Source organism: Carcharodon carcharias, chromosome 18, assembly GCF_017639515.1.
Source record: "Carcharodon carcharias isolate sCarCar2 chromosome 18, sCarCar2.pri, whole genome shotgun sequence".
NCBI classification, from domain to species: Eukaryota; Metazoa; Chordata; class Chondrichthyes; order Lamniformes; family Lamnidae; genus Carcharodon; species Carcharodon carcharias.
In genome coordinates, this window is record NC_054484.1 from 98,741,905 (window position 1) to 98,813,993 (window position 72,089).

Below are 72,089 nucleotides of genomic sequence, written 5' to 3' on the forward strand. Positions count from 1 at the left end.
TTCACTTTAACTGGTGCCGCATCACATCCTGGGGAATCATTCCACACTACTAATGCAGTGGAAAGCTGCATTTGAAGACTGATCAACAGCCCACCCTTGTATCATGAATTCTAATGAGGTGTTACACAAGGAGTGGAGTTGGGAGGCCAAGGACACATTATCCCAATTGAAAAGTAGATAAAAAGTCTGCACCGATGAGCCCTTCCCCCCCCCCTCCCCCTCAGTCCTGTTCCAAACCCAGTACTGCTGCTGATGGATGGGAATACTGTTGCAAGAATTCTTCCAAGAACAGAAATTCCCACCTACAGCATGCAACAGCTGGAGTCAGTTAAATGTCAACCAAGACTCAGCTCAGAGCAGCACTGAGGACAGCACAAAAATGGCTTGAAATAAACGTGAGGGGCTAGAGTAACAGATAACACTGAAAAGGAATGAGAAAATGGGTGGTAATAAATGAGAGGGACAGGAAGAAAACAATGCTAATGAAGGGGACAAATTATGTAAGGGCAAAATGAAGGGGGAATGAATGGAGGATATGAAAGTGAGGGGCAGAAACTTTGAGGTTGGTGGGGAAGGAGAGGGCTAACATTGAGAGTGGAAGGGTATTAGTTTGAATTGGATGGGGAGAGAGTGTCAGTTTGAACTGAGGAAATAGCTATGAGAAAGAGTAGAGAGTCCCAACTCTTATAAGATTGGATTGGAGGAGTACCACGTCAAAATATGATGACTGCCAGTGTGAACTGGGAGGGTTTGAGGTGGATGGGTGATAGGGTGGAGAGTGGGGAATGGATCTTGTGTCTCTCAGGAGCAGGGCTAAGCCAGTTCAAACTGTGCAAACACACAGTGTCCTGGGAGGATCCAATGACTGGAAAATTATGCGATGATAAAGGCTGATCCTGTTGAGAGGATAATATTATTATAGATCTATTATGATCTTTGGGTGACTGAGTGGGAGTGTACTGATCAAGCATCTATTTCAGTGGAGAAGAGGCCTCCATGATTTTGAGAACCTGACCCTTATTTAAATATTCTAGGTGAGCGGCCAGGCACCAAACAGGGTTCCTGACACAGCATGTCAGACTGAAGACTGAGAATCCGGCTGGTGTTGGGGGGGTGGTGGTGAGGGGGGGCCACAGGGTAGCACTGCTGCTTCTCCAAAGCTCACAATTGAACGCCTAGCTCTGTCTGGCCCTCTTTCTTCCATTGCCTGTAGAGCTGGTTGAAGCCCACATCATACACGCCCTGACTAGTTCCAATCTAAAATGGCAGTCATCATCCAAGTTGTGTCACAGGGCCCTGATTTCCACATTAAAAAGGGGCCTATTGCCTGAAGTGGATGGGCTCTTTGGACACCTGGTGATCAACTCTCTTTAAAATGGAGCCTAACACATCGATAACTGGACAGCAGGATGAGCCACCCCATTTCCATTGGCACTGCCACATTAACCCCAGAAGGCAAGGGAAAATTAACCTCTTGGTGACCTCAGATTCTTTTATTTTATCCATTCATGGGGTGTGGGCTTCACTGGCTGGGCTAGCATTTATTGTCCATCCCTAGTTGCCCTTGAGAAGGTGGTGGTGAGCTGCCTTCTTGAACCACTGCGGTTCAAGTAGTGTAGGTACACCCACAGTGCTGTTAGGAAGGGTTTTGACCCAGCAACAGTGGGTCAAATATATTTCCAAGTCAGACAATGTATTTCCAAGTCAGGATGTTTAGTGACTTGGAGGGGAAATTCCAGGTGGTGGTCTTCCCATGTATCTGCTGCCCTTGCCCTTCTAGATGGTATTGGTTGTGGGTTTGGAAGGTGCTGTCTAAGGAGACTTGGTGAATTCCTGCAGTGCATCTTGTAGATGGTGCACACTGCTGCTACTGTGTGTCGTTGGTGGAGGAGTGAATGTTTGTGGATGGGGTGCCAATCAAGTGGGCTACTTTGTCCTGGATGGTGTCAAGCTTCTTGAGTGTTGTGGGAGCTGCACTCATTCCAGGCAAGTGGGGAGTATTCCATCACACTCCTGACTTGTGCCTTGTAGATGGTGGACAGGCTTTGGGGAGTCAGGAGGTGAGTTACTCATCACAAGATTCGTAGCCTCTGACCTGCTCTTGTAGCTACAGTATTTATATGGTTAGCCTAGTTCAGTTTCTGGTCAATGATAACTCCCAGGATGTTGATAGTGGGGGATTCAGTGATGGCAATGCCATTGAACATCAAGGGATGATGGTTGGATTCTCTTGTTGGAGATGGTCATTGCCTGACACTTGTGTGGTGTGAATGTTACTTGCCACTTGTCAGCCCAAGCCTGGATATTGTCCTGGTCTTACTGCATTTGGACATGGACTGCTTCAGTATCTGAGGAGTCACGAATGGTGCTGAACATTGTGCAATCATCAGTGGACATCCCCACATCTGACCTTATGATGGAAGGAAGGTCATTGATGAAGCAGCTGAAGATGGTGGCTGAGAACACTACCCTGAGGAACTCCTGCAGTGATGTCCTGGACCTGAGATGACTGACCTCCAGTAACCAGAGCCATCTCCCTTTGTGCTAGGTATGACTCCAACCTGCGAAGAGTTTTGCCCCTGATTCCCATTGACTCTAGTTTTGCTAGGACTCCTTGGTGCCACAGTCAGTCTAATGCTAACTTGATGTCAAGGTCAGTCACTCTCACCTCATCTCACCTCAGGAGTTCAGCTCTTTTGTCCATGTTTGAACCAAGACTGTAATGAGGTCAGGAGCTGAGTGGCCCTGGCGGAACCCAAACTGGGCATCAGTGAGCAGGTTATTGTTAAGCAAATGCCACTTGATAGCACTGTTGACAACCCCTTCCATCACTTTACTGATGATTTGAGAGTAGACTGATATGGTGATAATTGGCTTTTTGTCCTGCTTTATGTGTACAAGACATACCTGGGCAATTTTCCACATAGCCGTTAAATGCCAATGTTGTAGCTGTACTGGAACAGCTTGGCCAGGGGCGCGGTAAGTTCTGCAGCACAAGTCTTCAGTACTATTGCCGGAATATCGTCAGGGCCCATAGCCTTTGCACTATCCAGTGCCTTCAGCCGTTTCTTATCACATGGAGTGAATTGAATTGGCTGTAGACTGGCATTTGTGATACTGGGGACCTCCGGAGGAGGCCAAGATGGATCATTTACTCGGTATTTCTGGATGAAGATTGTAGCAAATGCTTCAGCCTTATCTTTTGCACTGATGTGCTGGATTCCTTCATCATTGAGGATGGGAATATTTGTGGAGACTCCTCCTCCAGTGAGTTGTTTAATTGTTCACTACCATTCACGACTGGATGTGGCAGGATTGCAGAGCTTAGATCTGATCCGTTGGTTGTGGGGTCGCTTAGCCCTATCTATCGCTTGCTGCTTATGCTGTTTGGCATACAAGTAGTCCTGCATTATTGCTTCACCAGGCTGACACCTCATTTTCAGGTATGCCTGGTGCTGCTCCTGACATGCCCCCCTGCACTCTTCATTGAACCAGGGTTGATCCCCTGGCTTGATGGTAATGGTAGGGTGGGGGATATGCTGGGCCATGAAGTTACACATTGCGGTTGAGTACAATTCTGCTGCTGCTGATGTCCCACAATGCCTCATAGATGCCCAGGCTTGACTTGCTGGATCTGTTCAAAATGTATCCCATTTAGCACAGTGATAGTCCCACACGACACGATGGAGGGTATCCTCAATGTGAAGGCTGAACTTCGTCTCCACAATAACTGTGCGGTGATCACTCCTACCAAGACTGTCATGGACAGATGCATCTGCGGCAGGCAGGTTGGTGAGGATGAGGTCAAGTATGTTCTTCCCTCTTGTTAGTTCCCCACCACCTGCAGCAGACCCAGTCCAGCAGCTAAGCCCTTTAGGACACAGCCAGTTTGGTCAGTAGTGGTGCTACTGAGTCACTCTTGGTAATGGACATTGATGTCCCCCACCCAGAGTACATTGGGCACCCTTGCCACCCTCAGTGCTTCCTCAACATGGAGGAGTACTGATTCATCAAATGAGGGAGCGCAGTATGTGGTAATCAGCAGGAGGTTTCCTTACCCATGTTTGACCTGATGCCATGAGACATCATTTGGTCCGGAGTCCATGTTGAGGACTTCCAGGGCAATTCCCTCCCAACTGTATATCACTGTGCCATCACCTCTGCTGGGTCTGTCCTACCGGTGGGACAGGACATACCCAGGCATGGTGATGGTGGTGTCTGGGACATTATCTGTAAGGTATGATTCCATGAGGATGACTATGTCAGGCTGTTGCTTGACTAGTCTGTGAGACAACTCTCCCAATTTTGGCACTAGCCCCCAGATGTTAGGGAGGAAGATTTTGCAGGGTCGACAGGGCTGAGATTGCCATTGTTGTTTCCGATGCCTAGGTCAATGCCGGGTGGTCCGTCCGGTTTCATTCCTTTTTTGTGTCTTTGTAGCAGTTTGTTACAACTGAGTGACTGGCTAGGCCATTTCAGAGTCAACCACAGATTTCCTTCCCTAAAGGGCATTAGTGAACCAGATGGGTTTTTACAACAATCGACAATGGTTCCATGGTCATCATTAAACTTTTAATTCAGTGCACAGAAGAGAAAAATACTTACTTTCTCTTCCTTAGAAATACCCGTGCATTATGAAGCCTTTTAGTTTGTCAAGAGGTCGGATAGTCACTGCCAATGATATGAAATGCTCTTCAGCTTATTACCAACTTTAACTTAAAGGATCCAAATGGTGAATATATTAGTTCAGAACTCCGATTCTTAGAAATTCAATGCTGAGTCCTTATTTAATGCAACACTTGTATTATTTTTTTGTTCTGCGCTATTCTTCAGCTCCTCTGGCATTGCCCGACTTGCAACGTTAGCCCACCCCCCCCGCGCCTAGGGGCGTCCAATTCAAGACCCCGAAACCCAGCCCAGCCCAGGAGAGGCGGAGCCTCAGTAACTGGCGACCGGGGCGGCAGGGAGGCGAGCGGAGTGGCCGCAAGGGTAGATGGAGAGGAACGATCCAGGGGAGGACTCGGGAGCAGAGACCGGAGGGTAAGCGTGTCTGCGTGTGCAAAAGTCAGACTGTTATAACTGGGGAAGTGTTATATGTTTGTATCTGCATGTCTCTTTGTGAGATTGTCACTGTGTGTGTGTGCCTGTAAGTGAGAGAGAGGGGCAGACAAAATAATTGCCAGTCCTGGTAACCGATACGTTTAACCGGTCCCTGGGGCATGTGCTGTGAACGAAATGAGGTCCCTACTTGAAAGACATTTCCCTCGTAAATAACAGTATACACACCCACAGGAACAAAGTCTTTGAGTTTTATTTATTTAAATGGATTATGTGTTTTTATTTATATATGTTATATAAATCTCTCTCTCTCTAAATATGTCTCTCACATCTCCAGCCTGCGAAAGCTGTAACAAGTTAGGCTTGTTAAAAAGAATTGCAGCTATCTGTCACTGGCAGGTGTGGGGCTCTAGGTAATCTCTGGAGCATGTCATGGAGTGAAGCTGTGACTAAATGGTTATATGAGAAACAGGATGGCCTACAGTGAACATAGGGGTTAGATTTCACTGTCAAGAATGAATGGCGCAACTGTTTGAGTATAATACAATCGGTAACATGTAGTGCGCACCAGTTCACAGATAAGAGCCCCACAATTCAGGCTCTGTAACTCAAAGGTAACCTGGCACTAGGAGGCAACATTCTTAAAACAAAGGAGATGGAACTATTGTAGATGTCGGAGCTTTTGTTCAATAGCATCAAAGTTTGTATTATCTCTAAGATATTGTCTCCTAGCTGACCTTCCATCTTCCAACCTCCATAAAGGTGAGCTCATCCACATGGTGCCCATATCCTAACCTGCATCAAGTCCCATTTACCAATCACCTCTGTGCTCGCTGACCTACATTGGCTCCTGGGTCCACCAGTGCCATGATTTTCAAATCCCTGGAAAACATCGCCCATTCATGTCTCCGTAGCTTCCTCCGGCCCTACACCCCTCATGAGATCTCTGCGTTCCTGCAATTCCGGCCTCTTGTGAATCCCACACTTCCTTTGCCCCAGTATTGGCGGCCGTGCCTTCACCCATCTATGTCATAAACTCTGGAATTCCTTGCCCAAACCTCTTTGCCTTTCTACCTCTCACTCCTCCTCCATTCAGAAATTCTTACAAACCTGGCTCTTTGACGAAGCTTTTGTATCCCCTGCTTTGGCTCACTTTCTAAGCACCTTCAGATATTTGACCATGTTAAAGGTGCTATCTCAATGTAAGTTGTCCTTGAGTCATTTTATGGTGCACTGGTGCAATAAACTGATGATCATGCATTTGTATGTGTTTGCAAGCAGCCTCGTTGGTTCAATGTTTAAAAAAACTGACAATAATGGATACCTGGGAGTGAGGTGCAAGGTTGGAATGTGACAAAGGGATTTGGATGATGTCATAAGCCACAGAAGGAAAGCTACCATCAGCTATAAGCATTATCTAGGCCCAGCAATTAGATTACATCCTTGGAATTCATTTCCTAGTATCTATTTCCTTAATAATAATATAGCAAATACTAAGCTTATGGGTTTCTCATGACACCTCTGCCCTGCAGCTTTTGAAACCACTCTGGTGAATTACAGAGTGAGTTAATACATCCTCCAGTTCACTCCACATGTACCAATACAGAAGCGCTCTCTCACCAGCATCCAGATGCCAATTCAATTTAATGATTGTGGTGAGTGGTTGGTTCTAGGCTAACATTAAAAATTTGAAAAATGAAATTCTTAGTTATGAACAAAAAAAGGTGGAAAGACTTGTGTTTACACAGTGTTTTCCCCAATCTCAGCATGTCCCAATATGTTTGACAATCGATTAAGTACTTTTTGAAGTGTAGTCACTGTTATAACATAGGGAAATCACAACCCATTTGCACACAGAAAGATCCCACAAGCAGCAATGGAGTGATGAGCATATAATCTATTTTAGGGATGCTGATTGAGGAATAAGTGTTAGTCAGAACACCAGGGGAAATCTCCTCAGGTCGTCTTTGAATAGTATTGTGGAATCTTTTATGTCCACTGGAGAGAATAGACAGCCCTCGGTTTAATGTCTTATTGGAAAGATGACACCCTTATCCCCACAATGGCACCCCGCCCCATCCCCACAAAAAAGTGCAGGACTCCTTCAGCACCGCACTGGAGTGCAATCCTGGATTACGCACTCAAGTTTCTGGAGTGGGTCTGGAACCAACGATCTTTGATTCAGAGGCAAGATGGATGAGTGAAAAATGATATACAGCACTGAGCCACAGATGACACTTACACTTCAGGGGTAAAATTATGAGGACAAGTTGCATAAATTTGGCTTGCATTCCATTTAATATAGAAAGTCGAGGGATGATTGTTTGAGGGATTTGATTGGATAGATGCCGAGAAGCTACTTCCTCAATGGGGCATTCCAGAGCTAGGGGGCACAACCTTAAGATTGGAGCAAGGACATTCAGGAGTGAAAGCAGGAAGAGCCTTTCCACACAAAGGGTACTGGAAATTTGGAATTCTCTTTCCCCAAAAGTCTGTGGATGCTGGGGTTCAATTGGAGTGTGAGATTTTAGGGGATATAGAGCAAAGGCAGGTACATGGAATCGAGATACAGATCAGCCGTGATCTAATGAAAGGCGGAACAGGCTTGAGTGACTGAATGGCCACCTCCTGTTTCTACTGATCCAAGTGCTGGCGGTAGCTGCTGAACATCAGTCCCTTCATTATCCTTGAGATCAATGAGGGGCAAAAAGAACCTTAGGACATCTTAAAATTTTTCGTATCTGCCTTAAAAATGGAACCTGAAGACTTGTTTCAAGTTGAGATCTGGTGCAAGGATTTGACTTGATATCTGACCTAAGCCTTGGCACTGTTACAAATCATCTACCCTGACAGCTGCTCATGGTCAGGGATAGACAATCGTCAATAAGTATTTTATATTCTTTATTACCTGACCAGCAGGTTTAACGTAGCACCATTATGTTTACCTGCTATGGATTTGGAAGGACATATTTAGGTAATATAATCAAGGGTTAGTTATCTATACCAAATAATTTACCTTGCATAACTGAGTACTTGTAAAATACTAAATATGATGGATGCCTTCAATTGATGGCAATCATAATTTGTACTTTAAACATTTTAAAACTTCACAAAATGATTGAAATTGTTAGCCTTGTGTTAAAATTGCTCTATGGTTGCGCCCCTCCCTACCTCTGTAACCTCCTCCAGCCTCACTACCCTCTGAGAACTCTTGCACATTATCGATTTTAATCACTTTGCCGTTGGCATCTGCGCTTTCAGCTGCTTGGGCCTCAAGCTCCAGAATTCCCTCCTTAAACTGCTCCATCTCTCTACCCCTCACTCTCCATTTTAAATCACTCCCTAAAGCCTACCTCTTCGGTTAATGGTGTAATATTTCTTTATATGTGTGAAATTTTGTTTGCAAACACTCTGTGAGGTACCTTGGGATGCTTTACAATGTTGACGATGCTACATAAATGCACGTTGTTTTTGCTGGTCCATTTAACAAAAAAAATAGAAATGAATTGAAATGACGAGAGAAATGATAATGCAACACAGTGGGTATAGCAGTTGATTGAGTTGAGAGTTTTGACAAGCTGATTGTACAATGCAGGTGGATATATTGTTTCCCACTAACTTGCTGCATTGGTTTTGAGAGAGAACTTGTGAGGTGAGCAGCACTCGAGGTGAGCTCAGTACCTTCAGAAGTGGTATCACTATGAAACTTGTGATCCTAATCCATTCCCCAACCCAGCCATAAGCTGTTTTTTTTTATAAGTCACAAGGCCAAGGTTATTTAAAACATAGACATTGCTGCATTATATAGAATCAAAGAAAACATACAGAGAAGGAGCGAGTTTAAGGCTGTAATCCAACATTAATGGATTACCTTCACTGGCCATCCCAGCTTTTCTTTTCACAGTTTGTAACATCCCTCACTTACACTTATTTTGAATAGCAGTATTTTAACTGCCTGACACCTGTATTATGCTATAATTTAAATAACCCAACAGAACAGGCCCTGCCCCTTGCACTAACATATTGACCCAGATTCCAGGAACTGACTTTCAGCAGTACCTGTAACCATCCCTTCCTCCTACAGGTACTATGGTCCTAAGAGGTGCTGGTGACCATGGCCTTCAACTGGATTGGTCCACAAATATGCTTGACAAAGTACTGCAGGTGTTTGCTGTTGTCTTCTGTAGTATGGCTGATCCCCTTGTGTGCGGCTGCATCAAGTTGTGCATAGACCCTTGGTACATAAACACCAAGTGTCACTTCATGCTGAGGTTCTACCTGTTCCCGGTGTTGTGAAGGATGGGTCTGGCCACGCTGCCGCGGAACACTCCAAGTAGTTGGACTGCGCCGTACCACCTGTCCCTCGTGGAAAAATTTATGCAGAGAAACACCTTTGACCACAAGTCCATCAGGCAGTGGTCGGCACATAACGTCTTAGAGGTCCTGTGGGAAACAGAGATGGTGGATCCTGTGGATGGTTCCCCGAGCAGACTGTCAAAGTCATTTGGCAGAATGCCTCATCGCCAGAACTTTCCAACAAGCACCAAGATGTAGCTTGGCTGGTGGTGATAAAGGCCCTCCCTGTCAGATCCTTCCAACACACCAGGAGTCTCACCCACTCTGCATGTTGCCCTCGAGGTGGCTGTGGTGGGGACGAGACCGTTGTTCACCTCCTTTTGGAATGTGCCTTTGCAAAGAAGGTCTGGAGAGAGATGCAGTGGTTTCTGTCGAGGTTTATCCCGAGCAGTGCTGTAACACAGGACTGTGTGCTCTACGGACTGTTCCCAGGGACACACACCGAGACAAACATCAACTGCAGCTGGAGGATCATCAACTCAGTGAAAGACGCTCTTTGGTCTGCCCGAAACTTGTTGGTCTTCCAGTGCAAAGAGTTGTCCCTGACTGTGTGTTGCAGACTGGCACATTCCAAGGTCCAGGACTACGTGCTGAGGGGCACTAAAGCTTGGGGCAGGCACTGTAAAGGCCCAATGGTGAAAGGTCGCTGTCTAAGACCTTTCTGCCATAGGGCACAGAGGGGCTGGGAGAGGTATAGACCCCTCAGGCTGTACGGCTCACAATGAATGTATGCATTGAATACTAATTGTATCATAATTGTGTTGAAGCACCTCAGAGTGCAACATGATGTATGTTGATAACTCCAATACCATTGCACTGTCTGACTGTAATGACCATATTGAAATGATTGTAATATTCATTAATTGTATTGAAGCACCTCGTGATCTGTGTGTAAAGGTTAAATATAATTGCACTTTTTGTGATGGCCATTTAGAAATGTTTTGTAATGTTCTTTCAAATATTTTATGAATAAAGTATATTTTTCCAAAAAAAAAATTATGGTTGACCAGGAAACTCTCCCACTTGTACTGCCTGATATCAGGCACGTTGGAAGGATTTACAGGCTGATAATCAACCTGTTTTGCCACATTATGCAAGTACCTTCCACAGCCTTACAGGTCCTGGGGGACTTGAACCCAGAGCTTCTAGTCCAGAGGTAGGGACACTACCCACTGCAGCACAAGACCTCTTTGCCAGTAACCTAGAGCTTCCAAATGACTGATATGATGTACTAAAACTGTCACTGCTTCTATTTCAGATCAGACTACAGTCAAATGTCATCAACAAGCAGTGAGTATTAAGAGGATGTACAATAAGTTTATTTTTCTTCTTGTCATATATACTATAGTGATAGGAGCAATTTGGACAGGACCATACTGAGGACAATCAAACTATTCTTGATCATATACAACTGGAAAATGCTGCCTTACTGATCTAAAAATTGGATGACATAGTGTCTACCCTGGAATAAATAACTGTTTGATAAATGTAACTTATTATTCCATACAGATCCAGTTTAGAAATTTGCCTTCCACGTTGTGGATTATTTTTATTTTCATTCATGGGATGTGGGTGTCGCTGGCTAGGCCAGCATTTATTACCGTGAAGCCACCTTGAACCGCTGCAGTCCCTGTAGTGTATGTACATCCACAGTGCTGTTAGGCAGAGAATTTTCCCCTGATTCCCATTGACTCCAGTTTTGCTCAGGCTCCTTGATGCCAAACTCAGTGAAAAGCTGCCTTGATATCAAGGGTAGTCACTCTCATCTCACCTCAGGAATGCAGCTGTTTTGTCCATGTTTGGACTAACGTTGTAATGAGGTCAAGAGCTGAGCATCTGTGTGCAGGTTATTGTTGAGTAAGTCCCTCTTGATAGCACTGTCAGCAACCCCTTCCATCACTTTATTGATGATGGAGAGTAGACTGACGGTGCGGTAATTGGTCGGGTTGGATTTGTCCTGCTTTTTGTGTACAGGACATACCTGGACAATTTTCCACCTGGACAATAGCCAGGTACATGCCAGTATTATAGCTGCACTGGAACAGCTTGGCTAGGGGTGTGGCAAGTTCTGGAGCACAAGTCTTCAGTACTAATGCCGGCATGATGTCAGTACCCATAGCCTTTGCGTATCCAGTGCCTTCAGCCCTTTCTTGATTCACATGGAGTGAATTGAATTGGCTGAGGACTGGCATCTGTGATGCTGGGGACCTCCAGAGGAGGCCGAGATGGACCATCCACTCGGCACTTCTGGCTGAGGATTGTTGCAGATGTTCAGCTTTATCTTTTGCACTGATGTGCTGGGTTCCTCCATCATCAAGGTTGGGAATATTTGTGGAGCCTCCTCCTCCAGTGAGTTGTTTAATTGTCCATCACCATTCACAACTGGATGTGGTGGGACTACAGAGCTTCGATCTGATCCAATGGTTGTGAGATTGCTTAGCTCTGTCTATCACTTACTGCTTATGCTGTTTGGCATGCAAGTAGTCCTGTGTTATAGCTTCACCAGGTTGACACCTCATTTTTAGGTATGCCTGGTGCGGCTCCTGTAATGCCCTCCTGCACTCTTCATTGAACCAGGGTTGATCCCACAGTTGGGTGGCAATGGTAGATTGGGGATATGCCAGGCCATGAGGTTACAGATTGTGGTTGAGCACAATTCTGTTGCAGCTGATGGCCCACAGTGCACAGTTTTGAGTTGTTAGATCTGTTTGAAATCTATCCCATTCAGCACAGTGATAGTGCCACACAACACAATGGAAGGTATCCTCAATTGAAGACAGGACTTTGTCTCAACAAGGACTGTGTGGTGGTCACTCCTACCGACACTGTCATGAACAGCTGCATCTGTGACAGGTATAAAAACAAAAAAAAAAACTGCAGATGCTGGAAATCCAAAACAAAAACAGAATTACCTGGAAAAACCCAGCAGGTCTGGCAGCATCGGCGGAGAAGAAAAGAGTTGACGTTTCGAGTCCTCATGACCCTTCGACAGAACTTGCGTTCGAGTCCAAGAAAGAGTTGAAATATAAGCTGGTTTAAGGTGTGTGTGTGGGGGGGGGCGGAGAGATAGAGAGACAAAGAGGTGGAGGGGGGGGCGGGGTGTGGTTGTAGGGACAAACAAGCAGTGATAGAAGCAGATCATCAAAAGATGTCAACGACAATAGTACAATAGAACACATAGGTGTTAAAATTAAAGTTGGTGATATTATCTAAACGAATGTGCTAATTAAGAATGGATGGTAGGGCACTCAAGGTATAGCTCTAGTGGGGTTTTTTTTTATTATATAATGGAAATAGGTGGGAAAAGGAAGATCTTTATAATTTATTGGAAAAAAAAGGGAAGGGGGAAACAGAAAGGTGGTGGGGATGGGGGAGGGAGCTTACGACCTAAAGTTGTTGAATTCAATATTCAGTCCGGAAGGCTGTAAAGTCCCTAGTCGGAAGATGAGGTGCTGTTCCTCCAGTTTGCGTTGGGCTTCACTGGAACAATGCAGCAAGCCAAGGACAGACATGTGGGCAAGAGAGCAGGGTGGAGTGTTGAAATGGCAAGCGACAGGGAGGTTTGGGTCATTCTTGCAGACAGACCGCAGGTGTTCTGCAAAGCGGTCGCCCAGTTTACGTTTGGTCTCTCCAATGTAGAGGAGACCACACTGGGAGCAACGAATGCAGTAGGCTAAGTTGGGGGAAATGCAAGTGAAATGCTGCTTCACTTGAAAGGATTGTTTGGGTCCTTGGACGGTGAGGAGAGAGGAAGTGAAGGGGCAGGTGTTGCATCTTTTGCGTGGGCATGGGGTGGTGCCATAGGAGGGGGTTGAGGAGTATGGGGTGATGGAGGAGTGGACCAGGGTGTCCCGGAGGGAGCGATCCCTACGGAATGCCGATAAGGGGGGTGAAGGGAAGATGTGTTTGGTGGTGGCATCATGCTGGAGTTGGCGGAAATGGCGGAGGATGATCCTTTGAATGCGGAGGCTGGTGGGGTGATAAGCGAGGAAAAGGGGGACCCTATCATGTTTCTGGGAGGGAGGAGAAGGCGTGAGGGCGGATGCGCGGGAGATGGGCCGGACACGGTTGAGGGCCCTGTCAACGACCGTGGGTGGAAAACCTTGGTTAAGGAAGAAGGAGGACATGTCAGAGGAACTGTTTTTGAATGTAGCATCATCGGAACAGATGCGACGGAGGCGAAGGAACTGAGAGAATGGGATGGAGTCCTTACAGGAAGCGGGGTGTGAGGAGCTGTAGTCGAGATAGCTGTGGGAGTCGGTGGGTTTGTAATGGATATTGGTGGACAGTCTATCACTAGAGATTGAGACAGAGAGGTCAAGGAAGGGAAGGGAAGTGTCAGAGATGGACCACGTGAAAATGATTTCCAATCTCCACCCCTCCATCATTTTCACGTGGTCCATCTCTGACACTTCCCTTCCCTTCCTTGACCTCTCTGTCTCAATCTCTGGTGATAGACTGTCCACCAATATCCATTACAAACCCACCGACTCCCACAGCTATCTCGACTACAGCTCCTCACACCCCGCTTCCTGTAAGGACTCCATCCCATTCTCTCAGTTCCTTCGCCTCCGTCGCATCTGTTCCGATGATGCTACATTCAAAAACAGTTCCTCTGACATGTCCTCCTTCTTCCTTAACCGAGGTTTTCCACCCACGGTCGTTGACAGGGCCCTCAACCGTGTCCAGCCCATCTCCCGCGCATCTGCCCTCACGCCTTCTCCTCCCTCCCAGAAACATGATAGGGTCCCCCTTGTCCTCACTTATCACCCCACCAGCCTCCGCATTCAAAGGATCATCCTCTGCCATTTCCGCCAACTCCAGCATGATGCCACCACCAAACACATCTTCCCTTCACCCCCCTTATCGGCATTCCGTAGGGATCGCTCCCTCCGGGACACCCTGGTCCACTCCTCCATCACCCCCTACTCCTCAACCCCCTCCTATGGCACCACCCCATGCCCACGCAAAAGATTCAACACCTGCCCCTTCACTTCCTCTCTCCTCACCGTCCAAGGACCCAAACACTCCTTTCAAGTGAAGCAGCATTTCACTTGCATTTCCCCCAACTTAGTCTACTGCATTCGTTGCTCCCAATCTGGTCTCCTCTACATTGGAGAGACCAAACGTAAACTGAGCGACCGCTTTGCAGAACACCTGCGGTCTGTCCGCAAGAATGACCCAAACCTCCCTGTCGCTTGCCATTTCAACACTCCACCCTGCTCTCTTGCCCACATGTCTGTCCTTGGCTTGCTGCATTGTTCCAGTGAAGCCCAACGCAAACTGGAGGAACAGCACCTCATCTTCCGACTAGGGACTTTACAGCCTTCCGGACTGAATATTGAATTCAACAACTTTAGGTCGTGAGCTACCTCCCCCATCCCCACCCCCTTTCTGTTTCCCCCTTCCCTTTTTTTTCCAATAAATTATAAAGATCTTCCTTTTCCCACCTATTTCCATTATATAATAAAAAAAAACCCCACTAGAGCTATACCTTGAGTGCCCTACCATCCATTCTTAATTAGCACATTCGTTTAGATAATATCACCAACTTTAATTTTAACACCTATGTGTTCTATTGTACTATTGTCGTTGACATCTTTTGATGATCTGCTTCTATCACTGCTTGTTTGTCCCTACAACCACAACCACCCCCCCCCCCACCTCTTTGTCTCTCTTTCTCTCCGCCCCCCACACACACACCTTAAACCAGCTTATATTTCAACTCTTTCTTGGACTCGAACGCAAGTTCTGTCGAAGGGTCATGAGGACTCGAAACGTCAACTCTTTTCTTCTCCGCCGATGCTGCCAGACCTGCTGAGTTTTTCCAGGTAATTCTGTTTTTGTTCTGTGACAGGTAGATTGGTGAGGATAAGGTAAAGTAGATTTTTCCCCCTTGTTGGTTCATTCACCAAATGCCACAGATCCAGTCTCGTCCAGCTCGGTCAGTAGTGGTACTACTGAGCCACTCTTGGTGATGGACATTGAAGTCCTCCACCCAGAGTGTATTCTGTGACCTAACCACTCACAGTGCTTCCTCCAAGTGTTGTTCAACATGGAGGAACACTGATTCATCAGCTGTGGGGTGGGGGGGATGGGGGGGCAGTAGGTGGTAACCGGCAGGAGGTCTCCTTGCCCGTGTTTGACCAGATGCCAGAGTTGATGTTGAGGACTCCCGAGACCATTCTCTCCCGAGAGTATACCACTCTGCTGCCACCTCTGCTGTCTCTGTCCTGTCGGTGGGACAGGGCATACCCAGGGTGGTGATGGTGATGTCAGGGAAATTGTCTGTAAGGTGTGATTCTGAGTATGACTGTATCGGGCTGCTGCTTTAACTAATCTGTGAGACAGCTCTCCCAATTTTGGCACTGACCCACCAGATATTAGTAAGGAGGATTTTGCAGTGTCGATAGAACTGGGTTTGCCGTTGTCATTTCCAGTGCCTAGTTCTGTGCTGGGTGGTCCGTCTGGTTTCACTCCTTTTTGTAGGCTTTGTAGTGAGGACACATGAGTGAAGGAAAAATACTTTTGGAATTCTCTGTGCCAGAGGACCCTGGATGCTCAGTTGTTGAGTATATCTGAGGTTGAGATAAAATTTTCGACTCTGAGGGAATCGAGGGATGCGGGGATCAGGCGTAAAAGGGGGCTTGAGGTCAAAGATCAGTCATGGTCTCGCTGAATGGTGGAGCAGGCTCAAGTGGCTATATGGCCTACTCCTGTTCTTATTACTTATGCTCTTAAATTGCATTTATATAGCACCTTTCATGACCTCAGCATCCCAAAGTACTTTACTACAAAGGACATGATGCAGCACTGACAGATCAGTGCACCTATTTATGAGTCAGATAAGCCAACTTAAAAGGAAATAAACTAGCATCTCCTGGACTGGAACTTTTCCAATTGATGGTTGCTTATATTATGGTCGGTGGCAAGGGTCTGCTGAATTTCAAGTCTGGTTATTCGATGTATCCAGAGGCAGCTGAAACTGTTTGCTCCTGTAAGTAGGATGATAATTCCCTGAGAAATTATCTCTAGGTCCAACGTTCCTGCGGGCCAGGTAACTTTGACCGTGCTTGTGCACCATGGGAAGGAAGGGTTGCTGATGGGCCTGGCACAACCTGCTGGAAGATTTAAGAAAATTAACATGGCAAAGAGAGTGAAACTCTAAGAGGGTTCAGTTCTACAGTGTTAGCTGTAGAACTCAAAACACAAATGACTGTTCTTTTAATTCGTGCTTGGAACGCAGGTGTCACTGTTAAGACTGGCATTTATTGCCCATTGTTAGATGTGGTGAGATGGTGGCGATGGGCTATCTACTTTAACCACAGTAGTATGTTTCTGCAACTGAGTGAGTTGCTAGTCCAATTTAGAGGCCAGTTATAACTCGGGTGCTTTGGCATGGGACTGGAGTCAAATATAGACCAGACTGGGTAAAGATGAAACTTTCCTTCCCTAAAGAAATACTTGCAGTTGGGTTTTTATAACAATCCAACTGTTTCCCCGTCACTTTTGCCAGCTTTTTGTTTCCAGATTTTAAATAAACACATTAAATTCAGATTCTCAAACTGCCAATGGTAAGATTTGAACTCATGTTGACAACTTTACAAACAGCCTTCAAGAAATGTGGGGGTGATGCAAGATCAAGGATTAGGTGTATCGATCAGCAGCTATAGGCAGAAGAAACCAGATGGTGCTGGTGAGTTACAGTTCACTCAGGGGGTCCAAGTTGCTGAGGCAACATACACTTTTGTACGCACAATGTAGTTCAGAGCAATGGATAGTGATGGTAGAGACTTCAACTTTCTTTCCGTCACTTGGCTGACCAGGAACCTCTCCTGCTCTTACAACATGCTATTGACAGGATTTAGAGGTTGACACTAAATCTGTTTAGTCTTGGCCATCAAGTGCTGGAGTGAGACTTGAACCCAGAGCTTCTGGCTTAGAGGCAGGGACACTACCCACTGCACCACAAGACTTCCTCAGAATAAACCAGACACCTAAACAAAATAAGTAAGAAAAGTGGTACATTTAGGAGGCATTTACCCACTGTCACTGGGTCAAAATCCTGGAACTGCCTCCCTAACAGCACTGTGGGTGTACCTACACCACATGGCCTGCAGCGGTTCAAAAAGGCAGCTCACTAACACCTTCTCAAGGGCAATTAGGGATGGGCAATAAATGCTGGTCTATCCAGCGAAGCCTACATCCTGTAAATGAATTTTAAAAAAATATATATATAAAAACAAAAAAACTGCGGATGCCGGAAATCCAAAACAAAAACAAAAACAGAATTACCTGGAAAAACTCAGCAGGTCTGGCAGCATCGGCGGAGAAGAAAAGAGTTGATGATTCAAGTCCTCATGACCCTTCGACAGAACTTGAGTTCGAGTCCAAGAAAGAGTTGAAATATAAGCTGGTTTAAGGTGTGTGTGTGGGGGGCGGAGAGAGAGAGAGAGAGATGGATTGGGGGTGTGGTTGTAGGGACAAACAAGCAGTGATAGAAGCAGATCATCAAAAGATGTCAACAACAATAATACAAAAGAACACAAAAAAAATATAAGTGCAATGAGCAGAGAGAGAGCTGAGAGTTCAACAGATGATTTGCAGTAAGAATAGTAAAGAAATAATGAACTTGTATTTATATAACACTTTTCACAACTTCAGGGCAGTTACTGTTGTAATGCAGGAAAAAGAGCAACCAATTTGTATATAGTAAGCTTCCATAAACAGCAATGTGATAATGATTAGATCATTTGTTTTAGTGATGTTGGTTGAAGGATAAATAATTGACCGGGACACAGGGATAATTCCTCTGCTCTTTTTAGAAATAATGCCAAGAGATATTTTACATCCACCTGAAATACTCCACAGACAGCACCTCCAATAGTGCAGCAATCCCTCAGTACTGAAGTGGAGTATCAGCCTAGGTTGATGGAACAGCTCTGGCATATGTGAGGGCATCAGGAAATGTCTGGGGGACCAGTTCACATGATCAGTGCTGGAGAAGCCAGCATAAGTTAATCTGAACATACTTGTATGACATTGCAAGGTTTGGGTGCGGGCCAAGAGGAAGAGCTTTTATAAAATATTTATATACTGTGCCGCCCAAAAAGCATGGGAAAAGAGAGCGAATTGGTTTTATATTTTTGTTTTCTCTGATCACTTTGGGATGGCTTGTGCCAAGTGTCATCCTTGTCTGGCAGAGCTAACAGGAATTCTGCCCCCAAGCGTCTACAAAAACCACTCTTGAAACCTGCCACCTGGGAATGCTGTCTGCCTCTCTAGATTTCATCCCCTCCTTTTTTGTGAGCAGCCACTTTGTTTGACATCAAGCCAGTTGGTGGGGTTTGGGTCAGGGGCAGGTCATGATCCTGAATCATTTTGTGTTTGGCCCAACATGGCTTTGGTCGATCGCCTTCATTTCACTCCCAGGAAGCTCCCTCACCAATCTTCAGCCTCTACATTTGACCTGCGGGTTTGTGTGGGTCCCAACTCAGGCTTGGAACCAGTTACTCTGGCATTCCTCAGGTCCTAGCTTGACCCCATTTAACACCGAGTCAGCCAAAAATCGAGTTGCAGTCATCCCCAATTAGCCTAACCTAACTCAGTCCACGGCCAGCAGAGATCAGAAGATCACTGGACAAGGGATTGGGTGCAGAGTGTTCAGTGAGTCATGCTGGAGACCTGTTTGAAAAGAAAGAACCTGCAGTTAGATAGCACCTTGCATGACTTTTGGCTATGAAGCACTTTGGAACATCCTAGGAAATAGCTTTGAAGGATAGTCACTGTTGGGGAAATGGGGCAGACAATTTTTGCACAGCAAGATCCCACCATCATCAATATGAAAATGACCAGATGATCTGTTCTTTTTTTAGTGCTGTTGACTGAGGAATAAAATGCTAGTCATGACACCAGTGAGAACTTCATGCTCTTCCTCTTTTGTGACTGCCTGAAAGGCCAGAGGAGTCCTCAGTTTAATGCTCTATCTGAAATATGACAAGCTGGGCATTGCAGCACTCCCACTGTACTGCGTTTGAAATGTCAGCCTGGAATTCACAACTGATTCAAAGTGAGCTCCTTTTAGGATATATCAAAAACCATGATATCCTGCAAACGTAATAATCTTTAATGTCTTAAAGCATTGTACAATGCTCAACCGCTGAATTCATTAACCGAAAATATCACATGCTGACATTTCTCCAAATGCATTTTCATAATGGTTTAACAAGTAGTTCAACAGGTGATGCAGCAACATGTAACAATGTGATGCAAAGATCCAAAAAGGCATGGAAAAGACATTAACCCACTTGCTAACTTTCCCTAAGTCCCCTGCACCCAGCACCCCTGTGCTCGCTGACCCACATTGGCTTGCAGTGTACCAGCACCCAGATTTTTAGAATTCTCATCCTTGTGTTCAAATCCCTCAATGGTCTCACCTCTCCCTATCTCTGGAACTTCCTCCAGCCCAACAATCCTTTCAGATCTCTACAATCTTCTAACTCTGGCCTTCACCCATCCTGACTTCCTTTGCCTCACAAACTGAGGTTTTGACTTCAGCTGTCCAGGCCCTAAGCTTTGGAACTGCCTCCCTAAACCCCTCTGCCTGTCAATCCTTTGAGATTCTCCTTTGAACAAACCTCTTTGACCATGCTTTTGGTTGCCTGTCCACAGGTCTGCCTCTTTAGTTCAGTGTTAATTTTCATTTGATTATACTCCTGTGAGGCATCTTGGAACATTTTACTATGTAAAAGGCACTATATAAATGTAAGTTATTGTTTATAAATGTATATGAAATGAGTAAGAGGAGCTTACTTATGCAGCAGCTCTGATTTTCAAATTTCTAGGTGAAATCCATTTAACAGATAGATTGAATGCCTATTAATTGGTTGGCTGACTGCTGTTTGTATGCACCCCTGTTGAGGGTTTTAAAACTGTTGCCTATACTTTCATTGCTCCTCGTTTAAAACACTAAAAGCAATGCCTGTTATAGATTATTTTATTAACAAAGTCAATGACACATTTTGAGCTTCAGTTATAAACTAGAATCTTTTGGAACTCGTTTATGATTGAAATCAATATGTGATAGAAGCAAACAAATACAGGTGGTGAACAGATTAAGGAGCTACATAATATAACTCGGATCCCGTGTAACCTACAACAGGTTTTCTTTGTGTTTTATATGTGCAAAATAGCTAGGGAAAAAAAGATGCATTTAATTTGTTTAATTAAGTGTCCTTGTGAAACAATGCAGGATCATAATTGTATTCAGATCCCCATGTGAAGGCTGGGCCTTGTCAGAAGATTGGGTTTCTGAACTGTATTGGTGCTTGTTGGTTACTCTCCCTTCCATCACTTCAGTGTTTAGTGCCATCCTTCTTAGACAAAAGATGTTTTTCATGGTTGGATGTGTAACCTTCCATTTAAATGACTGCATTGTACACTGTGCTTTGAACTGTGTGCCTCTGTTTGTTTTTCACTCCTCAGAGCTGGTGGAGATAGACACACACAGCCCCTGTCAAAGGAGGGCTGCCAACTATCCTTCCAACAAAAAGCCAATCACAAAGGCACACAACATTGGATTCAGGGAGACAATTAATACTGACTAACGCAGAAGACTTGTGCATTGATACAAGCTCTAGATTTTGAGGTTTGGCTTGTTTAACTATAGCCTGCTGTTATACTGCCATTTTGGTATCAACCATGGCTCAGTTGTAACACTCTCATCTCTTTGAGTCAGAAGGCTGTGGGTGCAAGCCCCACTCCAGGCATTTATGCTAGCCTAGATTTTCTGTAACACTCTTAGTACTGCACTCTTAGAGGTGGTGTCTTTTGGATGAAATGTTAAACTGAGGCCACGTCTGCTCTCTTGGGTGGACATAAAAGATCCTGTGACACTATTTTGAAGAAGAACAGGAGAGTTTTCCCAATATCCTGGCCAATATTTATCCCTCAATCAACATCATAAACATTATCTGATCATTATCTCAATGCTGTTTGTGGGAGTTTGCTGTGTGCAAATTGGCTGCAGCATTTCCAAATACAGTTGAAAGTACTTCATTAGCTGGAAAGCATTTTGGGACAACCTGAAGTGATGAAAGGTACTTTATGTAATTTAAGTTCTTTCTTTCTTATCCAGCAATGCAGTTATTGTACTAACCAGCAACGAGGCCAACCTGAAACTGGAGAGAAGGGAAGCAAGGCCTCCTACAAATGGGAGTCTCACCCACTTCACTTCCTAGAGAGTGAGTTTAGGCTTTAACATCAATCTACACCACACAGGTTTAGCACCATTACCGTGTCAAAAGCACTCCAAGCTAACACAGCTGTTAGTGTGAATGTTCCGCCAATAGCAAAGGCCATCATACTAGGCTCCTGGGAAGGCACAATAAATAAGGCTGTCAAATGTCAACCATTGGGATTGAGAAAGTGGGTAAACATCTAACAGAATAGGACAGTCCTTACAAATTTAATGCCTAGTCTCTACTGTATTAGATGATCTCTGACAGGGCATCAGTAGCACATAAGAAATAGAAGCAGGGGCACTAAGTGCCCTTGACATCAGGGCAAAATTTGACCAAGTGTAGTATCAAGGAGTCCTAGCAAAACTAGAGTCAATGGGAATCAGGGGGAAAACTCTCCACTGGTTGGAGTCATACCTAGCACAAAGGAAGATGGTTGTGGTTGTTGGAGTTCAGTCATCTCAGCTCCAGGACATCACTGCAGGAGTTCCTCAGGATAGTGTCCTCAGCCTAATCATCTTCAGCTGCTTCAACAATTACCCTCCTTCCATCATAAGGTCAGAAGTGGGGATATTCGCTGATGACTGCACAATGTTCAGCACCATTTGCAACTCCTCAGATACTGAAGCAGTCCATGTCCAAATGCAGCAAGACCTGGACAATACCTAGGCTTGGGCTGACAAGTGACAAGTAACATTCATGCATATTCTGCGTTTCCACTCTCTCTACCAAAGTGGATAATTTCAAATTTTCTCACATTATACTCGACTTTCCACATTCTTGTCCAATCATTTAGCCTGTCTACGTTCCTTCGCAGTCTTTGTGTGTCCTCCTTGCAACAAAGTGCCACTAGGTGACATCAGACCTGGCCCTCATTGTTCTGAGACCAAGGCAGGAAAAGGAATTGGCCAGTTGAGGGGAAAGGACTGGTCCATTCTGCCCTTCAAGCATGTTCCACTGTTCAATTTGATCATGGCTGATCTGCGCCTCAATTCCATATACACCCCCACCACATTTTGTCCATCTCACCCAAAACTCTGATCTCCAGTATTAAATTGCCACAGCATCAAGAGCCTTTTGGGAAATTCAAGATTTCCACTACACTTTCTGGAAAATGTGCTTCCCTAACTTAATCCTAAACAACCTGGCTCTAATTTTAAGATTCTGTTCCCTTGCTCTGCATTCCCTTCAGAGGAAATAGCTTCCCAGTATCTACTTTATCAAATCCTTTTATCATTTTAAACAAACACCTTTTGGCCTACTAAACTCAAAGGACACAAACTAAGCTAATGCAACCTGTCCTCATAATTTAACCCTTTGAAGACCTGATATCATTCTGGCAACTCTTTCAAAGCCTATATATCTATATATATGTATATGTATGTATGTTGTCGTTATAAATGCAATGTCTATTTGGTGTAGCTTAAAAAAAAAACAGATAGATGTCCAGTGTACCTGCCACTCTTGCAGATCATTAAATGTTGTTCTTACCAGTTCTCTGACAGCTCGGGGTACATTCAGAAGTCCAGGATTCTCCAGAAGGGTTAAGGACTTGACAAATTGGTAACCTTGAATGGGTCATTTTGTTCAGTGCAAAGCAGTGAGGAAAATAGAACATTGATGCACGACGATTATTCATCAAATCCATGAGGTAAGTTTTGTAGCGTTCTCAGTAAGGAAACTCATGCGGCAGCTGTGCAGTCTGGAGAATCTGATGCCAGAAAGTTGGGGGCCACCTCAGTTCAAGGCTTATAATCGCTGCATCTAAGTCTCCAAACTGTGTTTCCATTGATTTTTGAAATCCCACACCAAGATCAGAGTCAAGCAAACTTACTCTTGTAAGTGAAGCGAGATTAAAGATGATTGCTCTCATCCTTCTCAAACAGTCAGGACCCCATGTGACAGTTCCAGTGTTGTTCCAATGTCAAGTTCTTGGTTTTCATTTTCCATTGCCAATACATACTTCATTTTCTGTTACTAATCACTTGCATAAAGTAGTGTCATTGCAAAAATCCTGATAAGAGATTTTTCAAAAAAGGGGCATTGCTAACTCAACAGTCTAGTGGAACAACAGCAACTAGTACAATATAGCACATTTAACACAGTAAAATGACTTGGGATGTTCCACAGAAGTGTTATCAGACAATTTAGCACCAGGTCACACCAGGAGATGAGGACAGGTGACTAAAAGCTTGGTCTTCAAGGTAGGTTAAAGGGACCAGCTTAAACTTACAAAATTCTTACAGGGTGTGATAGAGTAGATGCAGGTAGGATAGTGAGTCTAGAGCCAGGCTCACATTCTCAGGATAAGGGGTAGGCCATTTAAGACTGAGATGAGGAGGTATTTCTTCACTCAGAGGGTGGTGAATCTTTGGAATTCTCTACCACTGAGGGCTGTGGAAGCTCAATCATTGAGCATGTTCACGACAGAAATCGATAACATCAGGGATATGGGGATAGCTTGGAAAAGTGGTGTTAAGGTATGACCTGATTGAATGGTGGAGTGGGCACGATGGGTCAAATGGCCTATACCTGCTCCTATGTTAATGGACGGTAAAACAGTTTAGGGAGGGAATTCCTGAGCTCAGGGCTGGGGAAGCTGAATGCCCATGGAGAGGAGCAATGAAAATTGGGGATTCTCCAGAAGCCAGAATTGAAGGAGCACAGAGACTGATTGGGGTTTGAAAGTGGTTTTGGTGCTGTCACAAAATGGATGATAGCAAATCAGCAGCACAATTTACATCCAGCCTAATTTCTGAGAAGGTGCTCGGCACATTTTGACATAGTTCAGATTTAATATTAGGTCTTCAAGCAGGATCATGTGCTGTTGCGGAAGCAAAACTATATTAAAAGGCAGTTCAAAGGTAGAGAAATGAAAATGGTCAAATAATCTTTCAGAGGTTGTAGAGCAGGCATGATGCTAACTCTCCAAACCAATTGGTTCTACCTCTGTTGATTTTAACTGGGACCAGACCCTTACATTTAAATAGTGAAGACAGAATTAGTGGTGAAGAAAGAGAGAAAACAAGGGAGGAGCTGGAAAGAGAGACTTTACAGGCTTTTGGATTGTAAGATGTCTTTCCTTCCTTTCTGTTGCTGCTGAAAGAAACCATCAGCTGTTCTTGGAGCTGGGCTCACGCCACTTATCTGATGAGTACCAACTTGAAAGAAGAATGCAGGGAGTGTTCGTCAACAATCATTTTCAGATTCCCAGCCACACAGACGGACCGGTCATTCAGGCAGGGGTTTAGACTGACTTGCTTGTTCGTTCTGAATGGACAACCTGCTCTGTGATGGGGAAGCATTCTTAAAGACCACATTGTGCTCAAATGAAGTTTGAAAGCTGCCTCTGGTCTCATGTACTCCCTGCCTCCAGCGGATGTCTCTATCTTATGAAAATGTTGGTGGCATCACTATTTTGTCAGTATCCATGACAGTGTGATTTGGGACCCAGCATATAAAGGGTAAGTCTTCACCATCACTGTATGGATGGAAATCTGGTGGAGTGGATTTCCCACATGTCTTTCATTCTATAGGTGAATGCTGAGAAACCTTGGGGTTTCAGTCATTAAAATTCAAACCCTGATTTCCCTCAAAGCATATTGATCTCAAGCTGCTGATGTGATCCTCATCGTTTATTGAGACAGGCATTCATCTCCTTGAGCCTGTTCTTCCATTCAGTTAGATCATGGTTTATCTGTACTGTAACTCCTTTGGGCTGTTCTGCAATAGCTGCCTGGGTCTGCTGGCATTCAAACTGATTTATACCAACGTGCCCTATAATTGGAGGTCTTCACCCACCAGTGTGGTGATGTCACAGTTATGCTACTGGACTCAAAATCCAGATGCCCGGACTAATAATCTTTAGATTGCGAGTTCAAATCCAATTGTGGCAGTCTGAGAATTTGAATTCAAGCTAAAATACCTGGAAATAAAAAGCTGGCATGTAAGAGTGACAATGAAATTGTTGGATTGTCGTGAACGCCAACTGCTTCAGTAATGTCCTCTAGGGATGGAAACCTGCCATCCTTATCTTGTCTGGCCTGTATATGCCAACAGTCTCGCACTATGTGGATGATTCTTAATGCCATCTGATGTGGCCGAGCAACCAACTCCAGTTCTGTTGAAGGGTCATGAAGACTCGAAACATCAACTCTTTTCTTCTCCGCCGATGATGCCAGACCTGCTGAGTTTTTCAAGGTAATTCTGTTTTTGTTTTGAACCTACTCTGTTGTATCTCTCAGAATCAACAAGAAATGCTGGCATTGTCAGTGACGCACACATTCTTGCCAATAGTGCAGTCTTAAAATTAACCCTTTGTACAGAGAATGACTTTAGACCACCATATTGGAGAGTTGCCAGGATGCTCAAAAAACTAACCCCCCCCCCCCCCCCCCCCCCCCCCCCCCCCACCTCATCCTCGCCCCTCTCCACCCCCAGCTTGAATCTGGACCATCAGGAGTGGAGGGAGCTGGAGGAAAAGGCTAGAGGGCAGGAAATAAAACTGCTACTTGCAAAAATTCCCAGACTTTCATTGATGCAGGGATATTCTCCTCCTGTCATGTGGAAAATCAGGCACCCACACTACAAATTATCCACAAATATTCTTCTCTGTAAGTACAGTGATAGGAGAAAACAATAGCAGTTTGCTTCATTTCCAGCTCTTTGGAATGAATGCTGCACTAACGAATTATTTAAAACATGAATATGTTTGTCGTTTTTATTTTGACTAGAATGGAATTAGCAGTTCACAGCGAGGTCTCTCAAAAGGTAAGAGGCCAGACATTGTTTTTAGTGTTGGCGGACGGTTAGGTATACAAAGCTCCCCTGCTGTTCCTCAAATACCCACCCTGGGGTCTTTGTTTACCTGCGGGGCAGACAGGGCCTCAGTTTAACGGCTCACCCAAAAGACAGCAACTCCAACAGTGCAGCACTTCTGGCAATGGCACCTTACCAAACAGGAGCACAGGTCAGAGGTAAGGCAGAAAAATTGTAGGGACAATTCAGTGACACATGCTTCTGACTAGTGAAGCTCCTGGGAGTGCAGCCTCACGAGAATCAGGAATTCCACACAGTTCAATTGACCACCTTCATATCACAGCATTAATATTCAAAACAGAATGAGCTTGTATTTAGATGACACCTTTCACTACCTCTGGATATCCCAAATCATTTTACTGCCAATGAAATACTATTGAAGTGTTGCCTCTGTTGGAATGGAACAAAAGTGGCAGCCAATCTGTGCATAGCAAGATCACACAAAGCACAATATGTTGAAGACCAGATAATCTGCTGATGCCGGTTGAGGCAGGGTTTCTCAACTGGAGTGGGGATAGGCGGGGGTGGTCTGTGGTACCTAGGAGTCCGTGAGAAGGTTTCAAAGAGTCTGCCAATCAGAATCAAAAAATACTTTGTTCCATATCTGCATACTGCTTCTTTCACCATCCAAACAACAATTTGTCCACTACTTCTGGTGCCTTTGCTGGTTAAATCCAACTGGTCACTTGATTTTTTTTTTTTGCTTTCTTTCGGCCACCATCTCCTTGGTCTGGATATGCAATGCACAGTGGTGAATGTCGTAGCAGCAGTACCATTTTTGTGGCCTGTGTGCACTGTGTGGTAGCATGTTAGCAACTCTGCAGCCAGGCGGCAGTTCCTTGATAGAGCCGGTGAGGCAAGTGAGGTGGACCTCAGCAAAACAGATTGAGCAAATGGATTGGGATGGGAGGACGCCATTCTCCTCAGTGCCTGGTAGCCAAGGCTGCACTCACGGCCAGGAACATGTGTTTACAAAGGATTTGGGGAAATGATGGCTGTCAGATTTATCATCAAGCAGCAAGGTACATTACGACCTTTCGTTATACGTGAAGTGATGATTAATCATCAGTGGCATCCACAGGAAGGCATAAATTAAACCAACACGAGGGATTCACTCCTAATGCATGAGATTTAGAGGTCTCTTCATCTCATCATTTTATAACTTTATCCCCCATCCATCCACTTCCCATGTATGAACCTTCTTGCGGAGGGACATGATTGTGCTTTTAAGATCCCACATACAAGCAGCTGTATACAAATGAACAAAATAGTGCAGAAGCTGGAAAATACATTGCGTTGTGGTACAGCTTGACTGGGGAATTTTTATAGCAAAGGAGATGGGATTGGGGGGGCTTTTGGGGGGCAGTGGGTGGCCTCAGAGCAACAAGTTGAGAACCCCTGGGTTGAAGGGCACATCTTAATCAGGACTGAAGCATTCACAACAATCTTCAGCCAGAAGTGCCGAGTGGATGATCCATCTCGGCCCCCTGCAGAGATCCCCAGCATCACAGATACTAGTCTTCAGCCAATTCGATTCACTCCTTGTGATATCAAGAAACAGTTGAAGGCACTGGATAATGTAAAAGCTATGGGCCCTGACAATATTCCGGCAATAGTACTGAAGACTTGTGCTCCAGAGCTTGCCACACCCCTAGCCAATCTGTTCCGGTACAACTCCAACATTGGCATGTACCCGACTATGTGAAAAATTGCCCAGGTATGTCCTGTACACAAAAAGCAGGACAAATCCAACCTGGCCCATTACTGTCCCAATCAATCTACTCTCCATCATCAGTAAAGTAATGGAAGGGGTCATCAACAGTTCTATCAAGTGGCACTTGCTTAGCAATAACCTGCTCACTGACACTCAATTTGGATTCTGCCGGGGTCACTCAGTTTCTGACCTTATTATGGCCTTGGTTCAAACATGGGCAAAAAAGCTGAACTCCAGAGGTGAGGTGAGAGAGTCTTCCCTTAATACCAGCATTTAACCAAGTGTGGCATCAAGAAGCCCTAGCAAAACTGGAGTTGATGGAAATCAGGGGGAAATGTCTCCACTACCTGGCACAAAGAGATATGGTTGTGGTTGCTGGGGGTCAATTATCTCAGTTCCAGGACATCACTGCAGGAGTTCCTCAGGGTAGTGTCCTAGGCCCAACCATCTTCAGCTGCTTCATCAATGACTTTCCTTCTATCATAAAGTTAGAAGTAGGTATTCTCGCTGATGATTGCACAATGCTCAGCACCATTCACGACTCCTCAGATACTGAAGCAGTCCACGTCCAAATGCAGCAAGACATAAACAATATCCAGACTTGGGCTGACAAGCGGCAAGTAACGTTCGCGCCACACAAAGTGCAAGACAATGACCATCTCCAACAAAGAATCTAACCCTCGCCCCTTGCCATTCAGCGGCATTACCATGCTGAATCCCCCACTATCAACATCCTGGGGATTACCATTGACCAGAAACTGAACTAGAATAGCCATATAAATACTATGGCTACAAGAGCAGGTCAGAGGCCTGGGATCCTGCGATGAGTATCTCACCTCCTGACTTCCCAAAGCCTGTCCACCATCTACAAGGCACAAGTCAGGAGTGTGATGGAATACTCCCCACTTGCCTGGATGAGTGCAGCTCCTACAACCCTCAAGAAGCTCGACACCATTCAGGACAAAACAGCCTTTCCACATTCACTCCCTCCAGTACCGATGCACAGCAGTAGCAGTGTGTACCACCTACAAGATGCACAGCAGAAACTCATTAAGGCTCCTTAGGCAGCACTTTCCAAACCAATGACCACTACCATCTCGAAGGAAAAAGGCAGCAGATAGATGGGAATACCACCACCTGGAAGTTCTCCAAGTCACTCACCATCCTGACTTGGAAATATATTGCTGTTCCTTCACTGTCACTGGGACAAAATCCTGGAACTCACTTCCTAACAGCACTGTGGGTGTACCTACACCACATGGGCTGCAGCAGTCGAAGAAGGCAGCTCACCACCACCTTCTCAAGGGGAACAAGGGATGGGCAATAAACGCTGGCCTAGCCAGCAATTCCCACATTCCGTAAATAAATTTAAAAAACACTGGAGAACTCCACTACTTTTCAAAGTAGCAAGGTTGCTTGGTTGGGATGGTTACTGAAGAAAATAAAGGTGGAAATTGGGAGGGCTGTGGACATAATCTGCCAATCCTGCTCAGATATGAGGGTGGTGCCCATGCCAGAGGGTTGTAAGTGTTATACTCTCTCTTTAAACTAAAAGGGGAGAGGGACAAATCCAGCAACTCTTAGCCAGTCAGACAAGAATCATGGACACAATGAATTAGCATTTGGCAAAGTATGGACTAATAAATGAAAGTCAGCCTGGATTTGTTCAAGAACATTTGATTTGAAGATTTTTGGAAAGCAAGTTATGAGGAGGATGCAGAGAGCCTGCAAAGTGATATAGATAGCTTAAGTGAGTGGGCAAAAAATTGGCAGATGGAATAAAATGTGAGGGTTGTCCAGTTTGGCAGGAAGAACAGAAAAGCAGAATGTTATTGAAATGGAGAGACACCAGTGAATGCTGCGGTACAGATTGATCCGGGTTTCCTTGTACATGAATTGCAGGTACAGCACATAATTAGGAAGGCAAATAGAATGTTGGCCTTTATTGAGAGGGGAGGTGGAGTATAGGGATAGGGAAGTCTTGCTACAGCTGTACAGGACATGGCTGAGACCGCAGCTGGAGTCCACTTTCAAAAAGCATTTGACCACGTACCACAGAATAGCAAAATTGAAGTCCCATGGGATTAAAGAGACAGTGGCAGCATGGATACAAAACTAGCCAAGGAATAGAAAACAGTGAATAGTGAGGAACAGTTGTGTTCAGACTGGATTGAGGTATATACTGATGCCCAGGGGCCGGTGTGAGGACCAGTGCTCTTTTTGATATATATTAATGACCTGGAATTGGGTATGCAGGGCATCATTTAAACGTTTGCAAATGAAACAAAATTCGGAAATATAGTAAACAATGAGCAGGATAATAACAGATTTCAGGAGAACATAAACTAAATGGGCAAACACATGAAATTTAACACAATAGTGTGATGTGGTACATTTTGGAAAGAAGGATGAGCAGTGGTAATATAATCTAAATAGTACAATTTTAAAGGTGTGCAGGAACAGAGATACCTGTGGGTGTTTGTACATAAATGTTTGAAAGTGGCTTAACAAGTTGAGAAGGCTGTTTTTTTTTAAATGGGATCCTTGGCTTTGTTAATGGAGAAATAGAGTACAAAAGCAATTAAGTTATACTGAAGCTTTACAAAACACTCAATAGGCCTCCACTGGTGTATTGCATTCAATTCTGGGCAGCATACCTTAGGAAGGATGTCACAACCTTGGAGAGGATGAAGATGACATTCACTAGAATGGTACCAAGGATGAGGGACTTTAGTTATGTAGAGAGACTGGAGAAACTGGGGCTGTTCTCCTTAGAGCAGAGAAGGTCAAAAAGGAATTTTATTAGAGGTTCAAAATCGGGAATGATTTTGACTGAGTAGATAAAGAGAAACTGTTTCCAGCGTTGGAAGAGTCATTAACTGGAGGACACAGATTGAAGGTAATTGGCAAAAAAACTAGATGCAACAAGGGGAGATGGTAGTGCAATGGTAACAGCCTACTAATCCAGAGGCCCAGGCTAATGCTCTAGGGACATGGGTTCAAATCCCACCATGGCAGCAGGTGGAACATGAATTCAGTCAATAACAAAAAAAAAATCTGGAATGGAAAGCTAGTGAACATGAAACTATCTTCAATTGCCATTAAAAATCCATCTGGTTTACTATTTTCCTTTAGGGAAGGAAATCGGCCATCCTTAGCTGGTCTGGCCTACATATGACTCCAGATCCACAGCAATGTGGTTGCTTCTTAACTGCCCTCTGAAATGGCCTTGAAGCCACTCAGTTCAATGGAAATTAGGGATGGGCTACAAATGCCCATCCTTTCCAGTGACATGCACCCCTATGAAAGAATTTTTAAAAAAACACTTGTTTTAGACAGTGAGTTGTTGTGATCTGGAATACTCTGTCTGAAAGGGTGGTGGCAGAAGATTCAATAGTAACATTGAGAAGAGATTTGAATAAATGCAGGGTTAATTGGATTAACGTGAACAGGAACCATTGGCCAAATGGTCATCTCCTGTGCAGTGTCATTCTATTGTCTTTGATTAATGCCATGGTATTTTTCACATCTATCTGAGAGGCCAGACAAAGTTTTGGTTTAACATCTCATCTGAAAGATGGCACCACTGACAGTGCAGCACTCCCTCAGTACTGCACTGCTAGCCTAGATTATGTGCTCAAGTGCCTGGAGCAAGGGAATAAGTAATCATCCACCCTTGCTAGATTGAGATTTCAGCTCCATGACACCATGGAGCAGATAAACTGGTGTTTGCAGGTCATCACGCCCTACAGAACCTGTCCAATTATCAAAGATTTCAGTGAGGCAGACATCAGACAGATTATATAACATATGGATGTTCTGCTCCATCGCACAACTCCTAAATGTGTTTGCAAGGATCCTGACAGTAATTTAGTGGAGGATTGCAGGATATGATAATAAAAAAGAAACACTTGCATTTATTTATTGCTCTTCATAGCCCACAAGACATCGCAAAGTGCTTTACAGCCTACAAAGTACTTTTGAAATGTAGTCACTGTTGTAATGTAGGAATCAAAGTTTGCACACAAGCAGCGATGAAACAAGTAAACTGTTTTAGTGATGTTGGTTCAGGAATAACTATTGGCCACGACACTGGGCATAACTCCCCTGATCCTCTTCAAATATTATCTTGGACTTTTTTCCATCCGCCTGAGAGCTCAGATCAATGTTTTATCTGAAAGGTGGCACCCCTGATAATGCAGTGCTCGCTCAGTACTGCACTGAAATGTCAGCCTGAACTTTTGCTCCAATCCCAAAAGTGGATGTTAAACCAATGACTTTCTGACTAGATTTTCCCCATTGACTATGAATGGGTGGAAAATTCCTGCCTGACACCAGGATTCAATACATTTCCCAATATTTGTAATAGTTCCTATATTGTATTCCTGTCTAGTTTAAATGGGACACAACAAAGCTAAGATGACATCTACTGGAATATCTCAACTAATATTCTGCATACTAGACTGCCTTACTATCCAATAATGTACCCGCTGCAGAATACTATAAAGAAGAACAAGAAAAAATTGAGGCCTTTTTTTGTTGGAACAATTTAGATTATGGGGCAATATGTTAGAAGTGTTTAAAATTATGAAAACATGGAACAGGGTAGGTAGAAACAGTGTTTCTAATACTTGAAGTATCAAGACTGAGAGGCCATGGGCACAAGATTAAGTGTAAAAGATTTGGAAGAGAGCAAATAAAAAACATCTTTGTACAACGTTGTGAAGCTGTGGGTCCTCGTTTGACAGTTAATGGTTGAGACATGAACTATGTCAACGTTCAAAATTAGATTGAAAATGTGGATAAAGAACAAGATCATAAAGTGGTATGGAAACAAACCAGTTAAATAATAGGATTGGGACTGTTTGTTAATGTGGAGGATATTATGATCTGGTTGGGGACCAGTAACTTTTTATTTAAAGCAGACAAAGTTTGAAATCCCAGTTACCCACTAGGAGAATAAAGCCACAAGATTCCACCGTTTTAAACAAATAAAATAAGCTTTACTATACAAGGTCAGAAAAGTCAATCAATTTACAATATCTATCTTATACTCTAACATTCAGAATTAATATGAGGTAACTATGAATTAAAAGACAAACTGTTGTTGAACACATCACACTGCACATCAAGTGTCAGAAACAACCAAGACAGATCCCACTGATTTCTCAGCAAACAACCCACTTGTCAGTGACCACTGTGAGTCACATTATCTCATTAAAATTCTGTCTCCCTCACAAGGGATTTCAACTCTTCACTTTTGAAGATCTCACCTCTGAATTCCCTTAAAAGCCACTCTGACTTGGACTGCCTCAACAACTGCTCACCTCCTAATGATTTGATCTCTTCTCCTGAGACTGCATTCCATGGAATACACAAAACTGCACCACTGCCTCTAATTACCAGCATACTTCCAACTTTTTTGCAGACCGCTAGCTTCACTAAGCTGGCATTGCTCCTGGGTTTCTCTGAGTCTCTCTGCTGCACCAAGCTATAAATGACTTCCAGGGCTTCTGAGTCCTAACCCTTTCCAGCATGCAACCAGCAACCTTCAGTCACCTTCTCAGCTCCCCAGGACTTCTTCTGAGCCCTAACTGCACCAAATGGCTCCCAGGGCTTCTCTGTGAGCTGCAAACTACACAAGGTCCAAACTGCAAATAACCTCTTCTCCCAGCAAGTACACAGATAAATTGAAACCAGAGAAACTTCTTAAGCTCCACCCATCTCTATCAGGGAGATTTTTCTGGGTCACTGAATGCTTTTAAACTAATTTAACTCTTACTTCTAAAACAAAACATCTCCCTGGACTGCACTTCTTTACAGGCAGTGTAGATGTTACATCTCCAGCTCTCTAGCTAAGTGAGCCTACCTGCTGTTTTAGGATCTTATCTTTCTAGCTGTTAACCCTTTAAGTCAACATGGTCCAAACTTTTAAGTGTAATAGACGCCGAGCTGCTTTAGTTGCATTAATCCAATTTTCTACAGTTAAACTTTAATCTTCCCAGAACTAAAATTTACCTCTTAAAACATTAACATGAACCATGAACTAAATATTCGTTACAAGGATAAACGTGGACAAGTGGATGGAATAGCCCTTTATGTGCTGTAACTTCTATATATTTAAATGCTAAATCAAAGAACAAAGAAAAGTACAGCTCAGGAACAGGCCCTTCGGCTCTCCAAGCCTGCACCGATTATATTGCCTGTCAAACTAAAACATTTTACAATTCTGGGGTCCATCTCACTCTATTCCCATCCTATTCATGTATTTGTCAAGCTGCCTCTTAAACACCACTATCGTACCTGCTTCCACTACCTCCTCTGGCAGCGAATTCCAGACACTCACTACCCTCTGTGTAAAAAACTTGCCCCGCACACCTCCTCTAAAGTTTTCTCCTCTCACCTTAAATCTATGTCCTCTAGTAATTGACGCTTCCACTCTGGGAAAAAGCTTCTGACTATCTACTCTGTCCATGCCATTCATAATTTTGTAAACTTCTATCAAGTCACCCCTCAATCTCTGACACTCTAGTGAGACCAGTCCGAGTTTCTCCAACCTCTCCTCATAGCTAATAACCTCCAGACCAGGCAGCATCCTGGTAATCCTCCTCTGCACCCTCTCCAATGCCTCCATATCTTTCTGGTAATGTGGCGACCAGAATTGCACACAATATTCCAAGTGTGGCTTAACCAAGGTTCTATACAGCTGCAGCATGACTTCCCAGCTTTTATACCCAATACCCCGCCGATGAAGGCAAGCATGCCATATACCTTCCTGACTACCTTATCCACCTGCATTGCCACTTTCAGTGACCTGTGGACCTGTAAACCCAGATCCCTCTGCCCATCGATGCACTTAAGGATTCTGCCATTTACTGTATAATTCCTACCTGTATTAGACCTTCCAAAATGCATTACCTCACATTTGTCCGGATTAAGCTCCATCTGCCATTTCTCTACCCAAGTCTCCAACCGATCTATATCCTGTTGTATCCTTCGACAATCCTCTTCACTATCTGCAACTCCTCCAACCTTAGTGTCGTCTGCAAACTTACTAATTAGCCCAGTTACATTTTCCTCCAAATCATTTACGCATACTACAAACAGCAAAGGTCCCAGCACTGATCCCTGCAGAACATCACTAGTTACAGCTCTCCATTCAGAAAAGCACCCTTCCAATGCTAATCTCTGTCTTCTATGACCAACCCAATTCTGTATCCATCTTGCCAGCTCACCTCTGATCCCGTGCGACTTTACCTTCTGTACCAGTCTGCCATGAGGGACCTTGTCAAAGGCCTTACTGAAATCCATGTAGATAACATCCACTGCCCTTCCATCATCGATCATCTTTGTCACTTCCTCAAAAAACTCAATCAAGTTAGTGAGACACGATCTCCCCTTCACAAAACCATGCTGCTCTCACTAATACGCCCTTTTGCTTCCAAATGGTAGTAAATCCTGTCACAAAGAATCTTCTCCAATAATTTCCCTACCACTGACATAAGGCTCACCGGCCTGTAATTTCCTGGATTATCCCTGCTACCCTTCTTAAACAATGGAACAACATTGGCCGTTCTCCAGTCCTCTGGGATCTCACCCGTAGCCAGTGAGGATACAAAGATTTCTGTCAAGGCCCCAGCAATCTCCTCCCTTGCCTCCCTCAGTACTCTGGGGTAGGTCCCATCTGGTCCTGGGGACTTATCCACCTTAATATTCTTCAAGATGCCTAACACCTCTTTTTTGATCTCAACATGATCCAGGCTATCTACACACTCTTCCCTAGACAAATTGACCGCCAAGTCCTTCTCTTTGGTGATTACTGATGAGAAGTATTCATTTAGTATCTCTCCCATTTCTTCTGGCTCCACACACAGATTCCCACCTCTGTCCCTGAGTGGATCAATCAATCAACCCAATGTTGCTATTGAAAACCTCATTTATAATATAGACACTAAATTGGGAATGATAGGATACGGAATTTATTCAAGTCCTGCAAGAAAGGTTGCTATCTTAAAAATGGCAAAGATGCAGGGTGAATTTTCAGGTTTTTCTCTTTTATGAACTTTTATATTTTGCACTGGCTTTCACCTGATGGGGCTGGATTTTCACAACTTGTGTGTCATTCTCCCTGATCTTGTTTCTTAATGTTCTCACAGTCAAACACGTTTATTGTTTCAATCCAGCTAGTTTGAACGATTGCTTATCTGATTGCTCCAAAGACATAACTCCGAGCGTACCAATTTAAGATAATTGTCAAAAGAATCAAAGGTAAGATGAAGAGAATTCTCTTTACTCTGTGAGGTGTTGTGATCTGGAATGCACTGCCTGTAAGAGTGGTGGAAGCAGATTCAAGCAGAGTTCTGAAGAAGAGTTATGGACTCATAACATTAACTCTGTTTCCCTCTCCGCAGATGCTGTCAGACCTGCTGAGTTTTTCCAGCATTTTTTGCTTTTATCATGGCATAATAGGCTGAATGGCCTCTTTCTGTGCAGTAGGATTCTGTTGCGACAATAATTCTAATGTCTTTCTCTTCTCACATTTTCTCCATGTACAGGCGAGCTGTCCTTGGAGGATGTGCCTGATCCCTTCTTGGTCACCATGCACATCATCACCAATCCAGGAAACTCAGCAGCTCTGCAGACAGCAGTCGACGGCCTCATAACATGGATTAATCCCAACCTGCGGCTCTTCATTGCCTCCGAGCGCGGCTCCTCACAGCCGTTGAGAATGGGCAGTGGTGGCAATACTGCCCATCTGGCGCTGGCTGTGATCATCTTCGTCCATGAAGAGTGTGGGCAACAGATTTCACAGCTCCACGAGCACTTCCTCCATCCTCCATGGCAATACCACCACACCGAGTGTGTCAAGGGCAGGATTCTCCCTTACATGCCCAGGAACCAGGACTTCTTCACTCTGGCCAATCACACGGCTCTCTGGGCTGTCAGGCAGGTGCACTATGGGAAAGAAATCATCCGCTTCACCATTTACTGCAGCTTTGACAACTTTGTCGACATGGTGAGGATGTACCAGCTGATCCTGAGAAGAGAGTCATCGAAAAGGAAGCCAGACTTTGTGTTCTTCACTGTCTATTCCAACATGGAGGTAGATATTCAGCTGTCACTGAAGAGGCTCCCAAAGGGTCAGTGCCCCACTCCCACCGAATCAGCCCTGCTCGAGTTCAGAGTTCACAACATTGGACACCTCATCCCACTCCTGCCCAATCCCTGCAGCCCAATCAGTGGTGTAAGGTGGCAAACGGAAGACTATGATGGCAACAAGCTCCTGTTGCAGGTAATACCGCCCTCTGCTGGAAAGTGGAAGGAAATGTGGGGGTGGGGGGAGCATGTTCTGATTAAAGTATCATCCCCTTGTTTATGTAATAAAGAACACAGTTATAAAATAGTTCGCCCTTTTTAAAGGGAGAGTAAAACTTCTAGCTCCAACTAAGCTCCCACTGTTTTGGATCTGTCTCACCAAGGAGCTACTGGCTCCTCAAGATGGCTGCATTTGTTACACTGCACGCAGCCACTGGAGCTAACTGCCCACAGGAAGACCCATCACCAGTTCAACATGCCAGTTTGTACTCTGTGGTGCAGTTGACAACACACGTGCCCACTCAGCAGCTGCCTGGCTGCCTTCACAGCTTTACCACCAGGAGTGACCTGTGTCTTGCAGGAGCCCCATGCAAGGTTCACTTTGAGGGCACCTACAGTTTACTAAATAATATTAAATACAAACAACTTCGGTGTCAAATCCACAGAGATACCACCGTGGAATTAGGTAACAAAAATAATTAACATAATGATCAGGGATCAGCTATTACAGTTCAAGCTTGTCAATCCTCCAGGATTGTCCTGGAGTCTCTAGGAATTGGAGATTAATTTCCTGGACGCTGCTGGGAGCAACATCAGGAGATATATTACAATGGCAATTGGAAAAGTAGCTGAGCAGGTCAGGAAGGCCATATGATAAAAACTACAGGGACAATGTTTACTGTTTCTCCTTTTGGGTATAGTCTGTCTTCCCTCATTCATTGCTTTCTCATGCTCTTGAAACAGCTCCATGTGTCCATATGCCAAATTTTCCACCCACTGGAGGGGGTGATGTGCAGGAGCGGGTGCAGGCAGGCGCGCCTCTGATCAGTGCCCCCAGCAGGGGCATGCTGCCATTTTACGTGGGCGAGGCAATTAAGGCCCGCCCAGTGTGATGCCCGCCAGGAAGCGCTATGCACTCCCTGTACAGGCCGGGGGGGAATTCCCTCAGCCGGGAGTGTGCTCTTTCACGCATGCGCGCAAAAGAGCGACTCATCTCCCTGAGGCTATGCGCTGCCTCAGGGAGATCGGCTCCAAATTTTAAAATGTTAAACACATGATAGCAAGATTTCCCTGAAATGTCCCCCTATGTGACACTGTCACATGAGTTGGGACATGTCCATCACTTTTACTGAAACCTTTAGTAAGTATTTAAACACCCTCATGAAACATCACCCCGCCCTTGGATGAGGTTTCCTGCTTTTTCTGAAGCCCGCCAGGGCTCCCGGCCTACCAGCCAACCTTAAGGTTGGATGGGCAGCTCCATTAATGATGTTAAGTACTTTTTTAAATGGCCTCAATAGGCTGTTGACAGGTCGGCGGTCACACAGCAGATTCGGCTGCCCCCCCACTGACCTGAAAATGGAAATGATGCGGGGTGACATCGGGAGTTCCGCCCAATGTCATCCCGCGTCGGCGAGTGAGCCCCGCCCCCTGCTCGCCGACCATGTTTCTGTTTTCAGGCTTAGAAATGCCCAGCTCTGACATTCCAGCTATCCACCTGCTTATGGAGTAATTCAAACACTGCACCAAATAAAAAAAAAAGCCTTGACTTTACCACATTTTCGGTGGAAAAAACACATGTACGCAACATGTAAGACAATTATATGAGTCCACATACTGACTTGCACACGATGGTAGCATAGCAGTAATTTTACTGGACTCATAATCTAGAGACCTGAATGGTCTGGAGACAGAGTTCAGATTCTACCATAGCAGCTAGAGGAATTTAAATTCTGGGATAAAATGCTAGTTTGGTTAATAATTACCATGGAACTATAGGATTGTTTGCAAGAAATGCTTATATCCCGAGAACAGATTTTTTAAAAATACACATGCATACGCAACTCACACATACACTGAACTCCACTCTTGCACATATGCAGCCACACACATACACACACATTTGTACACTCGTACATGTACAGATACATATGGGTATATTCACACCTACACATACAGTGTCTAGTGTGCATTTGTTGGAACATACCTTAAAGAAAATTACTGAAAGCTAGGGATTTAGGTGTCGATATTCTCAAGTCACTATATGCTAGTGTACAGGTACAGAGGTAATTTAAAAAAAATTCAAATTGTTTTTTCCCTCTAGGGGTTTGTGAGGGCTCAATGGTACAATTGTACCGAGCTCAGGTTACACCTCATGTGGAGGACTGCATTCAGTTTAGGCACTGCATTTCAGGTGGTTCCATTGACCTCGGAGCTGGTGCGGTGCAGATTCACCAGACTGATACAGAGACTTAAGGGTTAAATTATGAGACTACAATTGGTTTGCGTTCCCTTGAACTTAGAAAGTTTAGGGGTGATCTCAACTGAATTGTTTAAAATGATTAAGGGATTTAATAGGACAGATAGAGAGAAATTATTTCCTCCTGTCAAGGAATCCAGAACCCAGGAACAATAAGAGCTGGGCCATTTGAGTGAAATCAGGAAGTGCTTTTTCAAACCAAAGGTAGTGGAAATTAAAAGGCTGTGGATGTTGGCAGTCAATTGAAATTTTCAAGATGGATCAATAGATTTTTGTTGGGGTGGGATATCTAGGGATATGGAGCTAATATAGATAAATGGAGTTGAGATACAGATCAGCTGAATAACAGTATAGGTTCAAGGGGTGGAATGGAAGAAAGATTTGCATTTATATAGTACCTTCCCTGATCTTAGGAAATCCCAAAGCGCTTTACAGGCAATGAAGTACTTTTGAAGTGTAGTCACTATTGTAATGTAGGAAATACAGCAATAGATTTATACACAGCAAATTCCCACATACAGTAATTTGACAATAGCCAGATAATCTATTTTTGTGATGCTGATTGAGGATAAATATGGGCCAGGATGTTGGGCAGAACTCTCATGTCATGTGATCTTTTATGTCTATCTTTGAGAGCAGATGGAGGCCTCGCTTTAAAGTCTCATCCAAAAATGGCATCTCCAACAGTGCAGCACTCAGTGAGTACTGCACTGGAATGTCAGCTGAGATTTTCCTGCTCAAGTACAGTATCTGGAGTGGGACTTGAAACCAAAACCTTTTGACTCAGGTGAGATTGTTACCCACTTAGCCACAGCTGATGTTAGTATTCCTATCTTCCTACACAGGAATCACATCCGAAAACATCAGCACAACAGAAGGGTCACAATATGAAAGTGTCACACATTTGCCTGCTGCTGTGCAGCCTGTCTGCCAGGTTTAAGTGAGCGGTGTGGCCTTAAAATGGTGAGGTGTGAGTCCTCCTCGGACAACAAGGGGCAGCTGGCCATCGTCCTCACCCAGTTGGTCAACAAAAGGTCAACATAGACCATGACTGAGTAAAAGCTTCATGTCCCTTTTATCTGATAAACGTTCTACTAACATCAGCGATGCTTAATAAAAGCAAAACAGAAATATTTCAGGAACCCAGTACACTGCGGGCATGGCCTTTTGATAACAGCTTTAAGTCGTCGCTAAGTCTCTCTGATGTTGCTCATTGTTGACCGAGTGGGCAAGTAGACAAATGGTCTTTGTTGTTTCAGTCAGTACCCATTTCATATGGATTTAGAGCACTTTTCTCTGGCGCACACATGAGTGGGGGATACCAGGCAGTGCTAGGTAACCCTGAGTGAGGTAATAGGCTTTAAAGGCTTTGGCTCTACAAGGGAACCGCTTTATACATCACATAGTGCACACTTAGTACTGACAGCTTTTTACAGTGAAGCTAAACAAAGTCCCAATTTTGAAATGGGAACCATTTTCTCTATCCACTCACTAGCCATAAGGTATTGTGGGAGTGTGCTTTCTCCATGGGGACAGCTGCAGAATTCAGGGTAAACCTGCACTCAAGGTAAAGGCATGATCTCAATATCGGCTTTAAAATGGCTAGTAGGTATAGGGAAAATGTATCCAACCCACAGAGCAAGACAGGAGTAGCTATCGTGTCTATCCACTCAGTTTGGTTAGGTGTGTAATCCAGGAAGACACTAATGGAAGAAATTAATCATTGAGAGAAGAAAAATGGACCTAGGTGTTCAAAGCCCATAACACTTTGGGGTGATTATTGTTTTTGCCCAAGCAATATCTACTAATAATTATAAAAGATCAACTTTAACATTGTCCTCAATCGACTTTGAGTCAATACCAGCTACATTAGTGAAAGAAAAGAACTTTCACTATGCGGCGCCTTTCACCACCTCAGGATGTCCAATAACACTTCACAGCCAATGCATTATTTTTGGAGTACAGTCTTTATTGTAATATAGGAAATGTAGCAGCCAATTTGCACACAGCACAATCCCACAAACAGCATTGTAATAATGACTTGATCATCTGCTTTTTAGTGATGTTGGAATAGAGGAGAACTCCCTTGTTCCTCTTCACATAAAGTCATGGGAACCTGAGAAGGCAGATGGGAGCCCAGTTTATCTGGAAAAGGCACACCTGATAATGCAGCACTCCCTCCGTACTGCACCAAGAGGTGGAAGTTATGTTACAAGGTTGGAAGTTATGCTACAGAGTTCCAGTCAGATGCCATCTGCAGTACTGTGTTCAGTTCTGGATGTTGTATCTCAGAAAGAACATGGAGGGTGTGCAGTATAGATTCATCGGAATGGTATTGGGGCTAAAAAGGTTAATTTATGAGGATGGATTGCATAAACTAGGATTGTCTTCCTTTGAATATAGGCAATTAAGAGGTAATCTAACTGAGGTGTTTAAGATAGTTAATAGGGTAGATAGAGAGAAACTATTTTCTCTGGCAGGGAGTCCAGGACAATGGGGTACACCTTAAAATTACAGCTAGGTGGTTCAGGGTGATGTCAGGAAGCACTTCTTCACACAAAGGATGGTGAGAATATGGATGTCTCTGGATAAAGCTGTTGAGGCTGGGGGGGGGGGTGGGGGTCAACTGAAGATTTCAAAACTGAGATTTGTCATTAATATATATTGTAAGTCATTAATATATACTGTAAATAATTGAGGCCCCAGCACTGATCCCTGTGGCACTCCACTAGTTACAGGTTGCCATCCCAAAAATGCCCCCCTTATCCCAACTCTCTGTCTTCTATTAGTTAGCCAATCCTCTATCCATGCTAATATACTACCACCAATACCATGGGCTCTTATCTTATAAAGTAGCCTTATGTGTAGTACATTACTGAACGCCTTTTGGAAATCCAAATATATTACATCTACTGGTTCCCCTTTATCTATCCTGCTTGTTATCTCTTCCCCTTCATGAAGCCATGCTGACTCTGCTTGATTAGATTATGTATTCCTAAATGCTCTGCTATTACATCCTTTATAATAGACTCTGACATTTTCCCAATGACAGATATTAAGCTAACTGGCCTATAGTTACCTGTTTTTTTGTCTCCCTCCCTTTTTGAAAAAAGGTGTTACATTGGCTGTTCTCCAATCCTCTGGGACCTTTCCAGAATCTAAAGATTCTTGGAAGGTTACTACCAGTGCATCCGCTATCTCTGTAGCTACTTCCTTTAATATCCTAGGATGCAACCCATCAGGTCCAGGGACTTATCGGCCTTTAGCCTCAGTGGATCTCATCCACGCTGTCTTTCACTGGGGTCCCAGTGGATCTCATCCACGCTGTCCTTCACTGGAGTCCCAGTGGATCTCATCCACGCTGTCCTTCACTGGAGTTCCAGTGGATCTCATCCACGCTGTCCTTCACTGGAGTCCCAGTGGATCTCATCCACGCTGTCCTTCACTGGAGTCCCAGTGGATCTCATCCACGCTGTCCTTCACTGGAGTCCCAGTGCATCTCATCCACGCTGCCCTTCACTGGAGTCCCAGTGGATCCTGTGAGATGAAATGCTCACAAATAAAATAAGGAAATGCTGAAAATACACAGCAGATCAGTCAGCATCTGTAACAAAGACAAGGCTTTGATGCTTCAAGTGGGTTCTCTCTGTCAGAACACAAAGTTGGAACCAGTGCTACAAATGAGCTTAAAAGCAAAATACTGTGGATGCTGGAAATCCAAAACAAAAACAAAAATACCTGGAAAAACTCAGCAGGCCTGGCAGCATCTGCGGAGAGGAACACAGTTAATGTTTTGAGTCCGAATGACCCTTCAACTATTGAAACGTTAACTGTGTTCCTCTCCGCAGATGCTGCCAGACCTGCTGAGTTTTTCCAGGTATTTTTGTTTTAGTTCTGCAAATGAGCTTGTTCCCAACATCATTACAATGGAAGGGTCCCAGGGTGGCAAGGGAACAGATTATTTTAATGGTGCTTGGAGGAACAATTTCTCTCCGAGGCTTAGAAAAATAATTTGACAATTACTTTTGGCCGGGCCTTTTTGTTTCAATTGTTTGTGTAACTGGTTGGATTATGCACTGTGCTGACCTTAAATGGCAGTCTGCATCCTATTCACACCGAAGACCCTGATTTCTATTTTAAAAAGGGCCTATCACCTAAAACAGGCAGGTGATTTGGACACCTAGCAGAAGGCCCCTTTCAGAATGGGGCTGGCCTTCTTGTCGATGGTAACATATCAATAAGGGTACTGATCCCATTTTGAGGCTATTACTGCCCATTAACACCAAGTACAGTGAAACTTTACGCTACACTCTTGAGACACGGACGCATTGTGTGCAGTAAGTGTGTAAAGTTTGTTTTGAATTTTGTTTTTACAGGTACGAAGTTTGTCCAGAAGCTCGGGGAAGAGAAGTGTAATTCCTCAATGCACCCTAGCAAGACGCAGCTCTTCAATTCCTTCCCGCAGCTTGCTCCCCCAGTGTCTTGGCTGTGCACCAGACAGATACCGTCGGCACCGACAGATTAACCACAAACTACACCACACAAGTGGCTTCAGCCAATTCCGAGGGAGCTCCCAAGAAGACATCTGGATTGGTTGTCAAGAAGATTCTAGCAGGACAGCCAGCAGTGCCTCTGGGATTTCCCGGGTTGCTCAGCGCAGTAAGTCCTTGTTCTGTCTGCCAACCTTCAGTGGCTCAGCTTCTGCTTCATCATCTTCATCGCCGCTAGGTGACCTGGCCATTTCATCGTGTGACAAAGGACGACAATTCAAAGTCCCTGCACTTGACGTCACCTCTGGAATCACACCCAATGGCCTAGAAGATACTGCAGAGACCGATGTTGACACTGGCTTGACCACGTCCTGTTCTGACCTGTCTATCCAGTCCGCTCACTCGGCACTGAATGGCCTTAGCAAAGATTTAGATGCCGCTCTTCCTTCATTGGGGAAATACAACGCCAGACCAAAGGCAGGTCTCTTCAGACCTTTATCATCAATGGAGTATTCACTTCCTTCCTCCTCCAAGCTTTCATCCAGGTCAATTCCTCAGTTCCCAGAATTCTCTTCCTGCTGTCTGACCTCACGCACACCATCTCCCCGTGTGTTCCCTGCGACATCTTGGCTCTGGTCCAGAACAAAACAGTCCTCGTTTTTGAAGACAAGCCATGCAACCAGAAATGAGGACTTCCCTGAAGGCCAACAGCCCACTCCTATTCAAGAGGGAGAGCAGGAATTTTACATCTGACCATTTTGTGCAACAAGATTTGCTTTCTGTTGTCACTAACTATATTGAACTATGGTATATGTATGAACCAGCCAATGGATTTTTAAGCTGGTGATTAATAGGCAGGAAGAATGTTGCTAATGGTGACCCAGGTCATCTAGCTGCTGGGGTCAAGGTGAACTTCACTGTTAGCAATAGTTATGCAGCTGTTCAGAAGCATCACTGATGATGGCAGCTAAAAAAATTCCCTTTGGACATCCCACTTTTTAAATGTTTCTTTTCAAAACACCACAGCCTTTGTGTCACAAATCGAGAATGTGTTCAAGGTTTCAGCAGCGAAAGTACTAATTTGATCTCAGCAGCCAACACTGCTGGGTGAGCAGTCTGTTTACAGCTAGGAATTTCTGGGCTCCGAACACTTAAATTTCTGATGTTGCAGCCCCTTTGTTCAACCCTTCTTCACAAAAGAATTATCTTTAACTTGTTCCTGAGAAGCAATTGCTTAAACACCTGTACAGTTTTATTGATCACAAAATCCCTGGAGCCTAGATTTTCCTGTCGATGTTAGCTTGATCCATTTTGGGTTAATACCAATGTTAAAATAATGCCAATCGGAAAATCGATGTCCTCTTTGAGGCTGATTTAGCCAAGTAATATGTCATAAGATCATAAGAAATAGGAGCAGGAGTCGGTCATTTGGCCCATCGAGCTTGCTCTGCCACTTCAGTAGGGTTTTGGCTAAAATTCCTCCTCTTTTCTGTTTTAAATGGGAGACGCCTTATTTTTAAACTGTGCCTCTTAGTTCTAGAATTTCCCCACAAGACAAAACATTCTCTCAGCATCTACACTCTCAAGCCCCTTCAGAATCTATCATGTTTCATATAAGGCCCAACCGGCTCAACCTTTCCTCATAAGACAACTCCTTCATCACAGGAATCAGCCTAGTGAACCTTCTCTGAACTTCTTCCAGTGATCACTGTCACTGATTGCATTGATTCCAATCAGGACAAGACTCGCTGGTCCTTCATCATCCTGGGTTGATGTCCTGGAACTTCCTATCTACCAGCAACACACAGACTCCAGAAGAAGGTCCATCACCACCATCTCATGGGCAACTAGGATTGGGCAATAAAAGCCAGATTTGCCCATACATCCTTCATCCCAAGAGCGAATAAAGCCATGTGGGCCCTACCATTTTATTGTCCATTTAGACTCAACCTACTTGGAATTTTATAAATTTAATAATCATTAATTGACTAAATAAATTCCAAATCTTAATCTTGCTTTAAAGCATCATGTTACGGGCTGTTAGCTCTAATGTATTAGCAGATCGCATTATTGCCTATTTAGTCTTTTGTGTGTACAGTGTGAAGTGTTGTGGCATTATTTATTGTATAAATTAAAATGGAGTCTATTTATAAAATATGCCATTATAAGACATTTAACTAATGTATAAATGTTAATAACTGGAAATGCACTAAAGGCAGCACATGACCAGAAGCAGAGCTCTGACCTTTGATATGTGGCTGCTGCCCAAAAATCTTGGCCAACAGCCACTCATATCAGGAGATTGGGCAGCACCTTACTGCAAAGTTTGCCTGATTCTCTGTCAGTAAAATCAGTCCTTATATTCTCCATTCCACCCTCGCCTGCCATATTTCACACCCATGAAAATAATTACCTTATCCACTGCTACAGTGGAACATAGGGCAAGAGTAGGCCCTTCAGCCCTTCAAGCCATTCAATTAGGGGGAGACAATAGTAATATCGCTGGACTAATAATCCAGAGCCCCAGGCCAAAACCCTGGGATACAGGTTCAAATCCCATCACGTTGAATGTAAATTCAGCCAATAAATCCTGAATATAAAGCTAGTCTCAGTAATGGTGACCATGACAACTATCATCAATTGTTGTAAAAACCCATCTGGTTCACGAATGTCCTTCAGGGAACGAAATCTGCCACCTTTGCCCAGCCTAGCCTACACGTGACTCCAGACCACATAGCAATGCGGTTGACTCTTAACCAACTTCTGAAATAGCCTAGCGAGCCACTGAGTTCAAGGACAATTGGGGATGAGCAACAAATGCTGGGCTTGTCAGCGACACTCACATCCCATAGAAGAATAAATAAAAAGTAATTTAGATCATGGCTCATCTGTATCTTAACTCCATCTATCCACCTTGCTTTCATAACCCCAAATGAAGAAACAATTGGCAACTGGGAGAAGGGTAGATATTGCTCAAATGTGCCAACCTCCAGCCAAAAGAAAAACCCACCAGCAGATCTTCTTAGGAACCAGTGACACTGGTAAATTGATCCCATTTAACATTTCTCTTCAGGAAGATATTAATGTTGGCACCATTTTATTTGCTATATTTCTGTTTTGGAACAACAAGGCCCTGGCTTTAGCAAAATATGATGCATTTATTAGGTTTACATTAATTTGGTGGGGCTTGTTAACTTACAAAATCTTCTCACTATTAAATTAAACACAATGATGGTGCGACAACAGGTGAAATAATTCATGTATTTCTGACATTGGTGAGGCACTCAGCAGTTTTCTGCAGTGCAGTAAAAGTTGTTCCTTCGATTTCTGTAATGTTCATGTCTCCCTTCTTTGCCAATGTTTTGGATCTCACAGGGTTAAACCGGCAAATGACATTGCTTCTGTGCTTCACCGGTCTCATTGCCAAATTCCTGCCACAAAAGATTTTGGAGCAATATTTTCTAATATTATCCCTCCCGTGGCTTGGGTTAAGCCACAGGTTAGATCAAAGATGCGCTGCCTTCCTGAATAGGTATGTTATAGAATCTTGTAGCGTAGAAGGAGGCCATGCCAGTTCCAGCTCTTTGAGAGAGCTATCCATTTAGTCCCACTCCCCTATTCAACTAATGAATGTGCTCTACTACCTTTTCAGGCAGTGTATTCCAATTCATCATAACTGACTACGTTTAAAAAAATTCTCCTCATCTTCCCTCTGTTTCTATAGTTAATTATCTTAAATCTGTGCCCTTGGGTTACCAACCCCACCTTCCCACACCAGTAAAAACAGTTTCTCATTATTTACACTCTCAAATTTCCTCATAACACCTCTTTTTATCTCTCCTTAACTTTCCTTGCTCAAAGAAGAACAATCCTAACTTCTCTCATCTCTCCACATAACACATCCCTGTTTGGAGTTGAGAGTAATTCCTTTTGTAAGGATAGAAAGTAGCCAATTAAAGGAAACCATGCGTTATTCTCCTCATAATGACATCATACAAATGATAAGTTTGGAAACAATTTACTCATTTAAACTAAACGAACAAATTCCATGCTCACATTACAAGCTTCACACAGTGATGGGCGTATTCTCTGACCAGAACTCTCTTTGGTGCCATGGGATTGGTCAGTTCACCCTATTGTGTCGTAAGCTGGTGGACAACCAAACAGAAGGTTGGCCGAATCATCCAGCACGGTGGCACTATTTGCCTGTTCGACTTTACAGGGAAATAATCTGTTAACATAATCCACTGCACATTGTAACTGGTTTCTACAATTAAAGTACTTACTTTTGTTCTGAAGTAGAATTCATGTATTTAATGGGAATTAGCTAATGCTGTTGATGTGTGTATAATTGGCCCCAATTGATGAACTGGTGGGGCCATATATTAAAGCTTTGTTCAGAGGTTACTGTATTTACCCCTGCATTGTATTGAATTTTTGATAAGTTCAGAGTTTTCAAAAGGGCTTGTGATAAATTTGTGACTTTCGCAGGTACCAGAGTAACTGGAGAGAAAAATGCCTTAAGATGAGGAAAGGAAACCTGCCTTCCTTCCCCAGTCTGGCTGCTGTGTGACTCCAATTCCACACCAACATGGTTGACTCTTGACTGCCCTCTGAAGTGGCCGAGCAAATCACTGAGTCGTATTAAACCACTGCAAAGAATAACAGCACTTTGGGAGCATCTTCACCACGTGGACGGCAGCACTTTGATGAGAAAGTCAATCATCTTCATAGAACAGTAAGGGGTGGGCAATAAGTGATGGTTTTGCCAAGACTACCTTTAACCTGAGAATGAATAAGATATAACCTGAGAATGAACAAGATATAAGGTACATTTGCCCTTGTTACTTCTTTTGCAATTAACACATTATCGTGATGAATATGATGTCAATATTTCATTGTGGGCATTGTATCAACAGCATGGAGCACTTGAGATGTTCAAAACCTGCAGCCAATAACAAATGAATGGTTTGCTCACTATTAGACCCAAGCTGGAAGCATAGACCCAGGCTGTGAATCGTGTGAATGGGTGCAACTTGAAATAAATGCTAGGAGGACATTCCACGCCCTGCTGACCCGACTGAAGGCCATGGGGTCAGGGGTCAGGCCACAAAATTCCCTTTAGAACCTGGAGGAAATGGGTCTTGGGCTCCCAATTGGAAGATGCTGCACACTGCAGCATTAACCTTTTATTTCACTTTCTAGACACTGACTGTGTTGCTGTGTATATCCAGCATTTTATTTTCGCTGTACTTTCTTTGTCTCCCTAGATGTACAACCTCATTTCTGCTTGCACTTCCTCCCCTATATTTATTTTATTAAATCACAATACAGATTGATGTGAAAATAAATGTTTTCACCTGCAGTCCCTCAGCCTCTGTATGACCATCAGTAGGAGGAAAGTGGAAGAGGGCCAATGACTATTTGTTCAGTTCTTTGGGGATGTGTCTTGTAAAAGTCTGGCTCTTTGGCTGTGTGGTTATGATTTATGTCTCACCACATGAAGCATTGGTGAAATGCATGTCCTACTGTGACACAGTTGTTCATGACACTTGCTTTCCTCTCCACTTCAGTCTGTCTAGAAATGCACTGACAATATGGTCAGATTGGCAATCCTGGTCTCAAATATTTCACTTGGGGGTCCTTGGTTTGAAAACTTTCTCATCTCTGAACTAGTGTTGTCCAACAATGTAAACTAAGTTGCTGTTATATTTAAAGGTAGGGAGTTCAAGGATTTGACCTGGCAAGTGGGATGAACAGAGGGCAATATATGTCTAAATTAGGATGATGTGTTACTTGGAGGGAAAGTGCCATGGTGGTGTTTCCAGGCACCTGCTGCCCTTGTCCTTCTCAGAGGTCATACAAACAGTATAAAATGTAGACTGAGGGATTAGTGCTGTTGTCTAATGTCTTAGTTTAGACGGTTATATTTTAATGGCACCCAGAAGGGCTCCCGGACACAGCATCCAATCTGCCTTGCAAAATTCCCAGAACTTTCTCTTGAAATCGTCCAGGCAATAAATTGGATGACGGCCTTCTAGCATTCCTATTCCTGACAAAACATTTTACCAGGTCTTCAGTTAAACATTCCTCTCAGAGAATCTAACAAACTTGTTGCAATTAGAATATATTGGTTGTTAATCTTCTAAGACTTTTCTAAAACTTTATTCTTTCAACAATTTGCTGTGACCTACTATGGGGAACTTTGAAAATTTCTCACAATCCATCCACACGACTATTTGACGTATTAGCACATGTGGATTGACAGATAATTTAGTAGATGAACTTTTTCTCTCTGATTATTGAACCATCAATGGAACTTGTCTGGAGGAACACAATAATGCCCCATCTTACAACGAAAAAGTGCAAAGGAGTGGGACCAATTTGTAGCTCTTTAAAAGAGCAGGCACAGGCTCAATGCACCCAAATAATTTTCTTCTATGGCAACAAGATAGGGCTGAAGCATTCACAACAATCTTCAGCCAGAAGGGCCAAGTAGATGATCCATCACAGCCTCCTCCGGAGGTCCCCAGCATACACTGCCAGTCTTCAGCCAATTCGATTCACTCTACATGATATCAAGAAATGGCTGAAGACAAAGGCTATGGGCCCTGACAATATTCTGACAATAGTACTGAAGACTTGTGCTCCAGAATTTGCCGCATCCCTAGCCAAGCTGTTCCAGTACAGCTACAAAACAAGCATCTACCTGGCAATGTAGAAATTGCCCAGGTATGTCCTGTACACAAAATGCAGGATAAATCCAAACCAGCCAATTACTGCCCCATCAGTCTACTCTCGATCATCAGTAAAGTAATGGAAGGGGTCATCAACAGTGCTATCAAGCAGCCTTTGTTTAGCAATAAACTGCTCACTGACACTCAGTTTGGGTTCTGCCAGGGTCACTCAGCTTCTGACCTCATTACAGCCTTGGTTCAAACATGGATAAAAGAGCTGAACTCCTGAGGTGAGGTGAGAGTGACTGCCCTTGACATCAAAGCAGCATTTGAGTGAGTGTGGCATCAAGGAGACCCAGCAAAACTGAAGTCAATGAGAATCAGGGGGAAAATTCTCCACAGGTTGGAGTCACAACTAGCACAAAGGAAGATGGTTGTGGTTGTTGACAGTCAATCATCTCAACTCCAGGACATCACTGCAGGAGTTCCTCAGGGTAGTATCTTAGGCCCAACCATCTTCAGCTGCTTCATCAATTACCTACCTTCCATAATAAAGTCAGAAGTGGGGATGTTCGCTGATGATTGCACAATGTTCAGCCCCGTTCCCGACTCTTCAGATACTGAAGCAGTCCATGTCCAAATGCAGCAAGACCTGGACAATATCCAGGCTTGGGCTGTCAAGTGGCAAGTAACATTTGTGCCACACAAGTGCCAGGCAATGACTATCTCCAACTAGAAAGAATCTAACCATGGCCCCTTGACATTCAATGGCATTAACATTGCTGAATCCCCCACTAACAACATCCTGGGGGTTACCATTGACCAGAAACTGAACTGGACTGGCCATATAAATACTGTGGCTACAAGAGCAGTCCAGAGGCTAGGAACCTTGTGATGAGTAATTCACCTCCTGACTCCCCAAAGCCTGTCCACCATCTACAAGGCACAAGTCAGGAGTGTGATGGGATACTTTCCACATGCCCGGATGAGTGCAGCTCCAACAACACTGCATAAGCTGGACACTGTCCAGGACAAAGCAGCCCATTTGATTGTCACCCTTTCCACAAACATTCATTCTCTTCACCCCCGACAATCAGTGGCAGCAACGTGTACCACCTACAAGACTCACTTTAGAAACACACCAAGGCTCCTTAGACAACACCTTCCAAAGCATGACCACTACCAGCTAGAAGGACAAGGGCAGCAGATTGATGGGAACACCACCACCTGGAAGTTCCCCTCCAAGTCACTCACCACCCTGACTTGGAAATATATCGCCGTTCCTTCACTGTCGCTGGGTCAAAATTCTGGAACTGCCTCCCTAACAGCACTGTGGGTGTACCTACACCACATGGACTGCAGCAATTCAAGAAGGCATCTCACCACCACCTTCTCAAGGGCAATTAGGGATGGACAATAAATCCCATAAATTAATTTTACAAAAAGCAGGTTGTGCCCAAAACGACATGGCAGCCAAGAACTTCTGATGCTTGTTGAAGATTCACAATGGCTGCTTCAGACACTTGTAGGTCTTTTTCTGAAAGTCCCCATAAAAATGGGTCAACAGAAATCACTTCCAATAATGGTTTTACAGTAAGTATTCTCTGACAATATGAGAATCTCTTTGGAGATGGGCCGGAGGTTGTCTTTTTTCGTGGCTGTCATCTTGTTCATTTCTGGGAGATATTCTAAATTTGGATCTATTTTCACACGCCTGACTCATAGAGGTTGATGTTTGCATTTGTGAATGGGTGTTTCATTTTCTCTCTAAGCAGTTCTGCACTTGCCATTGTTATTATATTGCTCATTGGTCAAGTACATAGTGCATACTGGGTAATTGGGCATAGAAGGGACATGACTTGGCATTAAATTTTCATACACAGTATAAGGGGCCTTGGAGGGTGTTTGGGGGTCATACGTTAGCATGGAAGGAATAAGGGGCTGTGGATGGTGGGTGAGGGGTGAGGGGGTGAGGACTAGATGGCCTAAAATCTTCTAACACAACTGGGGTGAAGTCCCAGAGAACCAAGGCAGGCCTTCTAAACATCCAACCTAGGCACTTGCCCACCCCACGGCTGCCAACGCTCTGTCCCCTCACCCCATAGAGAAAGTTGTGCGACTTAGGTCATTTTATACCAAGGTGTGTCCGGAAAGCCGAGAAATTTCCCGACTCGAGCTACCTGGCTCGGTAACTAAAATCGAGCCCATGGGACACTGATCGCACTTGAATTTAGTGGTTAGCATTAGTTAACTACGATGTGCAAGCTCCAGGCTTGGGAAATGTCCCTCATTGGGAGCTTGCTCATCAGGGGTATAAGATATTGCATCCTAGAGTAGAACCTAAAGACCTGCAGCGGCTTAAAGGAACAGGCACTCATTATCAAACTGCAAAGCAACAGAGGTGGTTTTGAAGATCCACAAAGCCTCCCTACCTTTGTAACCTTCAAGTATCCACAGAGAACTCTGCATTCCTCCAATTTTGGTCTTTTATGCATCCTCCACTTTGGTGCTCATTATTGGTGGCCTAACCGTTATCTGTCTGAACCTTAAGCTCTCAAATTCCCTTCCTAAACCTCTCCAGTTTTCTATCTCTCTCTCCTTTAAGATGCTTCTTAAAATCTACCTCTTTGACCTAGATATTTGGTTACCTGTCCTAATTTCTCCTATGTGTCTGTGTCAATTTTTGTTTGATAATGCTCCTATGAGGCACCTTGGGATGTTTTGCTATGTTTTAAGGCATTATATAGTTGTTGTTTATAACAGGATGTTAGAGGCTCACCTTGTGGAAGTGAGGCAGAAGAGGGAGGCCATCTTTGTCCAAGAAGGGTAGCACAGGGCAGTGCATCAATGCTCCCTCACAACTCCATGCACACGGAACCAGGGCTGGAGAATTTTAAATGATCTTAGCAGGTCAGCCAATTTGGGAGAACTACCCTGGCCTACCTCAGAAGAGGAAAAGAATACTGATACCTGGAGGATTAGCAGCATCTCATCTTGGCTGCTGAGTCTGGGGCGAGTCTGGATCTCATGAATAAATAAATGATGGGTTCTTATTGAGCAGCAAGCATTGGAGGCCATGCCAAGAAGTGTCCACTGGGTCATGTACAAAGCCTTCCATGACGGCTGGACAATACTGCCGTCCACCATGCCAGATATAGCAACTGTAGAGACATCAGCAGTTTTGTTACAAATTTCCTCTCAGGTTTAACATCACCTGTCACTCCATGTTTTCCCTTTGATCCAAAGAGTACCTTTACTGCCTTATATCCAATTCAACTAAATGTGACCCAAAGGTCCCAACAATGTGATTCCCACCTCACCCCATCTTTTCGTGGATGCTATGAATTTGACTGTCACAATTTGTACTTCTGACAACTTTCAGAAGGTGAATTAATGCAAGATGAGGACAGTTGCAAACCAACAGACTAATTTATTTTACATGCTACTTGAATGAACTGTGAATTACATTTATTTCATACTGCTTTGGGTGGCACAAAGAATAAAGGACACCATTGCACCCATGTTACCGGGTACACACACCACACATTGGCAATCATTTTTCTAGCCAGTACTAACTTTTCTGTTGCAGGACATGTTCATATCTTAACCAGGAGACTTCCAACCTCACTCTATTAGAAAGTGAGGCATTTCTGCCTCTTTTACTGTTCTAGACGGTTGCAGACTGTTCGGAACAGCTGCAGACTGGTCACTCCCAAGAGAAAGCAAAAGAGACAGAAGTCAATGTATGAGCCTCTCCTCAGTGCTCTGCATCAAAGTTTGGATGTCAATCAAACTTGATTGAGAAACCTCTCCACCTCCTTAAGGAGCCATGATATTGACATTAGCTCTTTAGCTAGGTCTCCTGCTGAATTAAAGCCTTTCTTACATTACAGGGGTGAACATCCCTGCCATTATCTTGAAACTGATAAGGATAACAGATTTAATGGTTAAAGTTTGGGAGAGTCCAGTCAATCTCTGTTCAATGAGTGATTGCTATTGAGTCATAAGGTATGCTAGAACTTTGGAAATTGACCCTTTGTAGTAGAAATTATATGAAAAATAAGTAACAATCTCAAAACACTAGGCCCATCCCATCTCCCCAATGCTGCAGGGTCGAAGAGCAGCTAAGGCTTCTATAATGAATGCTTCAATTTGTTGCCTTGGAAACTTAGGATTCTAACCCAAATGGGCAGTACCAGTTTCAGCAGGCTTTGGAATTAATTAGAAAGTGCCATGTGACAGGACGTGCTGACCCTAACAGTGCCATTCGGGAAAAAAGACTTCTTGCTCCTTTTGTGGCCTCAGAATATCCCAAAGTACTTCACAGCCAATGAAGTAGTTTTGAAGTGTAATCACTGTTGTAATATAGGAAATACAGTGGCCAACTTTGTGCACAGCAAGATCCTACAAACAGCCATGAGATAAATGGTTGAATAATCTGATTTAGACCTGTTGGTTGAGGAACAACTATTGATTAGGATACTAAGAAAAAAGAGAAAAGCACAACAAAAATACAGCACAGAAACAGGCCCTTTGGCCCTTCAACCCTGCGCCGATCATATTGCCCGTCAACTAAAACATTTTGCACTTCCAGGGTCCGTATCCCTCTATTCCCATCCTATTCATGTATTTGTCAAGCTGCCTCTTAAACACCACTATCGTACCTGCTTCTACCACTTCCTCTGGCAGCGAATTCCAGACACTCACTACCCTCTGTGTAAAAAACTTGCCCCGCACACCTCCTCTAAAGTTTTCTCCTCTCACCTTAAATCTATGTCCCCTAGTAATTGACTCTTCCACTCTGGGAAAAAGCTTCTGACTATCTACTCTGTCTGTGCTGCTCATAATTTTGTAAACTTCTATCAAGTCGCCCCTCAATCTCCATCGCTCTAGTGAGAACAATCCAAGTTTCTCCAACCTCTCCTCATAGCTAATAACCTCCAGACCAGGCAGCATCCTGGTAAACCTCCTCTGCACCCTCTCCAATGCCTCCATATCCTTCTGGTAATGTGGCGACCAGAATTGCACACAATATTCCAAGTGTGGCCTAACCAAGGTTCTATACAGCTGCAGCATGACTTCCCAGCTTTTATACTCAAAACCCCTGCCAATGAAGGCAAGCATGCCATATACCTTCCTGACTACCTTATACACCTGCATTGCCACTTTCAGTGACCTGTGGACCTGTACACCCAGATCCCTCTGCCCGTCAATGCACTTAAGGGTTCTGCCATTTACTGTATAATTCCTGCCTGTATTAGACCTTCCAAAATATATTACCTCGCATTTGTCCAGATTAAACTCCATCTGCCATTTCTCCGCCCAAGTTTCCAACTGATCTATATCCCGTTGTATCCTTCGACAATCCTCTTCACTATCTGCAACTCCTCCAACCTTAGTGTCGTCTGCAAACTTAATAATTATCCCAGTTACATTTTCCTCCAAATCATTTATGTATACTACAAACAGCAAAGGTCCCAGCACTGATCCCTGCGGAACTCCACTAGCTCTCCATTCAGAAAAGCACCCTTCACTGACACACTCTGTCTTCCATGACCAACCCAATTCTGTATCCATCTTGCCAGCTCACCTCTGATCCCATGCGACTTTACCTTCTGTACCAGTCTGCCATGAGGGACCTTGTCAAAGGCCTTACTGAAATCCGTGTAGATAACATCCACTGCCTTTCCATCGTCGATCATCTTTGTCACTTCCTTGAAAAACTCGATCAAGTTAGTGAGACACGACCTCCCCTTCACAAAACCATGGTGCCTCTCACTAATACGCCCTTTTGCTTCCAAATGGTAGTAAGTCCTGTCACAAAGAATCTTCTCCAATAATTTCCCTACCACTGACATTAGGCTCACCGGCCTGTAGTTTCCTGGATTATCCCTGCGACCCTTCTTAAACAATGGAACAACATTGGCCATTCTATAGTCCTCTGGGACCTCACCCATAGCCAGTGAGGATACAAAGATTTCTGTCAAGGCCCCAGCAATCTCCTCCCTTGCCTCCCTCAGTACTCTGGGGTAGGTCCCATCTGGCCCAGGGGACTTATCCACCTTAATATTCTTCAAGACGCCTAGCACCTCCTCTTTTTTGATCTCAACATGATCCAGGCTATCTACAAACTCTTCCCTAGACAAATCGACCGCTAAGTCCTTCTCTTTGGTGAATACTGATGAGAAGTATTCATTTAGTATCTCTCCCATTTCATCTGGCTCCACACACAGATTCCCACCTCTGTCCCTGAGTGGGCCTACCCTTTCCCTGGCTACCCTCTTGCTTTTTACATATGTATAAAAGGCCTTGGGCTTTTCCTTAATCCTGGTTGCCAGTGACTTTTCACGACCCCTTTTAGCCCTCCTGACTCCTTAAGTTTCTTCCTACTTTCTTTATATTCTCCACGGGCTTCATCTGTTTCCAGCCTTCTTGCCCTTACGAAAGCTTCCCTTTTCTCTTTGACTAATCTCACAATATCCTTCGTTATCCAAGGTTCCTGAAACTTGCCACACTTATCCTTCATCCTAGCAGGAACATGCCGGTCCTGAATACTTATCAACTGATGTTTGAAAAACCCGCACATGTCAGTTGTTGATTTGCCCTCAAACATCCGCCTCCAGTCTAGGTTCCTCAGTTCCTGCTTAATATTGTTATAATTAGCCATCCCCCATTAAGCACTTTAACACGAGTACTCCTGTTATCCTTAATCACCAGTACCTTGAAACTTACTGAATCATGGTCACTTTTCCTGAAATGCTCTCCTACTGAAACTTTGACCACCTGGCCGGGTTCATTCCCTAATACCAGGTCCAGTATTGCCCCTTCCCTAGTTGGACTATCTACATATTGTCTCAGGAAACCGTCCTAGATGCACCTTACAAATTCTGCACCATCCAGACCCCTAGCACTAAATGATTCCCCATCAGTATAGGGAAAGTTAAAATCACCCACCACAACAACCCTATTGCTTTTACATCTTTCCAAAATCTGCCTACATAACTGTTCCGTGTTACTGGCGAGAATGTCCCCGTTGTTTCTTCAAATAATACCCTGGCATCTTTTACTCCACATGAAAGGTCAGACAGGGATATGCCTGGTTAAAATAATAAGGATAGAGTTTCCACTTTGGGTGAAATTGGCGCAAGGAATGCCTAAAATTGCACTGGTTGGAGAAGTGTCTTTTTCAAGTTTTCGCTCAAACTCATTTGCATATTACTGAACCCAAAATCTGCAATGAGCCAGTGCAAATCCAGCAAGGTTTCTGGACATTATGTTTTGTTTTAAACTTTGCTTTAAAAAAATGTTCATTGATATATTTAAGAGCTGTTCCTTGACCTATTTAAGAGCAATGTGTGATAATGCAGCTGAAAATGGGTTTAATCACAAAAATAAGCATTTTGATTGCAGCATTGAGCGCACCACCTGTGCTGTAACCTGGTTTTAAATAACTGAAAATGACTTTTACAAAATCAATAGACAACAGTCTGCTGGTTATATTGGAGTACAGTCGTATTATCTTAGTTTTTTTTTGATCCAGTTTTGTTGATGTATCTGGTTTTTAGCACAATGTTTTTAAATTAACGCAAAGGAACATGGGGCCCCTACATCTCTCTGATCTTATGGTAGTTTTAAAAATCATTTTGCAAGAAGCTGGACCAGCCAACAAAACCAGAATATTTAGTCTTTTGCACAAAAATTTGTGTTGCACTGAACATAATTTGTACTTAAAACAATGCTTTGTGCTGGTTTGGTCAATTGCAGGTGAATTACATCCAATTACACCACTGAGCAGAAATTCCAGACCATGGTGAGGAATTGCTTAATGCTGGTACATGATGCTTTTACATCCATTTTACAGACTTTTTAACTTAGTCTTGTGGAATGATTTCTAGCTGTGCAGAGCATCTCACAATTCTAAACCTGCAACATTAACTAAATTCAGTGACCCACCTCATCCTTTCCTCTCGGCTGCTTTGGGCTGCATTAGAGTGCTTCAGTTGGAGTTTGGTGAGAGAGGGAGTTTGCTGAAGAGGGAAGGAGGTGATCCTTTCATTTTCTACCTTTCCTCAGTAAGTAGAGTGGTGGCCTTGTTAAGTAGGACCTGGTAAGTATTTATTCTGTCCTTAATATTCTCTGAACTAGAGGAAGTAAAAACAAAGGGAGTGATTTAAGGGTAAGTCATTGTGAGGCAGCTAAATGGAATGCTCATCCTGTGCGATGTGGGAAGTCAGGGACACTTCCAGTGTCCAGGGCGACCACATGTGCAGGAAATGTCTCCAGCTGCAGCTACTCAAGATCTGTGTTTCAGAGCTGCAGCTGCACCTGGAGTCATTGTGGAGCATACTCAAGGATGAGATCTTCATGGATAGCATGTACAGTGAGGTAGATACCCCACAGGTAAACAGTGCATAGGCAGAAAGGGAATGGGAGACAGAGTAAAAGCACTAGGCATGTAGTGTAGGACCCGCAACAGGCGAGGCGACGCCCTAGCCAGAAGTCCATTGACCTGCAGCGGGATCAGAAGATCCCAGCCGCGGGTGCAGAAAATCCTGCCCACTGTATCTGAATGCATGGAGCATTTGCAATAAGGTAGATGAATTAACAATGCAAATAGATGTAAACAGATACGATATGATTGCGATTACAGAGACATGGCTGGAGGGTGACCAAAGCTGGGAACTGAATATCCAAGGGTACTCGATACTTAGGATGGACAGGCAAAAAGGAAAGGGAGGTGGTGTGGTGTTGTTAGTTAAGAAAGAAATTAGCGCGATAATGAGAGAGGATATTTGCTCAGAAAATCTAGATGTAGCATCAGTCTGGGTGTAGCTAAGAAGCAACAAGGGACGGAAAACATTAGTGGGAGTTGTCTATAGGCCTCCAAACAGTAGTGACAAGGTAGGGGACAGCATTAAACAGGAAATTAGAAATACGTGTAACAAGGGTGCCATAGTAATCATGGGTGACTTTAATCTACATATAGGCTGGGCAAACAAAATTATCAATAACCCTGTGGCAAATGAATTTTTGGAGTCTGCACAAGATGGTTTTTTAGACCAATACGTTAAGGAACCAACTAGGCAACAGGCTATCCTAGATTTGGTATTGTGCAATGAGAAGGGTTAAATTAATAATCTTGTTGTGCAGGGTCCTTTAGGGAACAGTGACCATAACATGATAGAATTCTTCATTAGGATGGAAAGTGAAGTATTATGATCTGAAATTTGGGTCCTAAATCTTAACAAAGGAAACTACGAAGGTATGAGGCATGCGTTGGCTAAGATGGATTGGGGATCTTCATTAAAAGGCATGAGGGTGGATAGGCAATTGCTAATATTTAAAGAACAAATGTATGCATTGCAACAAATTATACATTCCTTATCCTTATACATTCCACATCAGGGAGGGGGAAGAGATATCTGGACACTTTGTTCCAGGAGGCAGTCATAGCCCTTAGGTTAGGCACAGTTAGTCAATGGTCAAGGACAGAAGGGTGTGACTTTGAGTCAGGCAGGTAAGGGAACCAGCATGTGGTGATAGTGGAGCCTCAGCCCTTGACTTTGACCAACAGATAAGAGGAGTTTACTTCCTGCATGGATGAGAAGGAATGCACAGTGGATGAGCAAACTCTCCATGACATGATGGTGCAATAAGTCATTCTATTTTTTGTTGGGGGGGTGCTGGTGAGGTGTCATGGAGAGGAGTGAAATGGGACAGTATAGACCGTTTGCTGCAGCTGTGACCAGGAGCTCCAAAGGTTGTGTTGCTTGCCTGGTGCCAGGGTTAAGGACATCTCCTCATTGCTGGTGGTGAACTTGAAGTGGGAGGGAGAGGATCCAGTTGTCATGGTCCACACTTAGGAACAGATGACAAAGGTTTACTGGGAATGATGGCCGGCTGAGACAGTTTGAAGGGTTAGGAGCCAAATTTAAACACAGAACATCAGAGGTAATCATCTCCGGATTGTTACCTGGGCCTTGTGCCAATTGGCATCGGGTCAAGCAGATTAGGGAATTAAACGCGTGGCTCAGAGAGTGGTGTGGGGAGAAGGGGTTTCAACTCATGTGGCACTGGTACCAGGAGTCAGGAAAGCGAGAGTTGTTCCTTTGGGATGGGCTCCATTTGAACAGGGCTGGTGTCCCGGTGAATTATATAAGTAGGGCTGTGGTTGGGCTTGCTTTAAACTCACGGGGTTCAGATGAAGGGATATTTCAAAATCCAAAGAGAAAAAAACAAAGCAACAGAACAGCACAGCGATTTGGATAAAGAGAAGCAGAGTGGGACAGGAAGAGACAGAGTTTAACAGTAATTGTACAACAGCAAGTAAGGTGCATGCAGGGACTAGCTGTAAAAAAATGAAATGATAAGCTCGATCTGAATGCAGGAAGCATCCATCTAAGATAGATGAACGAATGACACAAATAGATATAAATGGTTTCACTTGAATCACCATTACAAAGACATGGTCACAAGGTGACCAAGGTTAGGAAATAAGTAATAAAATTTGGACAATATTAAAAAAAAAACAGATAAAGTGGAAAAGGATGAGGAGGGGTAGCCCTGAGGGTCAAGCAGATTAGAGAATTAAAGGGTAGAGGATAACATAAGGACATTAGTAAGAAAGGATCTGGCATCAGTAGTGTGGGTGGAGATTAGGAATAGCAATGCACTGGTGGGAGTAATGTATAGATCCCTGAACAGTGGTTATACCATTAGACTGAGCATTAACAAAGAAATTATTGCAGCTTGAAACAAATGAAATTAATAATTATGGGGACTTTAATCTTCATACAGACTGGAACAAGCAAATTGACAAGTGTAGCTAAAATAAACATTGGTAACTTAGAAGCAGAAACAGGAGAAATGATCACAAGGAGTGAGGAAATGGCGGAGACATTGAATAAATATTTTGTTTCTGTCTTCACAGTAGAAAAGACTAGTTGCATACCAGAAACAGGGGGTGCTATAAAGGAGGAAATTAATATCAGCAGAAAAAATCTGACAAATCGGCAGAACTGATGGCCTACAGAGAGTGGTGTGGGGAAAAGGGGTCTCGATTCATGTGGCACCAGTACCAGGAGTCAGGAAAGCTACAGAGATAGTGGATACTCTGGCTGTGGTTTCTCAAAATTCTCCCGATTCTGGGACGGTCCCAGTGGATTGGAAGTTAGCAAATGTAACAGCTCTAGTCAGGAAAGGACGGTGTGGTAAAATGGAGCGCTATGTACCTTTAAGAGAATGTAGTTAATTGACGTGACTGTATGGAATCAAATATCTAGGGCAGTAGAGAGAGCTTTAAACTAAATAGATTGGGGTGGGGGGGAGGATTCTGGAGATGGGACAAGTAGACTTACAAAGCAAAAAGATATGGCAGCATTGCAGGGAAGCTACTTGGGTAATGATACCCAGAGTGTGACAGGAAGGGATAGGGTGTACAAACATAAAAAAAGCAAATAGGGTCAAAGTGGGGGAAAATGGTAAAAAGGCAAAATTAATGGCTCTTTACTTAAATTCACATAGTATTTGGAACAAAATAAATGGTTTAAAGGCACAAATAGAGGGTAATAGGTATGATCTTAGAGCCATTGCAGAGACATACTAGGAGATAAAAGCTGGGAACTAAACATTCAGGGGTATGTGACTTTTCGAAAGGACAGGTAGGAAGGAAAGGTTGGTGGGGTAACTTTGTTAGTACGAGGTGGAATAAGTACGATAGCAAAAAATGATCTTGGATCGGAAGATGTGGAATCCATATAGGTGAAGGTAAGGAATAACAAGGGGAAGAAGACACTGGTAGGAGTAGTCCATAGGCCCCCCTAACAGTAGCTATGCTGTAGGACAGAGAATAAATCAGGAGATAATGAGGGCATGTAAAAAAGGCAGTACATTAATCATGGGTGACTTTAATCTTCATGTAGATTGGGAAAATCAAATTGGCTGAGGTAGCCATGAGCAAGAATTCATAGAATGTATTTGGAACTGTTTCCTAGAACAATATGTTGTGGATCCAACCAGGGATCAGGCTATTTTGGGTCTGGTAATGTGTAATGAGGCAGGTTTAATAAATGATCTCAGAATAAAAGATCCCTCAGGAAACAGTGATCATAACATAGTGAAATTTAGCATTCAGTTTGACAGTGAGAAGCTTAGTTCAGAAACAACTGTGGTAAACTGAAATAAGGGTAATTACAAAGGAATGAGGGCAGAGTTGGCTGGAGTGGACTGGGAAAGGAGTTTAACAGAAAAGACAGTTGATGAATAATGGCAGACGTTTAAGAAAATAATTCATGACTCACAACAAGGATATATTCCAGTGAGATAGAAGGATTGTAGGAAGGGGATAAGCCAATCATGGTTATCCAAAGAAGTTAAGGATATTATCAAAATGAAAGAAAAACATACATTGTGGCAAAGATTAGTGATAAGCCAAAGGATTGGGAAAGTTTTAAAAACCAACAGAAGATGACAAGAAAAAATAAAGAGGGAGAAAATAAACTTTGAGGGTGAACTAGCAGGTAATATAAAAATAGACAGTAAGAGCTTCTTTAAATATATAAAAAGGAAGAGAGAGGCTAAAGTCAATATAGGCCCCTTAGAGAACAAGGCTGGAGAAATAATAATAGGGAACCAGGAAATGGCAGAGGAGTTGAATAAGTACTTTGCATCAGTCTTCACAATAGAAGACACTAATAGCATACTAAAAATAATAAAGAATCATTGGGCAAAGGGTGAGGGAGAAAATAAATACAATAATTATCGCTAGAGAAAAAGTACTAGGGAAATTAATAGGGCTAAAGGCTGATAATTCACCTGGACCTGATGGGTTATATCCTAGAATATTAAAGGAAGTAGCTGCAGAGATAGTGGATGCACTGGTAATAATCTTCCAAGAATCCTTAGATTCTGAAAAAGTCCCAGAGGATTGGAAAACTGCCAATGTAACACCCTTATTCAAAAAGGGAGGGAGACAAAAAAACAGGTGACTATAAGCCAGTTAGCTTAACATCTGTCACTGGGAAAATGTTAGAGTCTATTATAAAGGATGTAATAGCAGAGCATTTAGAATTGCATAATACAATCAAGCAGATTCAGCATGGCTTTATGAAGGGGAAATCCTGCCTGACAAATTTTATTAGAAGTCTTTGAGGAGGTAACAAGCAGGATAGATAAAGGGAAACCAGTAGATGTAATACATTTGGGTTTCCAAAAGGCATTCAATAAGGTGCCGCATGTAAGGGTACTTAATAAGATAACAGCCCATGGTGTTGGGGGTAGTATATTAGCATGGATAGAGGACTGGCTAACTAATAGAAGACAGAGGTTTGGGATAAGGGGGGCATTTTCAGGATGGCAACCTGTAACTAGCGGAGTGTCACAGGGATCAGTGCTGGGGCCACAATTATTTACAATGTATATAAATGAATTGGATGAGGGAAGTGAATGTACTATCACCAAGTTTGCGGATGACACAAAAATAGACGGGAAGGCAAGTGATGAGGATGACACAAGGAGTCTACAGAAGGATATAGACAGGTTAAGTGAGTGGGCAAAAACGTGGCAGATGGAATATAATGTGGGAAAATTATGCACTTTGGCAGGAAGAATAGAGGAGCTGAACATTATTTAAATGGAGAAAGACTGAAGAAAGCTGCGGCACAAGGGAATTTGGGGGTCTTCATGCATAAATCCCAAAAAGCTAGCATACAAATTCAGCAGGTAATAGGTAAGGCAAATGGAATGTTGGCCTTTATTTCAAAGGGAATGGAGTATAAAAATAGGGAAGTCTTACTAAAACTATACAAGGCACTAGTTAGACCACACCTAGAATACTGTGAACAGTTTTGGTCCCCTTATCTAAGGAAAGATACACTGGCATTGGAGGCCGTCCAGAGAAGGTTCACTAGGTTGATCCCGGGGATGGAGGGATTTTCTTATGAGGAGAGGTTGAGTAAGTTGGGCCTGTACTCATTGGAGTTCAGAAGAATGAGAGGCGACCTTATTGAAACATATAAGATTCTTCGGGGGATTGACAGGGCAAATGCTGAGATGTTGTTTCCCCTTGTGGGAGAATCTAGGACCAGAGGGCATAATCTCAGAGTAAGGGGTTGCCCATTTAAAACAGAGATGAGGAGGAATTTTTTCTCTCAGAGGGTAGTCAATCTGTGGAATTCTTTACCACAGAGGGCTGTAGAGACTGGGTCTTTAAGTATATTCAAGGCTGAGATAGATAGATTTTTAATGAGTAATGGAATCAAGGGTTATGGGGGAAAGACAGGAAAGTGGAGTTAAGGGTTATCAGATCAGCCATGATCTTATTGAATGGCAGAGCAGACTCGATGGGCTGATTGGCCTTCTTCTGCTCAAATGTCTTATGGTTTTGTGGTCTTTCTGACTCAAAAACACAAGAGGAAAAGCAGCCCAACCATGGCTAAGAAAAAAAAATTAAGGATAGTATTAGATCCAAAGAGGAGTCATATAAAGTTGCTAGAGGATTGGGAGTAGTTTAGAATTCAGCAAAGGAGGACCAAGAGATTGATTAAGAGGGGAAACATAGAGTATGAGGTTAAACTTGCAAGGAACTTAAAAGTAGACTGTAAAAGCTTCTATTAGTATGTAAAAAGAAAAAGATTAGTGAAGACAAATGTAGGTCCCTTACAGTCTGAAACGGCAGAATTTATAATAGAAAACAAGGAAATGGCAGAGCAATTGAACAACTACTTTAGTCCTGTCTTCATGGAGGAAGACACAAATAACTTCCTAGAAATACTAGAGAACCAAGGGTCTAGTGAGGAGGAGGAATTGAAGGAAATTAGTATTACTAAAACATAGTGCTGGGGAAATTAATGGAACTGAAAACCAATAAATCCATAGGGCCCGATAATCTACATCCCAGGGTACTAAAGGAGGTGGCCATGGAAATAGTGGATAACTTGGTTGTCATCTTACAAAATTCTGTAGATCCTGGAACAGTCCCAGCAGATTGGAAGGTGACAAATGTAACCCCACTATTTGAAAAAGGAAGGAGGGAAAAAACAGTGAATTACAGACCAGTTAGCCTAACATTAGAAGTAGGGAAAATGGTAGAGTCTATTATAAGGGGTGTGATAACAGGACACTTCGAAAATATCAACAGGATTAGACAAAGTCGGCATGGACTTATGAAAATGAAATCAGGTTTGACAAACTTACTGGAGTTCTTTGAGGGCATAACTAGCAGAATAGATAAGGGAGAAGCATTGGATGTGGTGTATTTGGATTTTCAGAAAGCTTCTGACAAAATCCTATATAAAAGGTAGTGTGTGAAATTAAAGCACATGGGATTTGGGGTAATATATTGGCATAGATTAAGAATTCGTTAGCAGTCAGGAAACAGAGAGTAGGAATAAATGGGTCTTTTTCAAAATGGCAGGCTGTAACTAGTGGGGTACCGCAGGAATCTGTGCTTGGGCCCCAGCTGTTCACAATTTATATCAATGATTTGAATAAGGGAACCAAATGTAATATTTGCTGATGACATGAAACTTGCTGGCAATGTGAGTGATGAGGAGGGAGTTAGGCTTCAAGGCAAGTTAGACAGGTTGAGTGAGTGGGCAAATACATGGCAGATGCAGTATAACGTGAATAAGTGTGAAGTTATCCACTTTGGTAGGAAAAACAGAATGGCAGAGTATTATTTAAATGGTTATAGATTGGGAAATGTTGATGTAAAAATGGACCTCAGTGTCCTTGCACACCAGTCACTGAAAGCAAGCAAAAACAGAATTACCTGGAAAAACTCAGCAGGTCTGGCAGCATCGGCGGAGAAGAAAAGAGTTGACGTTTCTGTTGAAGGGTCATGAGGACTCGAAACTTCAACTCTTTTCTTCTCCGCCGATGCTGCCAGACCTGCTGAGTTTTTCCAGGTAATTCTGTTTTTGTTTTGGATTCCAGCATCCGCAGTTTTTTGTTTTTATCACTGAAAGCAAGCATGCAGGTGCAGCAAGTGATTAAGATGGCAAATGGTATGTTGGCCTTCATTGTGAGAAGACTTGGGTACAGGAGCAAGGATGTCTTACTGCAGCTGTACAGGCCCTTGGTGAGACGACACCTGGAGTATTGTGTGCAGTTTTGGTCTCCTTACCTAAGAAAGGATATACTTGCCATAGAGGGAGTGTAGCAAAGGTTCACCAGACTTATTCCTGGGATGTCAGGATTGTTGTATGAAGAGAGATTTGGCCGACTAGGCCTGTATTCACAGGAGTTTAGAAGAATGACAGGAGATCTCATTGAAACGTATAAAATTCTGACAGGGGTGGACAGACTGGATGCAGGGAGGATATTTCTTCTGGCTGGGGGGTCTAGAACAAGGGGTCAGTCTCAGGATATGGGGTACACTATTTAGGACTGAGAAGAGGATGATGAACCTATGGAATTCTCTATCATTGAAAGCTGTGGACGCCAAGTCACTGAATATATTTAAGAAGGAAATTGATTTCTGGACTCTAAAGGCACCAAGGGGTATGGGGAGAGAGCGGGAGTTTGGAGTTGAGATAGAGGATCAGCCATGATCATATTGAATGGCAGAGCAGGCTCAAAGGGCAGAATGACCTACTTCTCCATATCCGATGTTCTTATCCACTGTGAATGCTTCGCTCAGCCCATAGCCTTTGATTTAATAGAGGGATTCAGAATTATGAAGGGGCTTGATGAAGGGAATAAAGAGGCAGAAGGGTCAGGAACCAGAGGACACAAATATAAGATAATTGGCAAAAGAACCAGAGAGGAGATGAGGAGCAATTTATTCATGTAGTATTCACTGCCTTCAAGGGCAATGGAAGCAGATTCATTAGTGACTTTTAAAAGGATGTTGTATATATCAGAAAAATTTGCAGGGATATGAAGAAAGAGAAAGAATGTGGGACTAGTTAGATAGCTCTTTCAAAGTTACGATGGGCCACAAGTCTCCTTGTGCCTTGCATGCTTCTATTCAGTCTGATTCTATAATTTACTTTGCTAATATATTCATAACAAAATAAGATGTTATCACATTGCAAGCAGCTGGTTCCCCTTCAAAAGAGATGAGATGAAGAATGTTTCAAGGGAGAATCTGAACAGAACAGAGGGAATCAGCAGACAAGGAAGAAATGCAAGAAGCAGAGAGCTGTTAGAACTAAACCGGAACATATTAGATGGTGATGTAACATGTTATATAATCAACTAACAGCTGAAAAACAATTAAGTTACAAAGTAAAATGTCAGGATGTGTTCACAGGAAGTGTGGGAAGTATTACTGAAGAGAAAAATTTTGTGGTACAAAAGGTGTTGCTATAATGAAGTAAATCAAATTATAAGTATATAAAAGCAACAGGAGTATGGTAACAAAAGCAGATCTCGAACATTGCAACAGGGAACTTCGGCAGACAATTAAGGAGAAAATGCATTGGCAGCTCACCAAATAGAGTCCTTTCCAAAGAATGCAATATCATTTTCAATATGAGATGCTGGGAAATTGAAGTAATGCAAAAAATGCTTTGCAACCTGAAGGCTTCAGAGAGTACAATCAGAGAGCTCAACCAATCAAGAGTGGGGATAATTGCCATGGCAGCACATCAAGTGTCTATCTGTCTGTTGGGCTGTGTTCTCAGGCAGCTTCTGACTCAAGTCTCACATGTGAGATCCCTGAATCACTTACTAGGGATGAGTAGCTGAGGTTGATTCCTATTGCCTTCCTCGTGTATTTTTTTATCATCAGAGTATCTTCTCCCCAGTTGAACTGCAACCAAGACTAAAGAGCCATACCCACCCTTTATGGTGAGGGTGCCAGCCACAATCATTGGACGTGAGTACCCTCCCTGGTTGGCAACCCAGTACAGTATTCAGAGCTGATGTTCTGGACTTTGCTCACCAGAGCTGTCAGGAGAGGGGCTCAAACTCAACCTTCCTGAAACCAAAAACAAAAACACCTGGAAAAACTCAGCAGGTCTGACAGCATCTGCGGAGAGGGACACAGTTAATGTTTCGAGTCCTTATGACTCTTCAACAGAACTAAGGAAAAATAGAAAAGGGGTGAAATATAAGCTGGTTTAAGGGAATGGGGGTGGGACAAGAGGAGCTGAATAGAGGGCCAGTGATAGGTGGAGATAGACAAAAGATGTCACAGACAAAAGAACAAAGAGGTGTTGAAGGTGGTGATATTATCTAAGGAATGTGCTAATTAAGGGTAGAAAGCAGGACGAGCAAGGTACAGAAAGCCCTAGTGGGGGTGGGATGGGGTGAAGGAATCGAAATAGGCTAAAAGGTAGAGATAAAACAATGGATGGAAATACATTTAAAAATAATGGAAATAAGTGGGAAAAGAAAAATATATATAAATTATTGGAAAAAACAAAAAGGAGGGGGAAAATCGGAAAGGGGGTGGGGATGGAGGAGAGAGTTCATGATCTAAAATTGTTGAACTCAATATTCAGTCCGGAAGGCTGTAAAGTGCCTAGTCGGAAGATGAGGTGCTGTTCCTCCAGTTTGTGTTGAGCTTCACTGGAACAATGCAGCAAGCCAAGGACAGACATGTGGACATGAGAACAGGGTGGAGTTGAAATGGCAAGCGGTAGGGAGGTCTGGGTCATGCTTGCAGACAGACCGAAGGTGTCCTACAAAGTGGTCACCCAGTCTGCGTTTGGTCTCTCCAATGTAGAGGAAACCACATTGGGAGCAACGAATGCAGTAGACTAAGTTGAGGGAAGTGCAAGTGAAATGCTGCTTCACTTGAAATGAGTGTTTGGGCCCTTGGACGGTGAGGAGAGGGGAAGTAAAGGGGCAGGTGTTGCATCTTCTACGGTTGCATGGGAAGGTGCAGTGGGAGGGGGTTGAGGTGTAGGGGTGATGGAGGAGTGGACCAGGGTATCACAGAGGGAACGATCCCTACGGAATGCCGCCGGGGGGTGGTTGGGGGTGTGGCGGTGAAGGGAAGATGTGTTTGGTGGTTGCATTATGCTGGAGTTGGTGGAATATTTTTATATAGATTTTTCTTTTCCCACCTATTTCCATTATTTTTAAATGTATTTCCATCCATTGTTTTATCTCTACCTTTTAGCCTTTTTCAGTTCCTTCCCCCCACCCCACCCCCACTAGGGCTATTTGTACCTTGCTCGACCTGCTTTGTACCCTTAATTAGCACATTCCTTTAGATAATATCACCACCTTCAACACCTCTTTGTCCTTTTGTCTATGACGTCTTTTGGCTATCTCCACCTATCACTGGCCCTCTATCCAGCTCCTCTTGTCCCACCCCCCCTTAAACCAGCTTATATTTCACCCCTTTTCTATTTTTACTTAATTCTGTTGAAGGGTCATTCGGACTCGAAACGTTAACTGTGTCCCTCTCCGCAGATGCTGCCAGACCTGCTGAGTTTTTCCAGGTGTTTTGTTTTTGTTTTGTTCTGTTGAAGGGTCATATGAACTTGAAACGTTGACTGTGTTCCTCTCCGCAGATGCTGCCAGACTTGCTGAGTTTTTCCAGGTGTTTTGTTTTTGTTTTGGATTTCCAGCATCCACAGTTTTTTGCTTTTATCTTCCTGAAACCGAAGCAGGAGCTCTACCCTGGAGGCAGTGGCCACCTCATCCAGCTGTGAGTATTCTGCTGGATGTCAGACCAGTATTAAGGGTCTGGTCTCTGAGCCACAGCAGCTTTTCACCTCCCATGAAGCACCTTACAAACCCACAACCTCTACCACCTAAACAGATAAGGGCAGCAGATGCATAGGAACATCGCCACCTGCACGTTCCCCTCCAAGTCACTCACCATCCTAACTTGGAACGATATCACCGTTCCTTCGTTGTGGCTGGATCAAAATACTGGAACTCCCTCCCTAACAGCACTGTGGGTGTACCTACACCACACGGACTGCAGTGGTTCAAGAAGGCAGCTCACCACCACCTTCTCCAGGGCAATTAGGGATGGGCAATAAATGCTGGCCTAACCAGCGACGCCCATATCCTGTGAAAGGAAAAAAAAAGAAGCCACTGGGGAAGCCTTGTGGTCCCCTAGGGCAGGTAAGTGAACACAAGACAGGAACTAGGGACTCGCACCAGTTTTGGGAGGTGCTTTTGGACTTCCTGAGTTTGTGAAAGGTGTTATATAAATGCAAGTTCTTTCTTTATTAAAGATAACCCGCCCAATCCGAATCAATCAGGGCTGTCTTCGGGTGCAGTAGTGCGCAGGATTTCGGCGCAGCTCAAGAATACCAACCCTCTCTTCCTCTTCCCTCGGCCCCTACCACCCCTATGTCGGGAGGGGTTTGGGTAGAAAACTCCCTGCTCCAGTTCTGGGTGTCAGGCCCTGCCCCCCATTTATTTACTGCTTTAATATTGTAAGTATATTCATATTTAGAACTGCTTAAAAGAAAATTTAAAACATTTTTATGTTGCAGAAATGTAACAGCTTGTAATTATTCATGTTTACACACTTGAACTAGGTTATGAATCTGTTGGGGGCCGTTAACATTTAAAGAGAAGTCCGAACACTTGGCTTTAACCCAGAGAACTGCGCAACAAGATTTCATGTTTTTAAACAAAAACAAACTTTATTGTATATCAATCGTCCCAGATTTGCACTAAGTGCGGTAGCGGGCGTGAGAAAAGACGTTTTACCTGCCGGCTGCAATGACAGGTTTTTGCACCGTATCACCCCCTTCCCACCCCATTGATTATGCAGTCATGGTAAACACCGGTGGCCGGCCTCTGATTTGCCCACCCAGGCCGTCACCTCGCCGCTTCCTCAATCCGGGCGCCATATTTAAACTGCAGGCCAGGACTGCTCCGGGACAACATGGCCACAAAAGCCAAGAAGAGTGCAGCCCCCCCCCCCCGATTCAGTGACGCATCCCTAAGGTGCCTCCTGGATGCCATGGAGGCCACCCCCCCCCCCCCCCCACCCCACCCCCCGCAATGTCCTCTACTCCAGCTCTGGCCGCAGGAGGCCCATCAATCCCATCACTCCAGTTTGGGAGGCGGTGGTCAGTGCTAACACTGCAAAGAAGAGGTCAGCCATCCAATGCAGATAGAGGATGAATTATCTCATCCGTGTTGCCAGGGTAAGGCAACCATCTCAACACTCTAAACTCACACACTCAAGCCCATCACACATTCACTGGTATCTCACTCACTGCCAGCTCAAGGGACATC

At 43.8% G+C, this 72,089-nt stretch overlaps 1 protein-coding gene across 1 annotated transcript; it reads left to right on the forward strand.

Moving 5' to 3' along the window:
• The first annotated feature begins 16,332 nt into the window (after positions 1-16,332).
• On the forward strand, positions 16,333-45,003 carry LOC121290490 (protein FAM124A). The gene is made up of 3 exons (XM_041210927.1): positions 16,333-16,411; positions 36,741-37,477; positions 44,137-45,003. Exons 1-3 carry the CDS (start codon positions 16,333-16,335, stop codon positions 45,001-45,003), a joined length of 1,683 nt encoding a protein of 560 aa, XP_041066861.1.
• The last annotated feature ends 27,086 nt before the right edge of the window (positions 45,004-72,089 follow it).

Coding starts and splice junctions, on each gene's coding strand:
- LOC121290490 (XM_041210927.1), top strand. CDS start 16,333: ATGGTCGGTGGCAAGGGTCTGCTGAATTTCAAGTCTGGTTATTCGATG. Junction 16,412..36,740: donor AGCTGAAACTGTTTGCTCCT/GTAAGTAGGATG, acceptor CTCCATGTACAG/GCGAGCTGTCCTTGGAGGAT. Junction 37,478..44,136: donor GCAACAAGCTCCTGTTGCAG/GTAATACCGCCC, acceptor TTGTTTTTACAG/GTACGAAGTTTGTCCAGAAG.